General features: G+C 47.6%; 1 protein-coding gene across 1 annotated transcript; it reads left to right on the top strand.

Annotated features, from left to right (window-relative positions):
• The first annotated feature begins 7,497 nt into the window (after positions 1-7,497).
• SAPCD2 (suppressor APC domain containing 2) lies at positions 7,498-31,605 on the top strand. The gene is made up of 6 exons (XM_088459200.1): positions 7,498-8,056; positions 20,297-20,430; positions 22,491-22,625; positions 26,639-26,737; positions 27,975-28,073; positions 28,162-31,605. Exons 1-6 carry the CDS (start codon positions 7,630-7,632, stop codon positions 28,288-28,290), a joined length of 1,023 nt encoding a protein of 340 aa, XP_088315326.1. The 5' UTR covers positions 7,498-7,629; the 3' UTR covers positions 28,291-31,605.
• Positions 31,606-66,443: the final 34,838 nt, after the last annotated feature.

Raw genomic sequence — 66,443 nt, 5'->3', positions numbered from 1 at the left:
CCCCGGTTGGTAGTAAGAACATCGGCATTAGTATAAAGAGGAAATGCGGCTTTGGCAAAAGACGCGGCCGCGACCGAGTCTACCGAATCAGAATATGGAGGAGGTACTAGTGCGCAGTTAAATAAAACAGCCTTTATGGTACAATGACCAACATCACATTCCTAATTCTCCCAGATTTTGGCACAAAATTGCGTATTTTGGAGCTCATTCAGACCCGATCGTAAGCTGCGCTCTCTCGCTGCTAAAAGAGGCCGGGTATGCAAATAATTATGCGATCGCACTGTCTGGTGTAAGGACGCCCTCTATGTCTTAGCAAAGGCAGAGCGAACGCACGCCGGTATAATGACGCCCACTTTTCTCACTTAACACACGTCATCTCCAGGAAGTGTGTGAATACTCGGAACCATCGAGAGCCATCGGAGCTGCGCGCAGCGCTTGAGGTAGACCTGCGATCACTGCAGGCTGAAATACAACCAAGTGACGTGTACAATGATGCCTCCATGCTAATCATTTACACCCATAAGAAGCCGTTTTGACACCCAGACATGCCTGCGTTCGCACCACCACTCCCCCTTTTACAAGCACCTTCCCATTACCACCCACAAACGGCGCTGTCACTCAAAATGGCGTCCTGTCTGTGTCCTACGAGCGTACAATATCCGGACCCAGTGACTGGTTCGCGCATGCGTACTTTGACGCATACGCATGCGCAAACGTGTGGTAATCACCCATTGCGTGCGTCCGCAGCTTAGCGACCGGGTCTGAATTGGGCCCTTTGTTCACAGACAGCCCCATAATAAAATATGCATTCTCTGAGCCACAGAACCGAACCCTATATGTCTTGTTTTTCTGCGTACTGTGGCCCTGATTCAGAGCCGGACGCTCTGACCAGAGCGCTCGCTCTGAATCAGGGCCCACCTCCATTAATATGGAGCGTCCTCCTGGACGCTCGTATAGCTGTGGGTCACCACCCACAGCATATACGAGCGTGCAGGATGATGGTCGCGATGTTCTTGACCATCGCGACCATCGAAACTGCGAGCAGAAGCCTGCGGTTGAGTTTCTCAACCGCAAGGCCAGGAGTGATTTTGGCTCTATCAGAGCCAAAATCACTCCCACTGATATCACTAGTGATGTCAGTGGGGCCGGCTTCAGACGGTAGGCGTTCCCTTGGGAACGCCTCCGTCTGGCAGGCACGCCCCCGGCACGCTCACCAAAGGGGGCGTGCTGTCAGTCAACATCGACAGCACGCCCCCTTTGATGAGACACTACGAGCGAAGGAAAGTCCTTCGCTCGTCTCGCGCATGCGCACGACGGAGCTCCCTTCATCGTGTGCATGCGCAGTGCAGACCATCGACCCACTTGCGAACGGACAGCCGCTCGCGAGTGGGTCTGAATGAGGGCCTGTGCATTATACATCATAATACCTACCACAGGTCCTGTACAGCAGTGTTATTCTGTCTTCATTACAAGATACTTGTTTTTTTATTAAGTACATTTTAATGAACTACATCCTATGAATAAATAAGGATAATCCTCATTGAATCCTGACCTAGTTCTTTGGCAGGCAGCAGAATTGCCCATCAATATGTCATTATATTGTGATTTTCCTGTAGATAAGAGCCTCATTTTACTGACACCTGCCTAATTGTGCACCCCTATACTGAGAGCCTGATTCAGCAAGAAACGCAAGTGAGAGAACGCACGCACTCGTCCGAAGTTTTTGCACTGCACATGCGTATGCATCGAACTGCGCATGCGCGAACTAGCCAGTACGATCGGGTAAGGGTACGCAGACTACACGCAGGGTCACAGATCCTTCCGATATTGATTGACAGGAAGTGCCGTTTGTGGGTGGTGACAGGTGGTTGTCAGGGGAACGCAGGCGTGCCTGTGCGTTGTGATGCCGGTATAGGGGCGTGCATAATTAAGGCAGTGCGCCGGCACACGCAGCCAGATGACTCGATGCACGCAGAAAGTGGCCAAAATCCTGCACGATATCAGGTCAACCTCTAATGTGTGTATGGTTCCGATGGTTCTCGACGTTACCGATGTTTCCGCTGTCTTGCGGCCTACTCGGGCTTTGAGTAAAGGGAAGTGGGCGGTATTGTGTAGTGCTGGGCGCCTGCATCTTATGATGCGGTTGCAGTGAGTATGCATTGATTAGCATATACACGCAGCGGCCGAGTGAGTGCGTTCTCTCACTTGCGTTCCTTGCTGAATCAGGCCCTGAGACACTTGTCATGTAGGCAGTGTCCCTGATATTTTGGGACAAAAGAGCCATCGTGTGCAGTAACCATTAGCAACAAAATTAAATCCCTGTTATCAGCTTTTTGTGGCTTATCACAATCAGCCTTGGGAAAGACAATGGGGGAGATGTGTCAAGGTTTCTAATGAGGACAGGTGGAGAAGTTTCCCATAGCAACCAATCAGCTTCATTTTATAGAATGTACTTAATAAATGATGGCTAGGAGCTGATTGGTTTCTATAGGCAACTTCTCCACCTGTCTCCTTGAGAAGGTTTCATATATCTCCCGTAATATCTTATTGGATGCTTTGGGTTACACCACATGAATGGGAAACCATAAAAAATATTCTGGCACGGGTATTTTGATTATCGGCATCCCGCATGCCGGGAGGGTCTCTACATCCCCTCATTGGCAGCCAGGTTTGTGGGTGCACATGGCAGCATGTTGCTATCAAAATACAGGAGCTCAAAGACACTAAATAGCTCCTATTGAGACCATTTAAAGACCCCAAATACCTTTAGCAGGGCTATTCGGGGATACCCATAGTGAACCCCCATGTCAGAGCATCTTTTGGGGGGTGTCAGGCTGTTTTCCCCAAAAACGACAGGACTTTTCACCTATTTCGTTTTCGCCGGGTCCCGTTTTCGCCGATTTGGAATTGAATACGGGGATACGCGGGGACGCGCGCAATAAGTTTTCAACCTGTAAACCTCCGATGACGGCGAAAAAGTCAGGCTACGGCCCTATGTGCCTTTTTAGAAGGTTTGATAAATCTCCCCTTAGGCCAGGGACTGATTGCTATTGTACAGTATAAGGGTCTATATTACCATATTGATATTTGCTAAATCTCGTTAACACTGTGACTGTGGGCTGTGATATATTCATCTTCAAGAGCTATGCTAATGTACACCATGTCATCACTGATAGTCATGCAAATGTATTCATGCTCAGATTAATCTATTGTACCAAGTCATTTGGTGTGTAACCTTACATTCCCCTAAACCCGTCACCTATGCTACTTTCAATTATCTCAGGGCTAATCCTCTTTCTCATCATTATCCATTAATTTGCTGGTCTTCCACTTGTTAGGCCTATTAGTACATGTGCCAAATGGCTTCCCTTCCTTCTGGAGTGTGCGTGTGTTAGTAATTACCAGTTAATTCCCCTTTGAGTCCGACAGGAGTTTCCCGAGCCAACCCCTGGTAGTGACTGCTAGCAGCTACAAGAGCAAGAGTCTCACTTTCAGTGGGGGTACCGGATGATCTGGATCAGAGAAGAGGTGAGAACGATCCCTAACTGCAATAAGTCAACCCTATGACAAGCAGGAACCAGGGGCTACATGTAAAAATAAAAAAGTCACCTTAGCAGCACATACTGTAATCATTGTAATCTTAAAATGGGACACCACGTGTAAATAAATTGCAACAATTATAAACATTTAAGATACACTTCGTCACACTCCGTCCCTCTGTCCCGTTTCTTTATTAATTCATTGTTTTGTCAGGTAAGTCCTTCACCCCAAGCACTAATCTTTAACAGAGGCCCACTCATTTCTTAAAGCTCCGCTATACAACCTGCAAATCTCCCAACTGTCTTCATTTATGAATATAATAGGATGTGGTGTCCGCGCTCTGAGGTGCTATTGTATCATAAACTGTTATTAAACTTTAGGATGGGTATATGTGTATATGTGTATATGGTATATCTGTTTTGGTATATACGAGAATTGTGGATATTTGCAATGTCTGTGCTCGAGATGCGAGCTCCTCAGATTAGAGTCTTTATTAGAAATGTCCTGGTGTGATCCACCTCATGAAAGCTGTGGGATGGTAGTTCTTAAAAACAGCAATCTTGGTGGTATTTACTGGTGGGCAAAAACTTTTGGCAGTAATGTCAGTGGGGCCGCCCCCAAACGGTAGGCGTTCCCATGGGAACGCCCCCGTTTGGGCTGCCACCCCGCTGGCCCGCCTTCCAAACGGGGCGAGCTGTCAATCAACATCGACAGCTCGCCCCCTTTGGATCGAGACCCGCTACAACCGGCGCCGTCGGTCGTAGGGGTCTCACGCATGCGCACGACGGCACCGGCGCCGTCGTACGCATGCTCTGTGGGGGGCCATTGACCCGGTCCGAGCGCATCGGCGCTAACGACCGGGTCTGAATGACCCCCCGAGTTTGAGAACCACTACCCTATTACATTTGGGCCAAAATTGGTGATCACTAGGTGTGAGCTCAGGCCCTGATTCAGAGCCGGACGCTCTTTCAGAGCGCTCTCTCTGAATCAGGGCGTTTTTTTTTGTTTGTTTCAGCCTCCTGGCCGCTCGCATAGCTGTGGGGGACCACCCACAGCTTTTGCGAGCGGCCAGGTGATGGTCGCAATAGTCGCGACCATCAGGGCTTGCGAAGAGACCCTTGCGGTAGGGTCTCGTTTCCGCAAGCCCCAGTGAGCTTCCGGCTCTAAATAGAGCCGGAAGCTCACCACTGACATCACCAGTGATGTCAGTGGTGCCTCCCACAAACGGCAGGTGTTCCTTCTGGAACGCCTCCATTTGTGTAGCCACCCCCCCTGCCCGCTTCCAAAACGGGGCGAGCTGTCAATCACAATCGATAGCCGCCCCGTTTTGGTGCGAGACCCATAGTGACGGAGCGCCCGTCGCTGGCCGGGTCTCGAGCATGCGCACGCCGGAGGCGGCGCATGCCAGGGGGGAAACATCGGCCTACTTGCGAGCACATATCACTTGCGAGCGGGTCTGAATCAGCCCCTCAGTCAGTGATCAGCCCCTTGCTCAGTGATCAGTAAGTGTGAGCTGAGTCAGTGATCAGTAAGTGTGACCTGATTCAGTGATTAGTAGTGTGAGCTCAGTCAGTGATCAGTAAGTGTGAGCTCAGTGAACAGTTAAATGAGCAACTTCAGGCTGAGCTCAGTGATCAGTAAGTGTGAACCGAGTCAGTGATCAGTAAGTGTGAGCTCAGTCAGTGATCAGTAACTGTGTGCTCAGTCAGTGATCGGTAAGTGTGAGCTCAGTCAGTGATCGGTAAGTGTGAGCACAGTGATCAGTAAGTGTGAGCTCAGTCAGTGATCGATAAGTGTGAGCACAGTGATCAGTAAGTGTGAACTGAGTCAGTGGTCAGTAAGAGTTAGCTCAGTCAGTGATCGGTAAGTATGAGCACAGTGATCAGTAAGTGTGAGCTCAGGGCCTGATTCAGAGCCGCTCGTTCGCTTCGAGCGATGTTCGCACATCTGCGCATGCGTATGGGTCGTAATGCGCATGCGCCAACCAGTCAGTGCGGTCGGAAATTGTGTGTTCGCAAAATTGCGAGTGCCTGCTAATTTGAGTGACAGGATGAGGCGTTTGTGGGTGGTAACAGGGGAAGGTGCTTGAAAACGGGGAGTGGAGATCCGAACGCAGGCCTGCCAAATGGTCAAAACGGGCATTTTAAGGGTGTACATAATTAACAAAGCAGCGTCATCGACCACGTCACTTGGTTGTTTCTTAGCCTGAACTGTTCGCATGATTGTGGTAGGAAAATCCAACCACAAGCACTGCGAGCAGTTCAGATGCCTTTCGATGTACTCGATTAATCTAATAAATAGCAGAGATGACGTATGATGCGAGCGGCCAAGGGGTGTCTTTACAAAATAGGGAGTGCATGTTTCGTTCGCTCGCTCAAACATAGAGGCGTCAACAGACCGCAAAGAGCGAGCGATCAATTTAAATAGCCTGCCCTTTTTTCTGAACGAGCGAGCGCAAATAGCGTCCGGCTCTGAATCAGGCCCTCAGTCAGTAGTAAGTGTGAGCTCAGCCAGTGATTGGTAAGTGTGAGCACAGTGATCAGTAAGTGTGAGCTCAGTCAGTAGTAAGTGTGAGCTCAGCCAGTGATCGGTAAGTGTGAGCACAGTCAGTGATCAGAAAGTGTGAGCACAGTGATCAGTAAGTGTGAGCACAGTAAGTGTGAGCACAGTGATCAGTCAGTATTAAGTGTGAGCTCAGCCAGTAATCGGTAAGTGTGAGCACAGTGATCAGTGTGAGCACAGTGATCAGTAAGTGTGAGCACAATGATCAGTAAGTGTGAGCTCAGTCAGTGATCAGTAAGTGTGAGCACAGTGATCAGTAAGTGTGAGCTCAGCCAGTGATCGGTAAGTGTGAGCACAGTGATCAGTGAGTGTGAGCACAGTGATCAGTAAATGTGAGCACAGAAAGTGTGAGCACAGTGATCAGTAAGTGTGAGCACAGTAAGTGTGAGCACAGTGATCGGTAAGTGTGAGCACAGTGATCGGTAAGTGTGAGCACAGTGATCGGTAAGTGTGAGCACAGTAATGAGTGTGAGCACAGTGTTCGGTAAGTGTGAGCACTGTGATCAGTAAGTGTGAGCACAGTGAGTGTGAGCACAGTAATGAGTGTGAGCACAGTGATCGGTAAGTGTGAGCACAGTAATGAGTGTGAGCACAGTGATCGGTAAGTGTGAGCACAGTGATCAGTGAGTGTGAGCACAGTAATGAGTGTGAGCACAGTGATCGGTAAGTGTGAGCACAGTAATGAGTGTGAGCACAGTGATCGGTAAGTGAGCACAGTAATGATTGTGAGCACTGTGATCGGTAAGAGTGAGCACTGTGATCAGTAAGTGTGAGCACAGTAAGTGTGAGCACAGTGATCAGTAAGTGTGAGCTCAGCCAGTGATCGGTAAGTGTGAGCACAGTGATCAGTAAGTGTGAGCTCAGTGATCAGTAAGTGTGAGCACAGTGATCAGTAAGTGTGAGCACAGTGATCAGTGAGTGTGAGCACAGTGATCAGTGTGAGCACAGTAAGTGTGAGCACAGTGATCAGTGAGTGTGAGCACAGTGATCAGTGAGTGTGAGCACAGTGATCAGTAAGTGTGAGCACAGTAATGAGTGTGAGCACAGTGATCAGTGAGTGTGAGCACAGTGATCAGTGAGTGTGAGCACAGTGATCAGTAAGTGTGAGCACAGTAAGTGTGAGCACAGTGATCAGTAAGTGTGAGCACAGTGATCAGTAAGTGTGAGCACAGTAAGTGTGAGCACAGTGATCAGTGAGTGTGAGCACAGTGATCAGTAAGTGTGAGCACAGTAATGAGTGTGAGCAGTGCCCTCAGGCTGAGCTCGGTCCCTCTCGCTCATTACACATCTGAACCTGATTCTTTTGCTCTGTTATAAAAATCAAACCGAACGACTCCCAGCTGCCGACCAATGAGCGGCGAGTAGAGGTGCGTCTCGTCCAATGGACGGCCAGCAGTGTAGACCTCTGACCAATGGGCGGCGAGCAATGGGAAGGGTGACGTCACGGTCCGGGCTCCGTGCTGCAGCCGGCGGCGTGTTGTCGGAGTCGGGGCTGCAGCACATAGAGCTCCGGGTGTCGGGGTCCCCATGGAGCCGCCGGTGGCCAGCATCAGTAGCCAGGGGCTGCCCCGCGCCTTCCTGCACAGCCTGCGGACCCTGTTTGACATCCTGGATGACGGGCGGCGGGGCTACGTGCACATCCAGGAGATAGAGCTGCGGTGGCGGGGGGCGGACACCCGGGAGCTGCCCCCCGGGGTGCTGCAGTGTCTGCGGAAGGTGGCGCCCCCGGACGGCTACCTCACCTTTGACCGCTTCGTACTGGGGCTCCGGACTTCAATGCTCAACGCCCAGAACAGGGAGAACCAGCAGGTGGGGGCGCCCCGAGCTCCGTGCCGAGCCCCCGGTAAAGTGGGGTACCCCTGCAAGCCCCAACCCCTGGGGGTGCGCTCCATCAACGGCACCCACCCCGAGGGCAGGACGGCTGGCTGCATGCTAGTGGGGAGACCCAGACCAGGTAATTAGTGGCCACCTGGGTTTCCTACAGAGGGAGGGGTGGTTTTGGGGTGCAGGGGGGGTGGGGGCAGAAAAGTAATACCGGGAGGGGGTGACTGGCCTGGACGGTGGGTAGGAGACCCCTGGTGATCTGGGAGGTCCTCTAGTTTCCATAGCCCTGGGCTGTACCTCTATCCTCTGCATATTGCCAGAGGGGCTACCTTGTGGGGCTCTCTGCCCCCTCACTCTGTATATAGAGCCTTATTCAGAGATGTACGCTATTACCGCCGCTGTTGCGTATGTGAAAATATGCGAATGTTGCACCGAGGAACGTATTGAGAAGCCCACCTGCGGCTTTGCAAGTCCAGGCATCTGCGTATAAAGTTTCAGTTTCATCGGTCGCAGATCATTCATTTGTCGCAGTCCTGAGAACTGAGACGCCACAGCCGTATTTCGTGCATATGGGATTGCAGTCAAAAGGATATGATGTGCCCCCGAAATAGTCGTTCTTTGCCACCACTCCCTGTTATCTCTTCTCGCCCCCCAAACGCTCCCTGACTGTCAATCGTACTGCGAACGACTATGGTAATGTACCTTGACGTATGTGCGTTTTACTAATAAGTGCTCAACTCCATAAATATCGCCATTGGGTATACCTGTTAATCAGGCCCGGTGCTCCTTCCCCTTACCATTTATCCTGGTTTACCCTTCCTGCACTGCTCGCCCCATGGGAATGCCCTCATTTTAGGCAGCCAGATAGGTCAATTTATATTAAAACCTCATGAAATATCAGCTATAACTGCATAAAGGCCCCCATACATCAGCAATTGATTGCAGCAATCGTGCAATTTGCAATCGATTGGAAAAGGGAGAGATTTTTATACACAATTGATTGCACGATTGCTGCAATCAATTGATGTATGGGGGCCTTTACATGTAATGTGTGCTTAGATGGGAGAGGATGCCCAGAATTTGATTGACAATCCATATGCCTAGCATGCAGAATAGGTGACCCAACAAAATATTGCATCTGCCAACCGATGCACTAATATGTTCTAACCCAATAAACCCTTAAAAGCAGAGTATGTCTACGTAGCCAAGTATCGTAACTTGCTCTCTACAGGATTGTGTAGAACCAGACGGTCTGGGCCCCGGGGCCTGTAGCCAAATTGCCCTTCCAAGGTTTCTTTGCTGCTTGTAGAAGATCTGTATTTATCTGGGTAGTGCAGTGTATTGCTGAATTATAGGGGTCTATTTATTAAGCTGTGTTAGGAGACAAAGTGGTGATAAGGTACCAGCCAATCAGCTCCTAACTGCCATCTCACAGGCTGTGTTTGAAAAATGGCAGTTAGGAGCTGACTGGTTGGTACCTTTTATCTCCGGTCACTTTATTTCCTATTACAGCTTAGTAAATAGACCCAGCAGTCCCTGACACATTGAAGCGTACAGTCTAATTTGCCTACCACAGTCCCCCAGCCGCAGACACCTTGACCATTTTAGTCAGTAACCAGTTAACCTGCCAGTGTGACTTGGCACTGAGGCACCTCCTCTATTGCGAGCTTCTGGCTTTGTTTTTGTACTGTGTGTTATTCTTTGGATCTTGTGAAGGAGCGATGTTTCCATGTGGACATATGGTGACCATTAACTTGCTTCTGCCTGTGTCTGAGAAATGAGTTAGGCCCCTAAGTTCTTACACAGAAAGTGATCTCAGAAGTGTATCCCGTAAACGTTTCTCTTGGGAGCCATATATTCAGGTGGCAGAGGCTTAATGTACTTTTATGCAGCACAGATCTGGGGGTAAACCATAGTTATTGCAGGTGACCTCCCTAAGGTCAAAGCCTGTTCTTAATCCCAAGTTCTAGATATTGTCTCCGCACCGAGGCTGCAGTCTCCTGGAATGTGGTGTTTAGGAAATGAGCCCCTTTTCCAAGATAGCGTCTAGTCTGTGCCACAGGAATTTAAGGTGGGGCAGTTGAAAGCTCAATTAATGTCACCAGCAAATGTGTGTGTGTGTGTGTGTGTATATATAGATTATATGTATGTGTCTGTATATAATACACATGCACGTTAGTCATCCATGCATCCATTGCTATCATAGAGGTGATTTTTGCCGGCCTAAAACAACCAACACAGATCTGTCATTAAGTTACCAAAACTGTTCCAATTAGACCACCTCGCAGGGGTGATAAAATGTAACAGGTCCAGTCCGTGTGGTTGGATTCCATAGCATACAATAAGCGCACCCAGTGCGGTGCCTGCCAGCAGTGGTAGGTCATGGTCTTCGGACACCCAGAATTGCCTTTCGTCTTGATTGACCGATGATCGATTCCAGCCAATTGCGGATTAGGACTGTTGGACACTCCTGGTCAATACTTGTAGCAGTTTCGGCTGTCTGTCGCTGCGCATATGGGCTACTTAAAGCTCTTCCCAGGTAGCAGCAGATGGGTGGCATTAAGCAGAAGACTCTTGCACATATTGCCCACTTGCTGGCTGGGCACAGATATGATGGTGTTCAGCAATGCACGCTGAGATGCAAAACATGTCTGCACCCTCCATCTACCCACCCGGCTACTACTTAATACCACCCGTCTGCTGTTTCCTGGAAGACCTTTAAGTAGCCCATGCACACCGCAACATAGACATCACAGTAGACTCTTGGGGGCCCCAAGAAAACTGTGTGCAACCTGATGCTGGGGAACCCCCAAAACAGTGGGCACCCTAACACTAGAAGTCTCCGGAAACGGAGAGCACCTTGATGCTGGGTGTCCTCAAACAATGTGGGCAACTTTGCACTTTGGAGCACCCAAAACAGTGGGCACCCTAACACTAGGGGTCCCCAAAAACAGTGGGCACTCAGTCTGCTGGATGATATTACAGTGACTTGGCTAATGTGGGTAAATAATATGCCATAATCTATAAACCTAATTAAACTTATGTACTTGTATTTGCCCATTCTTCTGTGCCATCTGTGGGGTGGGGGTGAGGTGTACTATGGTGGTAATAAGAAGCTGTCAGCCCTGGTCTTACAAGGAGGCGGAGAATGTGGTTTATTCTGGAATGTTTACACTGAGCAGGCTGTGTAAATCCCCACACCTATTCCTCCTGTCCTTTTGGCCTCAGCCTGGCTCAATGACAAGGCCTTATCTCATCAGGAAAAGCAAATATTGGCAGTCAGGTGGAAACTAGCCCAGTTCTGCCCTCAGGGGTGACTAAGGAGGGGTGCCGGCTGTGCCACTCCCCTTACCAGGATCAGTCAGTATTACTATCCTCCTCCATTGGGGCTGTTCAGTCAGAGCTGTAATTAATGCTCGAAAATACACCTGTTTTGCATACAGCAGCTTTTATTGCTGAAGTGTACGGACGTGTCGCCTGTAGACGGCAAAAGATGGGCGCTCTCTGGTGACCTGGTTACTGGGAATAAAACTTGTGGTAACATGCCATAATTTAGGCTATTTCAAGTTTATATATTTTATTTCTCTTTTGAAAACCCCAGTAGGGATTAACTTTCTCCTCCTAAAGTGTCCCGACGTGTGGAAAATGAGACGTTCCTATTATCTCTTGCATGTTCTGTCAAGGAAAAAATCTTGTATTAGAGTCAAAGCCCTTCAGTAAATAATAATCGGGCGTACCTTTTTTTTAAGATACTTTTTTTTTTTTTAAAAAGCTTCATTTTTTACCTTTGAAATCTCTCTTCCTATCCCGGGCAAAAGATTTCAAAGGTGCTTGTAAAATTTATATAAGATTTTCTTCATGTCCTCTTGTTACACAATTGCTTTTTTTCCAATTTTTTTTTATTTTTTTTTTATTTTTAGATTTATTATAAATCTAGTTCTGAAAATAAATGCAAACAGCTCGTTTTTGTTTTTCTTCTTTCATTTTTGTATTAGTGATGTGGTCTATTTTCTGCCCCTCGTTGCTCTTAGTTTAGCGGTACAGATACAGAACGCAATTGGCATCCGGCATGCCTCAAAAACACGATTCTATTCAAAGAGTGTTCCTATAGTGAGCTCAGAGAAGCTCTTTCACAAGGAAAATACTTTGTTGGCTCAGTAAATACGCACATACATGGTGCTATAACTTGATGTGTGGGACCTTCTCTCACATACTGTATAGCTATACAGGGGCCAGAGAAATGGATCTACAATAACGAGCAGCTGAGGCACTCTGTTCCTTGCTGCAAAATTCTTCCATTTTGTTTCTGCTGTAGCTTTCGTGTGCACGAAGTAGTGGTAACCATTTTGTGTTGAGCCAAAATGCATGATCATGTAGACTATTGGTCAGAGCTTGAATAAATAGCCTATAGCAGAGTTTTCCAAACTCCGCAATTACAGTCCTGGTTTTAAGGATGTCCTTGCTCGAGTCGATGGTTAAATCAAATTGACTGAGGTACTAATTAAGTCACCTGTGCTTAAGCATGGATATCCTTTAACCGAGGACTGTAATGATTGAGTTTGGGAAACTCTGGTCTATAGAGCACTAATCAAGATACTGGATTGGGCCCAATCACCCCTCATGTTTGTGACAGAAACCCACATAAAAATTGACTTGGATAATCCCATTGGACCCTAGTTTTGAGATGATTTTGCCTAATGGCTGGTCCGGCTCTGCTATTGATGCTCTAGTAACCAGTGATCACAGTGAGGCGTGCGGGACTTGTGTCTCAGTGATGCCACTAGATACTTGGTAGACTGGAAATTGCTTAATCTCACAAAATGGCTGCTTAGCACTGTGTGCTGGTGACAGGTGCTCTTTCAAGTGTGTGGACCAAATTTCAATATTTATTTTATTAAATGTAGGTGTTAGGGATGGCCATCTGCCATCGGCGGTAAACATCGATGGCATGAAACAATTGACTGGGAACCATTAATGGTTTGCACCCAGCAAATGACCTCCCTGCTGTGTGAAAAACGGTAGGCAGCAGGCCAATTAGGGAAGGGGGCAGGGCTGCTGGGGGTTGGGGCTAAGTTCTGTGTTCCCTGTGGCCATCCCCTATAGAATTGTGATGGGAACCTCTTAAAAATGATGACTTTTTCAGGTCATCGTTTTTTACTGAAGTTACTCCGCCTTTCAAATGAATCATTTTAAGAAGCTCTAATGGTTCGACCATCTTTTATATGAATTATGACTGCAAACAAACGTCCCGACCAAGCGACCCTCTGAGCACTTTCAGGTTTTTTTAAAAAATTAAATAACTCGCTTACTTAACTTTTTTCTTTTAAATTACTTTGATAGGAAAATGTACATTTTCTACTTCAGGGTCCATAGGGTATCCACAGGATACCTTGGGGTATAGGTGTGACGTCAGTCGCAGGGCACCAAAGAGTTAAGCTTTCAGCCTCCCAGGATGCACTAGGTCCCCCTCCTATACCCCGCCCCCGGGCCAAGGCACCTCAGTTTAGTTTGGTGCCCGGCCGGAGTCGGGTGCACCTGTTGGAGTGGGGGCTAGAAGAGCCCCTGAAGCTTATTCTTCATGCAGCTGTGGCTGCACAACTGGATGTACAGCATGGACAGTCAGTCCTGACGTCCATGCTGTCTTCCCTACACCCCGCCGGTACCAGAACGCCGGTACTGATCCGGGGATGCTGGTGGGCGTCTGGGGTCACAGCTAGCGGTGACCCCAGATGCTCCGGACCATGGCCGGATTCAAGGGGGACAGAGGTAAGCAGCGGGGTCCCGCGGTGGGTCCCCGCTGATCACATGGTCCTAAGTCCCCAGGCAGGGGGCTCCCTGGGGACTGGCTGCAGCGTGGAGCCAGGCGACCAACCTGCGCTTCCACTACCCCCTGGGACAGCGGACCGCAGCAGAGCGGTAGCGCTGCGGCGTCCCAGGGGTTAAATGCATGCCAGGGGAGCGCGCCTTCCCTGTCTCACAGCCGGCGCCTCCCCCGCTGCACACAGCCCTCTCTGCACTGTGCTGACTGGTCCTGTGTCAGCGCTCCTCCCCCAGGCCAGCTTCTCTCTGCTCCTCGGCGGCCATCTTCTCTGCAACGCATGGTGAACGCTGCTGGAAGTCTGGAAGGAAGCATCGTGGTCTGGGTCCCCCCGCATACCTCTCCTCCGCTGTGGCTCAGGTCTGTGTATGCAGCGCTGTGTCCTACCAGGCCCTGTGTCTGTGTAGTTGAGTGATCAGCGCTGTTAGTGCAGGAATTGTTATTTCTCTGCATTGTATGTGACTGTGCTAGCGCTGCCTGTAACTTTTCTTCTCTAAACTGTCAGCTTTATTACTGTCCCTGTTCTTTCTGCTAAAGCCCTTGCGGTGCGGTGCTGCAGGGTGGTCTCTCGCCTATTTAATACTTAATTGGTGAGAGAGGTCACATACGTGGTGCCATCATGTCTGAAAGTGATTTTCCCCTCCGGCTACAGTGTACCACGTGCAAAGTACCGTTAGCGGAGGGGGAGGGTAGCGCGGAGGGCCTTTGCCGGCAGTGTTTGTCCATGGCGCGGCCTATTACGGTTACAGCACCGGTACAGGAGCCGCCCTGGGCTTGTTTCGCTCAGGCGTTAACAGCTTTAGTGGGCCAGTTAGCTCCGCAGCCCGCGTTTACTCCGATGGGTTTGTCCCAGCAGTCTGTGGTGTCGTCACCCATGCAGGGGTTCCCACGACAATTGGTGGTACCCCACAGTCTCCCTATTTCCCCGCTCCCGGGTTCTCAGGAGCCAGCGTGGGTTAACTCCCTGACGAGTTCTGTACAGCACTTGTCGGATGTGTTGCAAGGGGAGTCTGTGATGCGGCCTCATAAAAGGCCGGTGGCGTCTCTGTCCGCTCCTTATGAGGATGACGAAGGGACGTCTGATGATGGGGAGATTCTGGATCCTTACGATCAGGAACCTTTCCATACTAAGGACGCTGATGCTAAGTCCAAAGTATATATTCCTGGACTTATTCGGGCAGTCCGCACAGCCTTGGTGATTGAGGACGAAGTTCCCCCAGCGGCTAAATCTAAGTATGCCTTTTTCAAAGATGTGAAGGGCGATGCCACAGTCTTTCCTCTTTCGGGTCAGTTGGTGGACCATTTAGAGGAGGCGTGGAAACAACCTGGCAAAAGATACCAGCCGCAGAGACGCCTGGCGGTGGCTTATCCGTTCGCGGATAATTATTTTGCTAAGTGTGAATCCCCTCCACAGGTGGATTCTCACGTGACCCGTCTTGTCCGTAGTGCCACATTGCCGATGCCATCCATGTCCTCCCTTAAGGATGCTACGGACCGCAAGGTAGAAATCTGCCTGAAGTCCGCTTATTCCCTTGCAGGGGGGGCAGCACGGCCGGCTATGGCCATTTGCTGGGTTGCCAGAGCGATGGAGCGCTGGGCGGATTCATTAGAGGCTTCTTTTGAATCCGACTGTCCGGCCGAACAGGCGGAGTTGATTGGCAATCTCCGTGATTCGGCCACCTACATCAACGAGGCGGTTCTAGACATTAGTACTCTGGTGTCTAGAATTTCTTCAGCAGCGGTAGCTGCTCGTCGCACCTTGTGGCTGCGATCCTGGAAGGCGGACGCAGATCCAAGAAAGGTCTGGAAGCGTTGCCGTTTACCGGAGAAGTTCTCTTCGGTCCGGATCTGGATAAGATTGTGGCCACGCTGGCGGCAGCCAAATCTGCTTGTCTCCCGTCGGCCGCTGCTCCTTCTGGTTCTGGACCATCGTCCTTTCGGTCATCTAGGGCCCAGGGCAGGCCCAAACCACAGTCGTTTCCTCGACAGGCTGGCACTAGGAAATCGGTCAAGCCCCGGAAACAGGCATGGAGTACCAGACGTCCGGCCCCCAAGCCAGATGACAAGCCTGCGGCCTGACGGTCCGGGTCTCCCCTTGGGGGATCCCAGGGTGGGAGGCCGCCTGCTGCAGTTCTCCCGGTGTTGGTCGTTCACTACGACAGACACTTGGGTTCTGGAGGTGGTCTCTCACGGGTACGCCCTCTCCTTCCGGCACAGACCCCCGGCTCGATTCTTCACCACGGGTCTACCATCAGACCGGAACAAGGCTACGGAGCTGCGGAAGGTATTGCACACTATGCTCCAGGCTGGAGTTATAGTGCCTGTTCCATTCTCCCAGAGGGGCCAGGGTTTCTATTCAAATCTATTTTTGGTACAGAAACCCAATGGGTCATATCGTCCGATTCTCAACCTCAAAGCACTCAACAAGTCTTTGCGGGTCCCGAAGTTTCGGATGGAGACCCTACGGTCCATCATTCTGGCGCTGGAACCTGGGGACTACATGGTGTCATTGGACATACAGGACGCTATGGCGGTCATGGCGGCTTCTCTGCGGCTGCAAGGAGTCCGCATGTTGCCGTACTTGGACGACCTGTTATTGGTGGCAGGATCTCCAGAGCTCCTGTTACACCACTTGGACCTGACCATTGCACTGCTGCAACGGCACGGCTGGCTAATCAACTGGCAGAAGTCCACTCTAATCCCGTCTCGGAGGATTCTGCATCTTGGAGCCTTATTGGACTCGGGACAGCAAAGGATCTTCGTGACGGAGGACAAGATCTCTGCTTTACAGTCAAGGGTGCGCAGTTGTCTGCACAGCCGCCGGGTGTCCTTACACTCGGCGATGAGGTTACTGGGCTCCATGGTGTCGGTGTTCGACATGGTGGAATACGCCCAGTTTCACTCCAGACCTCTGCAGCACCTGATCCTGTCCAAGTGGAACGGGCTGCCTCAGTCTCTGAAGTTCCAGACGATTGTGCTCACCCCGGAGGTTCGCCTGTCCCTTGCGTGGTGGTTAAAGACGACCCACCTCAACAAGGGACGTCCGTTCTGGGTTCCAAATTGGGTCCTGTTGACAACGGACGCCAGTCTTCGGGGCTGGGGAGCAGTTTCGGGTCCACACTTGTTCCAGGGCAGGTGGACACCGACAGAAGCGGAGCTTCCAATAAATATCTTGGAACTCCGTGCGGTCTTCAATGCTCTCCTGCAGGCACAGCGGTTTCTCCAGGGTCACCCGGTGCAGGTCCAGTCGGACAATGCTACCACCGTGGCCTACATAAACAGGCAAGGAGGAACTCGCAGTCGGGCGGCTCTCGTAGAGGTCTCTCGGATCCTGGTTTGGGCGGAGCGCAATCTTCCGGCCATATCAGCGGTCTTCATCCCGGGAGTGCTAAATTGGGAGGCGGACTTTCTAAGTCGCCAGGACGTTCATCCAGGGGAATGGTCCCTGCACCCGGACGTTTTTCAACTACTGGTGGACAGGTGGGGTCTTCCAGAAATCGACCTCATGGCGTCCCGGCACAACAACAAGTTGCCGGTGTACGGGTCTCGCACAAGAGACGAAGGGGCGTCTCTGGTGGATGCTCTGTCCGTCCGGTGGACGTTCAGGTTCGCATACCTGTTCCCTCCGGTCTCCCTTCTTCCACGGGTAATCCGGAAATTCAAACAGGAAGGAGGGACGCTCCTGTTGATAGCTCCCGCGTGGCCCAGACGGCACTGGTTCTCAGACCTTCAGGGTCTGTCCGTGGACAGTCCTCTGCGGTTGCCGCTACGACCGGACCTTCTGTCTCAGGGTCCTTGTCTTCACCCGGACCTGACTCGGCTGTCTTTGGCGGCGTGGCTGTTGAGACGGCCATGCTGAGGTCCTGGGGGTTTTCCAGCTCTGTGGTGCGTACCATGTTACGAGCTCGGAAACCGTCTTCCGCGAGGATATACCATCGCGTGTGGCATACGTTCTTCCAGTGGTGTCGACCGAGAGGTTATGCACCGCGGGAGTTTCGTCTGTCTCGGATTCTCGCCTTCCTGCAAGCGGGACTAGATCATGGGCTTCGCCTTGCTTCTTTGAAGGTACAGGTTTCGGCCCTATCTGTCTGGTTTCACCGTAGGATTGCTACAATCCCGGATGTGCGCACCTTTATGCAAGGTGTTCTCCGTATTCAGCCGCCCTTTGTTCCACCTGTGGCGCCTTGGGATTTGGCTGTGGTCCTGAGGGCTCTCCAAGGACCGCCGTTTGAACCACTGGGCTCAGTGGATATTAAATGGCTAACAGCTAAGACTGTTTTCCTTCTGGCCGTTGCTTCAGCCAGACGTGTTTCTGAGTTAGGGGCTCTTTCTTGTAGACCCCCTTTCTTGGTTTTTCATGGGAACAGGGCAGTGCTCCGCACTCGGCCCGAGTTTCTTCCCAAAGTTGTTTCCCAGTTTCATGTTAACGAGGAAATAGTTGTTCCGGCCTTTAACTCACCGGGTCTTTCCGTGGGTGAGGCCTCTTTGGATGTTGTGCGGGCCTTAAGGACTTATGTTGACCGCACTTCTTTGTTTAGGAAGTCGGACGCTTTGTTGTCCTCTATGGCTTCTGTAAAAAGGGTTGGCCTGCTTCAAAGCAAACTTTGGCAGCCTGGATCCGTATGGCTATTTCTGAAGCTTATCTTCATGAAGGCCTACCGGTCCCTCCTTCTCTGAAGGCTCATTCCACTAGGTCTGTGGGTCCTTCGTGGGCAGCTCGACGTGGTGCCTCGGCAGTTCAGATCTGCAAGGCTGCTACGTGGTCTTCTGTCCATACCTTCGTGAGGTATTACAGGTTTGACACCTTCGCCTCTCAGGATGCTTCCTTCGGGCGGCGGATTCTCCTTTCTGCACAGGAGCGTCCCCACCCTTAAAGGATACTGCTTTGGGACATCCCCAAGGTATCCTGTGGATACCCTATGGACCCTGAAGTAGAAAATATGAGATATGGTAAGAACTTACCCTTGTTATCTCTATTTCTACGAAGTCCATAGGGTTCCACAGGACTCCCGCCCTGTCGCACCTGTGCTGCAGATGGGCTTTGCTCTGGTCACCGGTTTTCCGTCTCCCTCTGGTGAGAATGTGATTCTTGTATGTGTCCAGATCTTTGTTCTCTCTCTTCCTTCTCCTCCTCCGGCCTATGGCTTGGTAACTAACTGAGGTGCCTTGGCCCGGGGGCGGGGTATAGGAGGGGGACCTAGTGCATCCTGGGAGGCTGAAAGCTTAACTCTTTGGTGCCCTGCGACTGACGTCACACCTATACCCCAAGGTATCCTGTGGAACCCTATGGACTTCGTAGAAATAGAGATAACAAGGGTAAGTTCTTACCATATCTCATATTATTTTGAAAGGAGGACATGTGTACAAATCGATGCCGCAATCCGAGCGCACTTGGCACCGCTATCTGCATGCTCAATGACTCCCTTGGTGTAAGGTTCCATTTATGCTGCCTCCCTGAGCCCTAATATTAAGTATATTACAAAACCGTTTGTTTGATGCTTGTGACTGTCCTTTGGGTACTGTCTGAGTCACTGACCTGTTCTATGCTTATGTCCCTGTCGGCTATATATTGCGTACCATGTATATATTGAAGCTTTCTAGAGCAGGCATATGCTATGTATTTGCTCTTCCCTATCCCTATAATTTAGCAGGTAATCCACTACGTTATTTAATAATACTAATAATTTTATATAGTGACAACACCTCCCGCAGCAACGTACAGAGTAATGATAATTAAAATGGATAAATAAAAAACAGGATTAAACACTGGGCATTAAGCCCCCGGCATCTAAAGCCGCGTATCCACTACACAATATAAATGAACGATAACGTTATCGTTCATCGTCCGCAATATCGTGCAGTGGATATGCCGTCAAAGACCAGCGATGTGCACTCCCGCTGGTCGTTGTCTTCGTCGCTCGTCGCCCGAACCTGCTGTCCAGCCTGATGATATCAACAGATTGTGAAAGTTCGGGTATGAGGGAGAGTGCCCACAGTGAACGATATATCGTTCAGTGTGGGCTCAATGTCCACTGCACAATATAATGAACGATAACGATGTCATCGTTTAATCGTGTAGTGGATAGGCCGTTTAAGAGCTTACAATTCATTCCAATGTGGTCTCACATGGGACAGTGCAGAAAGTGGTCTGTGATTGAGCGATTGGTGAATGTTGCATTTAGCATCAAAGAACAAATATTTGTTTGCATTTTTTTTTTTCCATCCTGAACATATTCGTTAACTGTACATTATCTTGTAGCCTTTCTATAGTTCTCTATAGAATACTGCTATAACTCACTGTGTGGGGTGTAATGCTGTAACCCACGTCGACCAGATAAATTAGATATTGGCTTTCTCTAGGCCACATTGGAGCAGCGTGCCCAAGGTGTAGCCTTGTGTTGCAGCCCTACATCGCAGGAGCACATGTTACCGCACCCAAAGAGCTTACACTCAATGCAACAGCTGCAGCAACTCCTCCAACAGTGAAATCCTCTTTGTTCAGCTGCATCTCTAGATTCCCAGCGGCTAACCCATGGTCTCTTTACCCAACAGGAGAGGAAGCCATGCCCATGTGTAGGTCACACAGCGAGTCCACTGGCCAAGGGATGGCCGACCCGTGTCGCCACCAACGCAGCCGAGGGGAGCACAGGAGACATACCATCACTAACGGGGTGGATTACAGCTTGGTAAGTGTGAGCTTTCCGGCTTCTCTTTCTCCCTATATGGGAACAGTACAATAGCCTGCATCCATTATCGGGCCAGATTGTGCCCATGCATTCCATTTATTCTGCCTGCCTTTTAAATGACTGTTGGCGTTTAATGTGTGTGGCCAAATTGGTCTCCGATCTGGTTGCCCAGGTAACAGCTTGTGTCACCTCCTTGTCTCTCCCATGTTGTGTCGTCATGGGAACGGTTAGTGGACAATTTCTCCATGCTGTGGGTGGGGATGTTGCTGATTTCTGTGATCATAGGGTTAAAACATTGTCTCCGGCTTTTATCGCCCATGTTGCTTAGCGTAAGCAGAGTCTGCCATTAAGTGTAAGGTGATAAGATGCCGCTTTGTGTGGTACACGTGCAGTTTGTGCTTAGTTCCCCCTTATTAGTGATGCGCCCGTCACAGCCCTCTGAAGCACTTTTCCTGCTGGAGCAGAGCACTTGTCCAGTCATCGCACTGCAGTATATTCTCCAGATAAGCCACCCAGAGGTCAATCGGCTGCATTGTCTGCATTCAAGTAGCCCAATTTGCCTCTGAATGGCGTTCTTGCATGTGATTAACACATCCATGCACCTAGGAAAGTCCTGCATGTAGGTGGTCCCTAAGAGAAAGGGGTTACAGGAAAACAAAGGACTGAGGGTCTAGTTAGTGTCATGGAACAGTGAAGCTGACAACTGTTGTCCCCATCCCATTCCACTTAGGGCCGTATTTCAATTGATGGCGAAAAGCCGTTCTCGCCGGTGACGCCATTTCGCCAAGCGAGAACTTTTCCCCGTATTCTATTCCATAGACTTTTCGCCGGTCACCTTGTAACCAGCGGGAAAGATTCGCCTCTGAAAGGAGGCAGAAAAAACTGCGGAATTGGGGGTTTGGGGTGCAAAGTTTCAGGAACACCCCTGCAGCCTTGGGACAGTCCCCCAAAGGTAAACTGCGTCAAAAAAAGTTTTAAAAAAATACTTTAGATCAGCCCAAAAAAGTTCTTTCGTTTTGGAAGCAAAAAAAAAAACAAAGTTGGGGGACAAACTTAAAAACTTGCGACATCAACACCAGGGGGGTCCCCCAAGTATACCCAAGCTGTTTTGTTGATTGCAGGTGATTGCTGAAGGTGCGTTGTTTACGTTTTTTAAAAACGCACTTTAGCAATTTTTAACCGTACTTGCACCCATTTTCATGTACCCTATATTTGCTGGGACTAATTATTTTTCCCCAAAAAAACCTGGTAAATGCTATTCTTTATCACTTGTACAAAGACGCTTTATTGCACCAATTGAGAGCTTTTAAGTTCCCCAAATACCTTCAGCAGGGCTATACGGGGGTATCCATAGTGACCCCCATGTCAGTGCATCTTTTGAGGGGTGTCAGGCTGATTTCCCCAAATCTGACAGCACTTTTTGCTGATTTGAGTTTCACCGGGACACGTTTTCGCGTCCTTTGCAATTGTATAGGGCGAATCGCGATGACGAGCGCGGTAATTTTCCACTGGCAATTGGATACGGGCCTTAGTCTCATACCGAATGCAAGCTGTTCTCTCTCTTATCTGTGAATAACACCCTGGTCCCACTCTGTATGCGGTCCGGATTGAGTAATTTATAATGATGCATTATTGAGCCTAATATATTATAATGCCTGATCATTTGTTTTATCAGCAGCTTGAGCTATTCCCATTTCATGATCATAAAATAGTTCATTAATATAGTTAAGTTAAATATTTATCTTTGCACATATACTGTGTGTGTGTATGTATGTATATGTATATGTGTATATATATATATATATATATATATATATATATATAATTTTTATGGACTGCTTATTATGAAATGTAGTTTATAGTAGTGTGCTGCTCATTAACTTGTTTCCATGTGGAACTGAGCTCTGTTACACTCTGCAGCTTCCAAAAATGTACTCTGCGTCACGTTGACTGTTGGCGTCCGCACTTTGCTCCTTAGTTCGGACATGTAACTCGGGGGCTTTTGCCTGCCGTGTAATGGCTCCATAGGTTATAAAGTGACCGGATGTCTGTGTCCGCAGCTGAAGAAGATGAAGGACATGGAGCATGAGAAGGACCTCCTACTCCAGGGACTGGAAATGGTGGAGAAAGCTCGGGACTGGTACCTCCAGCAGATCCATGCTGTGCAGGAACAGCAGAGGAACCTGGGGAAGACGGTAGGCCTCAAGGGGGGGTGGCAAGTCTTTTTGGCAGTCAGAAGTATCAAGGGCTCCATTCCAGTACTTGTCCTTTGCTGGTGGTGGAGTCCACCGTTGTGTGAGCAGTACCAGCCACCTATTAATTTGCTGGAAGCCAGTGATGTCACTGAGGTGCTGCCTAATATTCATAAGGCTTGATTAATATTCATGAGGCATTGGTGATGAATATTCATGAGGCATTGGTTAGTTACATGCTACAGTCTCATGAACTTTAGTTCAAATAATGTCAAAAGGAGTAATTTGTTTAACGTTTTACAGATACAATGCATCCGGAAAATATTCACAGCGCTTTACTTTTTCCACATCTTGTGATGTTACAGCCTTATTCCAAAATGGAATAAATCATTTTTTGTCCTCAAAATTCTACACACAATACCCCATAATGACAACATGTAAAAAATATTTTTTTTTTTTTTTTTTTTTAGATATTTGCAAATTTAATAAAAAAAACTAAACTAAGAAATCCACATGTGCATAAGTATTCACAGCCTTTGCCACGAAGCTCAAAATTGAGCTTTGGTGCATCCTTTTTCCACTGATCATCCTTGAGATGTTCCTACAGCTTAATTGGAGTCCACCTGTGGTATATTCAGTTGATTGGACATCATTTTGAAAGGCATACACCTGTTTATATAAGGTCGCACACTTGACAGTGCATGTCAGAGCACAAACCAAGCATGAAGTCCAAGGAATTGTCTGTAGACTTCCGAGACAGGATTTCAATAGAAAAATGGAAATCCCGCACCAGGTTAATGCTGATACATTATATTCTAATGAGGAATATATTTGTTATGGAACACCAGTTTTATATTTCCATAGGTATAGAACAGGTGCTACCCATTGATTCAAAAATAAATTTTAATTAGAAGAAAAAGGAATCGATTTTAAATTGGGTGCACTCAATCCCTCAACAAAATGTTCAAATAATCAAATCTTTATTAGTTATATGTAAAAGTTTTCAGGCCTAACTAGATCACAATATAAATGCTATTTATTGCTCTTATTTAATCCATATTACAATATTTCCTTACATAGGGTTATATAAAGTGAAATATTAAAATGTATAGATATACAAAAAAAATAACGAATAATAAATAATGAAAAAAGTATGAAGATATAAAGTGATTTAAAAAAACAACCGTGTGCTGTCCTTTAACAAATATACAATATATTATTTAGCTATGTGTGTTAGTCATGAGGATAAATAAGTAATTCCTCCCTTAATATATAATGTAGATGCTTCTGCTACATATTCATATACAAAGTACCAACTAAATCGTCAATTGTCAAATGTTGATACAATTGTTTCAAAAACATCCTACAAGTAGAAAATCTACTTGTTGTATTAGCAGGAATAGTGTTAAGCCTGCTTCCTCAGTTGTTAAATCACACTCCTAGCATGTATTGCAATATTCAGTCATACAATTGGTATCAAATATGACTTCCAGTGTGGCATGTAGTAATATAAATTTTGATGCAGCGTATCAATAACTTTTTTTTCTCTCTCAGGATCCAATCATATAGTAAATAATTAATGGAGCATACACACGGTCCGATATGTCAGATGAACGATTGAATGATTTGAACGATTTTTGACTGCATTAAAATGAATGGAATCGTCCAACTCTGACTGCAAACGCATCAGATGTCAGATATCGTTATCTGACCAATGAGAGAGCGCATCGTTCATCTGACAGATATGTCAGATTTTCCTTCAGATTGAACGATTTTTTTAAAATCGTTATCGTTCAGATCTGAAGAAAAATCTGACCGTGTGTATGCTCCATAAGGCTTTATTACACATGTAACATCATTTTATATTATGTAGATGCAGAGCACTGTAGTCATAAAGGCAGTGGCTATAATTCCCTCTGTTTATTATTAATTTAGTAAGTATGCATAGATGTGTTTTTTTTGTTTTTTTTTAATACATTTTGCAGGTGCAGAGTGTTACATGCTGCACCTGCAAAATATGATTGGAAGGGCAACCATCTCTGCAGCAATCCACCAATCAGGCCTGTATGGTAGAGGGGCCAGTCGGAAGCCACTACTTAGTAAAAAGCACATGGCAGCCTGCCTGGAGTTTGCCAAAATGCACCTGAAGGACTCTCAGACCATGAGAAACAAAATTCTCTGGTCCCATGAGACAAAGATTGAACTCTTTGGCATCAATGCCAGGCGTTATGTTTGGAGGAAACCAGGCATCGCAAATCACCAGGCCAATACCATCCCTACAGTGAAGCATGGTGGTGGCAGCATCATGCTGTGGGGATGTTTTTCAGCGGCAGGAACTGGGAGACTAGTCAGGATAGAGGGAAAGATGAATGCAGCAATGTACAGAGACCTCCTGGATGAAAACCTGCTCCAGAGCACTCTTGACCTCAGACTGGGGCGACGGTTCATCTTTCAGCAGGACAACGACCCTAAGAACACAGCCAAGATATCAAAGGAGTGGCTTCAGGACAACTCTGCGAATGTCCTTGAGTGGCCCAGCCAGAGCCCAGACTTGAATCCGATTGAACATCTCTGGAGAGATCTGATAATGGCTGTGCACCGACGCTTCCCATCCAACCTGATGGAGCTTGAGAGGTGCTGCAAAGAGGAATGGGCGAAACTGCCCAAAGATAGGTGTGCCAAGCTTGTGGCACCATATTCAAACGACTTGAGGCTGTAATTGCTAACAAAGGTGCATCAACAAAGTATTGAGCAAAGGCTGTGACTACTTGTGTACATGTGATTTCTTAGGTGTTTGTTTTTTTTAATTAAATTTGCAAACATCTGGATAAAACTTTTTACACGTTGTCATTATGGGGTATTGTGTGTAGAATTTTGAGGACAAAAATGTATTTATTCCATTTTGGAATAAGGCTGTAATATAACAAAATGTGAAAAAAGTGAAGCGCTGTGAATACTTTCCGGATGCACTATACTTTCTTCCTCCTTTTTGTCTTCCAGTAGTCTTAACGTGTTAGATTTTGATTGGTTCAGTGAAATTTAATTTTTAGTTGTGATTTTTTTTTTTTTTTAAATGAACACTTTTTCTTCAGTTTTAGTTTGTTTTATAGTACTCCCTAAAAGTAGTGTCCCACCAGCGATGCCATATTCTAAATAACAACACAATAGGACGTCGCTATAAAGTGAGTCATTTGACGAGTTCTTAGAAATGTTTTCTTGATTAATGTTCTCTGTAATGAATTATCTGAGGAATAGCTTTACAAGTGCAGTCATTTTACTGTGTAAGAAAGCTCTGTGCCAGGGGTATTCACCATGCAACCATCCAGCTGTTGTGGAACTACACATCCCAGCACGCCCTGACACAGTTTTGCTATTGGGGCATGCTGGGATGTGTAGTTCCACAACTGCTGGAAGGCCGCCTGTTGAAAACCTCCCGATCTATGCATTGAGCCAGTTTCCATGCAGTAATACTATGCATCGGGATATAATACTACCCACTTCTGGACAAGGCTGCGCTGCAATCAACCAGTCAGTTGGCGAATGCTGGGCTACCCCCAAGCTCTCCCCGCCCTGTGAACAGATACTGTGCGCATGGCAGAGTACCCCCCCCCCAACTTTTCCACCCGCTGGACACTGCGGCCCATGGGTGGGATGGAGAGGACAGGGATTGGCACAGCAGGAGGCGGGGTGCCGCGGGCCGTATGGTGTCACCCTGCGATCAGCGGGGTGCCTCCATAAGAGCAGGGCATATTTTAGCATTATAAAACAGGGCAGGGCGCGACGCCCCGCAGAAACGGCCCAACGGTAACGCTACAAAAATGCAGTTTTCCAGGTCAGACCATTTGAATTCATTGCAGCGCTCGTCTGGCTAGAATAATGTACCGCTCATACGCTTGGAGTTGCTCCATGGTGTCGCCGTCATGTGAGACTGAAATGGTTCCTCTCGATCACGCTGGAACGCGTCTGCGCTGCGAGATGTCTTCAGAGTGTGGTCACTGACTCTGTGTTTCATCCAGGACTACTTCTGTGACGAGCAGTACGGACCCCTGACCCAGATGCTCCCCAAACTACAGGAAGTGAATCGTTGTTTGAGCGACCTGATAACCCCTTGCAAGGTGAGACCCTCCCTCTCCCCATTGAGGCTCCGGAGCCCCCTCTGTCAGTATCTAACTAGTCAAATCATTAACGTTGCCTCTCTTACTTAGTATTGTCCATTTTGATCCCTATCCTCTCCCCAAGTCCTGGCTTCTGCTGAGTACCTGGAAGCCTAACCGAGGGGCACAGGGTGGGATCCTCTTAATCCTGGGAAGTCCGTATCTACTAGCCATTGTATGTAACCTCACCTTCAGTAGATTATCCTTCCCAGCTGTTTTACACCAGGCCTGAACACCACGTGGCTCATGTTGTGAAACTACAAGCCCCAGCATGCTTTTCCAGATAGATGATATCTGGCAGGGTGTGCTGGGAATTGTAGTTTCACAACACACATTGTCCAGGCCTTTAGTTATACACTGCAATAGAGCATGGTGGTGTTGATACCCATAGAGTATGTACTTTAGCAGTACAATCACCACGAAGGTAGGAATGCTGCGGCTTTGTATATAATATTGCACTTACATCGTAGCGATAAATTGCAAAGGGTTATGTTCACATAATGTGTATTGTTTTGTCTGCTATATAGCAATATATGCTTAGGTGTAATAGGCTGCAGATTATATCCTTAAGGTGAGTAGTGATCCCACTCCCATATAACTTCTATGTGGAGAGTAGTACTCCTATATAATATAACTTATGTTTGGAGAGTAGTGATGTCACTACTATGTAATACAACTTCTATTTGGAGCGTAGTGGCGTCATTTGTCACATGACTCCGTGTGTAATTATTCTTTGGGCTGTGTGACTGTTAGTAACGGTAAAACACCTGGATAACGGGGGACACGTCTGATTAATACATAAAAGAGGGCTCACACTGTGTGATCCATACTGATCGCTCGGATCTATAGCCAAATTTCCAGCCAGCTCTGCCGTCACCAGTTCCTATACCAATGATGGACAACAGGTGGCGCTATAGGGACTTACGTGAGCCTTCCCTTATGTAACCAGTTCCTGCCTGCTTTAATGTATAGCTTGTAACACGCCTGCAGACAAGTTATTACAGATAGCTGCCTCTTATTGGATTAAATGTATTGCTTTACCCTATTACTTACACTTCAGCAACCCTCCGCCTTTCAAATGGCCTCTCATTGCCTTTAATGTATCAGGGTGTTTATCACTGTCCTATAAAATATTCAGTACAGCCATAGGCCTTTCATCTCATCGCTGTGTAAATGCTTTTATCTTCTCACTCATCAGGTTGGTATGCCCACCCCTCCTGTGCCCGCCACTCACCACCTACCTGGACAGCAGCAAACTGTAAATATGCTAAAAGAACAGAACCGTTTACTGACGAAGGTAAGAGAATGTTGCGGGCCAGATAACTTAAGTTGGTGTATGTGTACACACACGATGTTCGTTCATTTTCCCCTCATACCTCGTCTAGGAAGTGTCGGATAAAAGCGACAAAATCACCCAGCTGGAACAGGAGAAGACTGCTTTAATTAAACAGTTGTTTGAGGCGCGGGCTCGCAATAATCAGGAAACCAGCGCAATGGACTCTACATTCATATAGACTACGCTAAGCCCTTCTGCGTATATTGCACTGGGAGCGATCGCCGCAGAGACGAGACCGGTAACCGTGGCAGCTGCTGTTTTTATTGAATTCTAAGCAGGATCTGCTTTCTCCGGTACACGCATTAAAGGAACGGTTCCTGGAATACGGTTTACGGGCAAAATAAGGGCTGCTTTCTGAAATTTACACTACAACACTCCTTGCCCTCTGTTAGCATGAAACTGCCAACAAGGTAAAACGAGAAATCGTTTCCCCTCTTTGCAATGTTTACAGACTTCTACGTTTTCTTAGACGTTCTTGGATTTTTTTTTTCTGAAGCTTCGACTCCTTTTAATTCTTCCTTATGGATCTTTCAAGATTTGTTTGTGCTATAAAATGTGTCTGCAGTAACACGAGTCTCCCTCAAGAGGGCAGTGGAGCAACGTGTCGGCACAATAGAGAGAATAAGTTGAGTAAGTTGTTTTCTGTCATTGCATATACAGTATATACTCTTTTCATGGACCAGATATAAGGAGCCTGGGACTTTTTTCCTTATTCACTGTCTGAGTGATCTGAAAGTTCCTGCAGGATTGTCGAGTCCTAATCATCAAATGTTATTCATTCTTCTGTACTATTCATGTTTGTTTCCCATGGTTTTACTTTATAATGATTGTATTCCCAATGCTGGGGCGGATGTATGATATGCACGAGCCTATCCTTGCCTTAATGCTAGAAGAGTTCTCTATGCACACATTAGAATATTTGGGCCCCTTGGCTTGCTAAGAGACGTGATTGTATGATGCATAGGTTCAATATTGTATTTTATTTGGATTTTCTATTTCTGCCCCCCCCCCCCCCCCCCACACACACACACAAAAAAAACACATTACGTGCAAATTGTCATTATTGTTCCTGCCGCCTTCTACCAGGCAGCGATGTGGCCACGTGCTAGAAGGCCATTTGGGATACTCTGACCTATAGGGCCCTTGTCAAGATACTGGATTGGGCCCAATCACCCCTCATGTTTGTGACAGAAACACACATAAACATTTACTTGTCCCATCCAGACTCTGTGCCCATTAGGCGTGGGATTGTGTTACCTAATGGCTGGTCCGGCTCTGCTATTAATGCACTAGGAACCAGTGACCACAGTGAGGCATGCGGGACTTGTGTCTCAGTGATGCTACTAGTTCCTAGATACTTGGCAGACTGAATTGGTTAATCACACAAAATGGCTGCTTAGCACTGTGTGTAAGTATGTGGACCAAATTTGAATATTTAATCTTATTAAATGTAGGCGTCGGATGGCCATAGGTGGGTTAACATTGAAGGCATGAAACAATCGCCGGGGAACCATTTATGGTTTGCACCCAGCGCTGGACCTACCTGTTGTTGGAATCTGCAGGCAGCAGGCCAATCAGGAAAGGGGCACGGCTTAACCATCTGGACTCCTTTTATTTTATTTCTCTCTAGTGTTTTCAATTCCTTCACAAACCATTTTACTAAAGCACTCTACATAACTGGCTCTGGAATGCTTTGGATTAAATGTGGAGAGTGGTTTAAAATTTGACCCAAACACACATTTAAATGTAACTAAAAAAAGAATTTGAAGCATTACGTTCCCTAAAAGTAGATAAGAATCTTATCATCATATAATCTAAATCAATTATATCTACATAATTGTTTTGCAAAAGGGACAAAACATCCTGTAAAGCACAGAAGTATATGGGATTGCACCATTTTAAATGATTAGAATTTTTGTCAAATAGTTTGTGTCCCACCTAAAAAGTGTGAGGAAGTTTTGCAGACCCAGCCCGAGCTCTGCCATTCTGACGGGCACAGGTTTACGTGAGAAATGCTTTTCCCTCATGCCAGGCAGCTGGATGGATTCCCAATTCCTAGTGTCTGTCTGAATTCTTTCATTATTGTGCTGCAGATAATCAGCATGATAATGCAGCACAGAGTATTTCAGCACAGGTTACTCCTCTGTTCTGCGCTACCAGGTTTGAATTTGAAAGGGGGTGAATTGGCCAATCTGAGCATTATAATGTAATACTGAGTAATTCAGCTCAGGGTACTAGTCTTTGTTGTGTCAGACAGGTATGAAGTGTGTGTGTGTGTGTGTGTGTGTGTGTGTGTGTGTGTGTGTGTGTGTGTAAATTGGCCAATCAGAACATTATATTGTAGTAAGTATTTCAGCTCAGGATTATCCACTTTGTTGAGTCATACAGGTTTGATGTATGTGCGCGTGTGTAGACGGGGGGGGGGGGGGGGGGTTAGTGAGTATATTGACCATTCCTAGCATTATAATGCAGCACAGAGTATTTCAGCACAGTTTACTCCTTTGAATTGAAAGGGGGTTAATTGGCCAATTGAGCATTATAATGTAATACTGAGTAATTCAGCTCAGGGTAATAGTCATTGTTGTGTCAGACAGGTATGAAGCGTGTGTGTGTGGGGGGGGGGGAATAAATTGGCCATTCCTAGCAGTATACTGTAGCACAGAGTATTTAGGCTCGGGTTACACCTCCGTTATGGGCAGGCAGGTTTAAAGTGGTTAGGTGGAATAAATCAGCCAATCAGAACCTCTGAATGCTAATTACTTAAACGCTCGTCTGTAGTAAATTAAAGTCCCCCATACATCAGAGATTGATTGCAGCAATCGTGCAATTTGCAATCGATTGAAAAAGGGAAAGATTTTTTATACACAATCAGTGTCTGATGTATGGGGGCCTTTAGGCTGGGTACACACGTAAAGATTTTCTATCCAACTACTTGATTGGGAGCAAATTGCTGATTGTCTATTTTCCAGCATTTGGTTGAAATGACAAAAACTGTTGTTTGAACAAATTGTTTAGATCAAACATTTAACAAACTTGTCTGACGACCATTTTCATCTGTTTTCTGGCATTTAGGAGCAAATTGCTGATCATCAGTTACTCCCATACTTTACCAGATTTTCATTCCAACCAATCAACTAGTTGGATGGTTGGACAGAAAATCTTTACGTGTGTGTGCAGCTTAGGTTTGTGCATCCAGCTTGTTGAGACCAAGCTGTACATGTGTCCCGATGTACCGTCATGTTTACATAATGTATCTTATCGTTAATGAGAGCAATATAAATGTGATTCCATCGTACATTAATCTCTGTTCCTGGTCCTGTAGTGGTTTCCTCCCGCTGACGGCCCAGTAACTAAGAGAAAATAATAGTCATATAAAGGACAAGAATACACTTTACTGTAGCAGCCTCTCCCTATCCTATGTAGCCTGGCTAGTAGTGGCGTGTTTACACTGGTACTGAGTATTCACACGGAAACCGAACCAATAAAAATATTTTGCCAAACTTTTGTGTATTTCATGTTCAAACAACTTTTTTTTTTTTTTTTTTCAATGTTTATTATCTGCTTTTGCCACCTTGTCTGTGAATGTTTCCGGATGCTGTCCGTTCAGTTTTAGGCAAAATCCTAACACGCCTGAAATGCAGCACAGAGTATTTTAGTATATGTTAGTCCTCACTGTTCTGTGCATCCAGGCTCAACTTCAAAGGGGATAATTCAGCCAATCAAGACCTCCTAATGTAACACAGAGTATTTCAGCTCGGGATACTACTTTGTTGTGGCAAACAGGTTTGAAGTGCGAGTGTCGGGGGTAATAAATTGGGCAATCACAGCATTATAATCTAGCACAGAGTATTTCAGCATTGCTCACATCTCTGTTATGAGCAGGCGCTGCAGCCAGCATCCGCATCTCTGGGTATTCCCGATCGATTTTGAGTTGGAACGCAGAGAAATTGTTCCCAAACGCAGCCCTCAAGGCACCCTAACAGTCAAGGTTTTAAGGATAGCCATGGTTAGGCACACATGGTTAAATCAAAATAGTTGTCACCTGTGCTCAACCTTGTACAGTATATCATTAAACCAGGATTGTCGGGGTGCCTTGAGGACTGAGTCAATTATATTCTGAAGCTGTGCACATCCATGTCTTTAGCATGTCACAGTAACATTGTCATGGCCCCTGTGCTTACTCCCTGTTATGTCCTGAGGCATCTTTCTACATACTGGGCCTGATTCAGAGCCGGACGCTCTGACAAAGCGCTCGCTCTGAATCAGGGCCGGGCATTTTTTTTTTTTTTTTTTTTTCAGAACGGCCTCCTGGCCGCTCGCATAGCTGTGGGTGACCACCCACAGCTATAGAGAGCTGCCATGATGATGGTCGCGATGGTCAAGACCATCGCGACCATCGGGCTTGCGACGAGACCCTTGTGGTAGGGTCTCGTTGCCGCAAGCCCCAGAGAGCTTTCGGCTCTAACATAGCCGAAAGCTCTCCCACTGACATCACTTGTGATGTCAGTGGTGCCGGCCCCAGACGGTAGGCGTTCCCATGGGAACGCCTCCGTCTTGACAGCCACGCCCCTGGCACGCCCACCAAAGGGGGCGTGCTGTCACTCAACATCGACAGCACGCCCCCTTTGGTACAAGACCCGGAGCGACGGAGTGCCCGTCGCTATCCGGGTCTCGCGCATGCGCACGACTGAGCCGGCTCCGTCGTGCGCACTGGCCTACCATTGACCCGGTTGTGAGCGTACAGCGCTTGCGACCGGGTCTGAATCAGGCCAACTGTCCGTTGGTTTGGTAAAAGGGCCTTCTCCAGTCTGAGAGTCGTCATTAGCAGATGGGTGTTTGTCCTGTGTGCATTGCTTGCTGGGAAACGGGGAGAAGGGATTTCATTCCATAGTAGAGTTTTGTTTGTTACTCTGGTCTGGTTCTTGTAGCAGGCGCCTTTTTTTTTTTTTTTTTCCCAGTAGTACTGAAGCACATTATTTAACAAGACAGAAGGAAAGACAGAACGCTAGATGTTGTTCTCCCTTTGTCCAGAAGAGGCCGCTGTCCCCTGTCTGATTAGTATATAAGGTAGTGTTTTGCTGGGCGGCTGCTATTCCTTTGTGCAGGGCGGGAATGGATCGTGTTCCCCTGCGATTTATCTTCTTTCACTTGGCTGTGACACTGAAGGTTAAACAAATACATAAGACAGACACCCTGAACCCCACCCAGTTCTCCATCTTAAACTACGCCTGTCGCCTTGAAAATATCCAAAAAGTGATTGATGCATAACACTTGTTATCTCGGGGACAAATCGCCCCCTGCCGCAGTGTCCCTCTACTAGTCTGTATTTAATCATGTAATGCAGAGGTACCCAAACTATGCCAATACAGTCCAGGTTTTAAGGATATCCGTGTTTCAGATGGTTAAATCAACTTGACTGAGGTACCAATTGTCACCTGTGCCCAAGCATGGATATCGTTAAAACAAGGACTGCAATGGTGGAGTTTGGGAACCTCTGATGTATTGAATTTGAACTTAAGTAAAACTTGTGGGTGGTGTATTTTATACAAAGCTCTGTTACGATCTGCTGCACATATAAATAGGAGAAATCCTGCAACCCGCAGCCGCTAATTAATTATCTACGGAACGGATTTGGGAGAACCGCAGCTAGAATTCCCTTGGTTGGGGCGACTTCGCCTCTTCATAGCCATCTCCCATGATTTATACTGGCTGGGACTAATAATTGTGTTGGCTGAATCAATCCAAGGGTCAAGATAATGACTCTGCAATGCCTAAAACATGTGGGAAAGGCCGTCCTGTGTGTAGGATAATACTGTGCGTTACAAGGTTCTCTGTCTGGTTTGGAGTGAAATGTGCAGAATGATGATTTATCTATTGTTTCCATATGCTCTGTGTGACTGTAAATACAATGTACTACACACTTTTCCAATAATGGTGACGTGCTGTGCAGATAGGCGGGTGTACGTGTATTTGCAGGCTGGTTTGCTGCCGTCATACAGGGATTTCAGGATCTATGAGTACAATGGGGGACATGTATCAAGCCTCTGAAAGAAGGATTTTCCCTGGGCATTAATACCCAGAGGTGGACTTTTCTAGGTAAGTATCAGTGAGGAAACATCCATGATGAAAAACCCTCTGATAGGGTTGAAGGCGCTGGGAAACCCATTGATTCTGCATTTTAGGTGGATTCTGCCAAAACCTGCATTGGCTCCCATTCCCCTACAGAATAGTCTTCAAACTCCACCTTCACATACAAGGCCCTCTCTAACTCTACTGCTCCCTACATCTCCTACCTCATCTCTTTACATACTCCCTCTCTAACTCTACTGCTCCCTACATCTCCAACCTCATCTCCTTACACACTCCCTCTCTAACTACTGCTCCCTACATCTCCAACCTCATCCCCTTACATACTCCCTCTCTAACTCTACTGCTCCCTACATCTCCAATCTTAACTCCTTGCATACTCCCTCCCACCCTCTCCAGTCTGCCAATGACTGTTACCTCTCATCCACTTCATCTCATGCTCGTATCCAAGATTTTGCCCGTGCAGCCCTCCTCCACTGGAATGAGCTTCCTCGCTCGATCAGGGTCTCCCCGACCTTGCAGAGCTTCAAACGTGCACTGAAAACCCAACTGTTCATCAAAGCGTATCCTTCCCCCACATAACTGCGTCACCAAGTCTCTCTCCCTCCAACCTCAGCCATCTCTACCTTGCTTACTTCCTGCACTCAGGCTCCCCTCTACACATGCCTCATGTCAGCTGTCTCCCCTTTCCCCTAGATTATAAGCTCCTAGGAGCAGGGTCCTCCTCCCCCACTGTCTCACAGCCTTCTTCTCTAGCACTTCTATGACAGCCTTCACCTTCCCAGCTGTATTGTGTATGGAGAATGGTGTTGATAATTGTTACTCGTGTTGTGTTTATATTTTGGTTACTGTATTGTAATGTTCTATGTACCCTTTACTGTATGTACGGCGCTGCGGACCATTTGTGTCGCCCTATAAATAAAATGGAATAATAATGATTCAATGCATTAGCGAGTGGGGGAAAAGGTAATTTTATTTAATAGCTCCAGACATCAATCCCTGAGCTTTTCCCCGCGTTGTAAACCCTGCGGCCAATTGGATCCCCCTCTAATCGTCATTTATCTAGCACAGACTATGACAGGACAGAAGCTGATTCGTTGCTTTGGGCAACATCTCCCCTTCTCCAAAGCCTGATACAGCTCCCCCATGTGAGAAGGCGGAAAGAAAGTAAGTCATCTTGGTCTCACCATGACCAAGAAAGATTGTATCATTAACGCCACTTGTTAATGTGTATTTTAATATGAAAATCCTGATTTAGGGGGTGACTGTATACCGTCCCGTGGTCAGCACGTTCGCCCCAAATTCGCTAAAAGTTGCTAGGTATTTCCCCACTCCCTAGGGGGAGCTGGTGCCGTCTGCAGCGGAGTCATTTCGGTGGTGGAGAGGAGGAAGGTTGGGCAAGACATCGTACAGAGGTTCTTGAGTCCAGATGGTTCAATCAAATTGACTTAGGGAGTCACCTGTGCTCAAGCATAGATATCTTTAAAATGTGGATTGTAATGGCAGAGTTTGGGAACCTCTGGCATAGTACTTCAGAAGTATTAAGTGCACCCACTGGAGGCGTAACATGCCCACTAAGAGGCATGCACACCTTTACCATGTCGCGGCCATGCCCATGTGGGCCATTTTGGACTTTGCAAATGTGGATGATTAGCAGTGGTGGCTCCAGAGGTGGGGCTGCAGCACAGTCCAAAGTTCAAATAGGGGAGTCACACCAACTGCCACCCCAAACACTGTCAAACATCACTGGCAGTTGGTGTGGAACCGCCACTGGTGATTAGTGCAAACTAGCTATTAGGGTCTGAATACTGTCAGTGCTGTTTTTATTAGAAGTTTTATGTGCACAAAGGTCCTATGTGCTTATTATTACTAAAGGAAATTAAACACCAATTAATCCCCAGCAACATGGCATATTTCCACTTACCCTAAAGGGAAGAAGCAAAATGATCTCTCCCACTTACCTCCTGTTGCTACGCAAACACTGGAAAGGGCCAATGGATGCTTTTAAAATAAACTTAAATAATAAAATGATTTCAGTGAATGCTGCAATGGTAACAAATCAAATTGAACTTTTAAGGAAACGGCAAAGATACTTAAGGGAATATTTACTATTTGGCGGTTTGACAGATATATTTTTTAAAATGGCAAAAATAATGGTAAATCAGGCTTTTTAAGCGCTGGTTCCAATCGGTCACAGCTGTTGATTGGTGGTGTTGGCAAACCGCCCGCTAGTAAATATAGGGGGTGATTCAGTAGTGGACGGAATTGCAAAGCCGCACGCAAGCAGCTTTGCAATTATGGTAGTGCAGTAGGTGGTGTCATGCCTCCTGCGTGTTTTACTTATCCGAGCTACGTCTAAGGACACCGCATCGGATAATCTGCGATCCCATCGGCCGGCTGATCCATGGGGTTAAGCAATATGGCCGCCGCAGATGCAACAAAGAGGCCAGAAAATCTCCATCAGCCGACTGAGATCCTGGCCTCTTCAACCCCCCGCCTGCCCCCCCCCCTCCCCCCCCCCAATGATAGCTTCAAGCCTCCATTTTGTGAAACTGAGGCTGTTGCCACCCCCTCCTGCCCACAAACGGCTGCAAACTGTCAATTACTGACCGTCTGCTGCCAGACTGCGTGCAAACACGCAGGACCCGTAATCCACATGCCTGCATGCACTGCTGAATACAGCCCATAGGGGGAGATTTAATAAAGCTTGGAGAGAGATAAAATTGGAGATAAATAGCACCAACCAATTGGCTCCTAACTGTCATTTTTCAAGAGCCTAACCCTAAAAAACATGTCGACAATTTTCGTGTAGACCTTTTGACCATGTCAACCATTTGTACCTGTCGACCTTCTTACATATCTACCTTTTGTCCTTGTCAACCTATTGTCTGTAACATTTGGTGTCTACCTAGACATTGTCAACCTTTTTACTATAGATCTACCAACCGGATACCGGACATTACGGCATAAGTGTACCATTTAATGGTTTCTCGCTGATATAAAAATCCCATAAGATACACACACACCAGCCTGTGATGGTTTCCAATGTTAAAGCATCCCAGTAATTTAGTGCCATCGATGCGATGTTGATGGTCGGTAACATCGGTATTGTCTTTTACAGTCCCATCCCTTGCTCAGAGAACCGGCTCTGTATATATACAAACTGATCAACAAGATGTCTTCTTCCGGCTGAGTTGCAGAAACGCGTCGTATCACATCTGAAAGTCCGACTAACTGCATTTGTTTTGTTTTTTTATGCTTTATTTTCATTATATTGTCTTTTTTTATTATTTTCAAGCCAACTATGTACAGTATGCTATATTCATTTTTAAATTTTTATTGGTTTGAAGTCAGGATTTTTTTTTTTAGCATCATTGAAACTGCGATTGTGTTTGTTTCTGTGCTAGTTGGACTTTGTGCCTGACATGAAATACTGGAAAAATACTTCAGTAAAAAAAAAAAAAACAGAAATTACTCGATGTACTCTCTCTCTCTCTCTCTCTCTCTCTCTCATATATATATATATTTTTTCTCACGGATTAGTGAGTAAGAGAGATGTTTTTCCCTCGTACCCACATGTAATGGGTAAGTGGAATCAGCACCTCCAAAATAACTGAAGGACCTGAAGATTACAGTTATAAAATATTCTATTACATTATTTAATAGATTATTTATTGTGGATCTATTTTTGGCACCAGAGAAAATCAATTTCTTCCTAGAACATTTCTAGCATACCCAATGCTGAGGAGGGTCTACGGCAAGGACCCGGTTTCAGGATCTTCCTTTTTGTATGGTGCTACAGAATGTGTGGGTGCTTTATAAATACCAGGACCTCGGTAATGAAGCACCTTTATAGAACACCTAGGGGTAGTGTTGGTGCATGGCTCGGTAGCACTTACCTCCAAGGCACTCTTGGCTCCTCCATTTGGTTCTAGTACGTTGTCTCTCAACTCACGTGGGCATTCAGTAAATGAGAGCCCCTGTCCCCTTCCTCCTCCCTGATGTACAAAGCCACAATTCGTGACAGTATACAGCAGGGATGGCACCGCTGTGACACGATTCAATGCAAATGATGACATCAAGCCCCCTGATCATGGGAGACTGGCTGACTGCACTTTCGCGAGTCTGAGGGAGCCCCCTGAGATTCATGACTTGCTTTATGACTGGTGCTAGGTCACATTGCCTCTCAGACAGTCTCCATACGCACCCACACATACATACCTACATACATCACCAGCACTGGGGGCGCGGGAATATGTGAACTGAGGTTTTTAAGTGTCATAATAAGAACTGGGGGCACTACAGTTTTTTTTACACATTTGTGGTGCTACTCCTAATACTTTTGAATAACATTACCAGCATATCTTATTCACTATTTTATTGTAAGGCCCCCCCATACATCTGAAGCCAATAACATATGGCAGGGCAACTTGGCGATACTTGGCTGCCTCACCAATACTGGCCTGGAGGGGTAGGACCTAACTTTCCGTTTTTCTGAACCAGTATCAGTGGATATGCTGTGACCCGGGGATACAGCGTGAGTGCTGCAGCCTGTACTTTTGCCCTGGGCGTTGTGCCCTAGGGGTGGCACAGCCGCTGCCCCATCTGTCCATGATGTTTCAGATATAGCATATTCCTACATGTTGGCTGTTGAACTGTGACTTTTTATGTTTATTATTCATTTTTTACCACACGTCTGTCCCTCTGAGCACCGTAACCCTCCAATCTTTGACTGTTTTTGCACCCAACCTTTCTAGTTTAGCAGCATGTGGGTGGGGGCACTGATGCGGTCTCTCACCCAGGGCAATGTCTAGTTACGGCTCTGGTGTCACGCAGCTGGATGGTTTATGCCTCAGCTCCATCACTTATAATAATAATAACAATAATATAATTAAAAAATATATATATGATTAAAAATTTTTCCTGTTACCGCCATTCTTAGATGGTAATAGCAGAATAAGGATGGCGGCTGTACTAGTATCCTGTAAACAATCCTTGTTAAATAGTTGATTGGTCAGACAGACGGCTCTCGGTAGTCAGTCTTATATACTTAGCTTTTTTTCATTTATAAACAGATTTGTATTGGTATAATGTCCCTTTAAATTAGCCTCCATCCAGGACGCTTGTCCTTATCTTTAACATAGGCGCCAAAACCGTGTTAGTGTGATCCGTGGTCTGATTCTGGCCACTTGGCTCCAATGTGTGACCTTTCCATCTGGTATTTGGCTGGCTACAGATCCATTCTTCAGTCCAAGCTCCATAAACTCGACCTTGATTATTTGATATATAAGTATGCTCTTTTATCCCTGGAATAGGACATAAATGGACTCTATATTGACGGGATCTTCTCTGAATGACATATTGTAACCGGGCGACCTGTGAAGTTTTGGCAGTCTGAACATGTGGCCTTTGCATGGTGAGAAAGTGATTGAAGACCCGTCTCAGTCTACGCGTTTCACAGAGCCCAAGAAAAGAGCGCTTGTTAGCAGGGCTCTCCAGATCATTTCTGCTGGGAAGGCTTCTATTCTCTGCCACAGACACTGGCAATTAAAATGTTTGCTGGGTGTGAGCAGGAGGATGGAAATAATTTACACTCTTGTGTATCTGTCACTGACTCAATGACCAGAGGCAAGTTGGCACCAATCTGGTGGAGATGTTCCCGAGTAACAATGCAGCATTATTTTCCTGTATGTACAACACTGTCACCAAGTATCTGGGTAGAATAGAACCAGTCGTTTATATTTATGCTCATCAGTTTTATATAACTCCAATTAGCGCTCCAGTATAAGTGTACCCTCAGCCGGAGGCTGTGATATATTCTGGGCAATGGTACAGACATACACACTCTCCAGAGCTTTATTGAGACACCCATGGTGCCATCCTTTCTCTGACAGCGTGTCCAGGCATACGGACTGAAGCAGTACCGGGAACGTTTGCTTGGTGGGCACATGGGATGGAGAGAAAGAGAGGAACTGGAGAGGGTGAAGTGGATGGAGTGTCACCTGATGGGTGTGCCTAGGAGGACAGTCAATGAACTCAGTGAGGGAATGAAGCCATTACTGGGCAGCTACATTGGGCGTAGCATGGAGTGGTGTGAGTAATGGAAGCAGTCATGTAGCAGGTATGAGGTAAAAAACAAAAAAAAGACATGAGCATAGGCGTGCGCATAGAGCACGGTTCCCAACCACGGTCCTCAAGGCACACTCAGTCCAGGTTTTAAGGATAGCCAAACTTGAGCACAAGTGTCTTAATTAGTACCTCAGTTTTTTTGATATAACCATCTGGGCTCACTAAAACCTGGACTGTTAGCGTGCCTTGAGGACCGAGGTTGTGAAACGCTGGCATAGAGGGTCCAGGGCGTGCCCAGACACACTCTAATGTCCAGTGACATGCGGCCAGGTGAGGCAGAGCCTCACCTGTCATACTTGGGTGTACTCCACAGTTCTTACTATAAAAAATAAAAGAAAAATGTAAAGAAAATATTATAAATATCTTCTTTGTATTATTCTAATCATTTTATAGTCAAAAATGTTCTATGTACCCTTTACTGTATGTACGGCGCTGCGGACCATTTGTGTCGCCCTATAAATAAAATGGAATAATAATGATTCAATGCATTAGCGAGTGGGGGAAAAGGTAATTTTATTTAATAGCTCCAGACATCAATCCCTGAGCTTTTCCCCGCGTTGTAAACCCTGCGGCCAATTGGATCCCCCTCTAATCGTCATTTATCTAGCACAGACTATGACAGGACAGAAGCTGATTCGTTGCTTTGGGCAACATCTCCCCTTCTCCAAAGCCTGATACAGCTCCCCCATGTGAGAAGGCGGAAAGAAAGTAAGTCATCTTGGTCTCACCATGACCAAGAAAGATTGTATCATTAACGCCACTTGTTAATGTGTATTTTAATATGAAAATCCTGATTTAGGGGGTGACTGTATACCGTCCCGTGGTCAGCACGTTCGCCCCAAATTCGCTAAAAGTTGCTAGGTATTTCCCCACTCCCTAGGGGGAGCTGGTGCCGTCTGCAGCGGAGTCATTTCGGTGGTGGAGAGGAGGAAGGTTGGGCAAGACATCGTACAGAGGTTCTTGAGTCCAGATGGTTCAATCAAATTGACTTAGGGAGTCACCTGTGCTCAAGCATAGATATCTTTAAAATGTGGATTGTAATGGCAGAGTTTGGGAACCTCTGGCATAGTACTTCAGAAGTATTAAGTGCACCCACTGGAGGCGTAACATGCCCACTAAGAGGCATGCACACCTTTACCATGTCGCGGCCATGCCCATGTGGGCCATTTTGGACTTTGCAAATGTGGATGATTAGCAGTGGTGGCTCCAGAGGTGGGGCTGCAGCACAGTCCAAAGTTCAAATAGGGGAGTCACACCAACTGCCACCCCAAACACTGTCAAACATCACTGGCAGTTGGTGTGGAACCGCCACTGGTGATTAGTGCAAACTAGCTATTAGGGTCTGAATACTGTCAGTGCTGTTTTTATTAGAAGTTTTATGTGCACAAAGGTCCTATGTGCTTATTATTACTAAAGGAAATTAAACACCAATTAATCCCCAGCAACATGGCATATTTCCACTTACCCTAAAGGGAAGAAGCAAAATGATCTCTCCCACTTACCTCCTGTTGCTACGCAAACACTGGAAAGGGCCAATGGATGCTTTTAAAATAAACTTAAATAATAAAATGATTTCAGTGAATGCTGCAATGGTAACAAATCAAATTGAACTTTTAAGGAAACGGCAAAGATACTTAAGGGAATATTTACTATTTGGCGGTTTGACAGATATATTTTTTAAAATGGCAAAAATAATGGTAAATCAGGCTTTTTAAGCGCTGGTTCCAATCGGTCACAGCTGTTGATTGGTGGTGTTGGCAAACCGCCCGCTAGTAAATATAGGGGGTGATTCAGTAGTGGACGGAATTGCAAAGCCGCACGCAAGCAGCTTTGCAATTATGGTAGTGCAGTAGGTGGTGTCATGCCTCCTGCGTGTTTTACTTATCCGAGCTACGTCTAAGGACACCGCATCGGATAATCTGCGATCCCATCGGCCGGCTGATCCATGGGGTTAAGCAATATGGCCGCCGCAGATGCAACAAAGAGGCCAGAAAATCTCCATCAGCCGACTGAGATCCTGGCCTCTTCAACCCCCCGCCTCCCCCCCCCCCTCCCCCCCCCAATGATAGCTTCAAGCCTCCATTTTGTGAAACTGAGGCTGTTGCCACCCCCTCCTGCCCACAAACGGCTGCAAACTGTCAATTACTGACCGTCTGCTGCCAGACTGCGTGCAAACACGCAGGACCCGTAATCCACATGCCTGCATGCACTGCTGAATACAGCCCATAGGGGGAGATTTAATAAAGCTTGGAGAGAGATAAAATTGGAGATAAATAGCACCAACCAATTGGCTCCTAACTGTCATTTTTCAAGAGCCTAACCCTAAAAAACATGTCGACAATTTTCGTGTAGACCTTTTGACCATGTCAACCATTTGTACCTGTCGACCTTCTTACATATCTACCTTTTGTCCTTGTCAACCTATTGTCTGTAACATTTGGTGTCTACCTAGACATTGTCAACCTTTTTACTATAGATCTACCAACCGGATACCGGACATTACGGCATAAGTGTACCATTTAATGGTTTCTCGCTGATATAAAAATCCCATAAGATACACACACACCAGCCTGTGATGGTTTCCAATGTTAAAGCATCCCAGTAATTTAGTGCCATCGATGCGATGTTGATGGTCGGTAACATCGGTATTGTCTTTTACAGTCCCATCCCTTGCTCAGAGAACCGGCTCTGTATATATACAAACTGATCAACAAGATGTCTTCTTCCGGCTGAGTTGCAGAAACGCGTCGTATCACATCTGAAAGTCCGACTAACTGCATTTGTTTTGTTTTTTTATGCTTTATTTTCATTATATTGTCTTTTTTTATTATTTTCAAGCCAACTATGTACAGTATGCTATATTCATTTTTAAATTTTTATTGGTTTGAAGTCAGGATTTTTTTTTTTAGCATCATTGAAACTGCGATTGTGTTTGTTTCTGTGCTAGTTGGACTTTGTGCCTGACATGAAATACTGGAAAAATACTTCAGTAAAAAAAAAAAAAACAGAAATTACTCGATGTACTCTCTCTCTCTCTCTCTCTCTCTCATATATATATATATTTTTTCTCACGGATTAGTGAGTAAGAGAGATGTTTTTCCCTCGTACCCACATGTAATGGGTAAGTGGAATCAGCACCTCCAAAATAACTGAAGGACCTGAAGATTACAGTTATAAAATATTCTATTACATTATTTAATAGATTATTTATTGTGGATCTATTTTTGGCACCAGAGAAAATCAATTTCTTCCTAGAACATTTCTAGCATACCCAATGCTGAGGAGGGTCTACGGCAAGGACCCGGTTTCAGGATCTTCCTTTTTGTATGGTGCTACAGAATGTGTGGGTGCTTTATAAATACCAGGACCTCGGTAATGAAGCACCTTTATAGAACACCTAGGGGTAGTGTTGGTGCATGGCTCGGTAGCACTTACCTCCAAGGCACTCTTGGCTCCTCCATTTGGTTCTAGTACGTTGTCTCTCAACTCACGTGGGCATTCAGTAAATGAGAGCCCCTGTCCCCTTCCTCCTCCCTGATGTACAAAGCCACAATTCGTGACAGTATACAGCAGGGATGGCACCGCTGTGACACGATTCAATGCAAATGATGACATCAAGCCCCCTGATCATGGGAGACTGGCTGACTGCACTTTCGCGAGTCTGAGGGAGCCCCCTGAGATTCATGACTTGCTTTATGACTGGTGCTAGGTCACATTGCCTCTCAGACAGTCTCCATACGCACCCACACATACATACCTACATACATCACCAGCACTGGGGGCGCGGGAATATGTGAACTGAGGTTTTTAAGTGTCATAATAAGAACTGGGGGCACTACAGTTTTTTTTACACATTTGTGGTGCTACTCCTAATACTTTTGAATAACATTACCAGCATATCTTATTCACTATTTTATTGTAAGGCCCCCCCATACATCTGAAGCCAATAACATATGGCAGGGCAACTTGGCGATACTTGGCTGCCTCACCAATACTGGCCTGGAGGGGTAGGACCTAACTTTCCGTTTTTCTGAACCAGTATCAGTGGATATGCTGTGACCCGGGGATACAGCGTGAGTGCTGCAGCCTGTACTTTTGCCCTGGGCGTTGTGCCCTAGGGGTGGCACAGCCGCTGCCCCATCTGTCCATGATGTTTCAGATATAGCATATTCCTACATGTTGGCTGTTGAACTGTGACTTTTTATGTTTATTATTCATTTTTTACCACACGTCTGTCCCTCTGAGCACCGTAACCCTCCAATCTTTGACTGTTTTTGCACCCAACCTTTCTAGTTTAGCAGCATGTGGGTGGGGGCACTGATGCGGTCTCTCACCCAGGGCAATGTCTAGTTACGGCTCTGGTGTCACGCAGCTGGATGGTTTATGCCTCAGCTCCATCACTTATAATAATAATAACAATAATATAATTAAAAAATATATATATGATTAAAAATTTTTCCTGTTACCGCCATTCTTAGATGGTAATAGCAGAATAAGGATGGCGGCTGTACTAGTATCCTGTAAACAATCCTTGTTAAATAGTTGATTGGTCAGACAGACGGCTCTCGGTAGTCAGTCTTATATACTTAGCTTTTTTTCATTTATAAACAGATTTGTATTGGTATAATGTCCCTTTAAATTAGCCTCCATCCAGGACGCTTGTCCTTATCTTTAACATAGGCGCCAAAACCGTGTTAGTGTGATCCGTGGTCTGATTCTGGCCACTTGGCTCCAATGTGTGACCTTTCCATCTGGTATTTGGCTGGCTACAGATCCATTCTTCAGTCCAAGCTCCATAAACTCGACCTTGATTATTTGATATATAAGTATGCTCTTTTATCCCTGGAATAAGACATAAATGGACTCTATATTGACGGGATCTTCTCTGAATGACATATTGTAACCGGGCGACCTGTGAAGTTTTGGCAGTCTGAACATGTGGCCTTTGCATGGTGAGAAAGTGATTGAAGACCCGTCTCAGTCTACGCGTTTCACAGAGCCCAAGAAAAGAGCGCTTGTTAGCAGGGCTCTCCAGATCATTTCTGCTGGGAAGGCTTCTATTCTCTGCCACAGACACTGGCAATTAAAATGTTTGCTGGGTGTGAGCAGGAGGATGGAAATAATTTACACTCTTGTGTATCTGTCACTGACTCAATGACCAGAGGCAAGTTGGCACCAATCTGGTGGAGATGTTCCCGAGTAACAATGCAGCATTATTTTCCTGTATGTACAACACTGTCACCAAGTATCTGGGTAGAATAGAACCAGTCGTTTATATTTATGCTCATCAGTTTTATATAACTCCAATTAGCGCTCCAGTATAAGTGTACCCTCAGCCGGAGGCTGTGATATATTCTGGGCAATGGTACAGACATACACACTCTCCAGAGCTTTATTGAGACACCCATGGTGCCATCCTTTCTCTGACAGCGTGTCCAGGCATACGGACTGAAGCAGTACCGGGAACGTTTGCTTGGTGGGCACATGGGATGGAGAGAAAGAGAGGAACTGGAGAGGGTGAAGTGGATGGAGTGTCACCTGATGGGTGTGCCTAGGAGGACAGTCAATGAACTCAGTGAGGGAATGAAGCCATTACTGGGCAGCTACATTGGGCGTAGCATGGAGTGGTGTGAGTAATGGAAGCAGTCATGTAGCAGGTATGAGGTAAAAAACAAAAAAAAGACATGAGCATAGGCGTGCGCATAGAGCACGGTTCCCAACCACGGTCCTCAAGGCACACTCAGTCCAGGTTTTAAGGATAGCCAAACTTGAGCACAAGTGTCTTAATTAGTACCTCAGTTTTTTTGATATAACCATCTGGGCTCACTAAAACCTGGACTGTTAGCGTGCCTTGAGGACCGAGGTTGTGAAACGCTGGCATAGAGGGTCCAGGGCGTGCCCAGACACACTCTAATGTCCAGTGACATGCGGCCAGGTGAGGCAGAGCCTCACCTGTCATACTTGGGTGTACTCCACAGTTCTTACTATAAAAAATAAAAGAAAAATGTAAAGAAAATATTATAAATATCTTCTTTGTATTATTCTAATCATTTTATAGTCAAAACTCTGGAGTAAAATGTGTATGGCAGGTGAGGCAACGCTATATGTCAGAGGCTGTCTCCAAATTGGCGGTGCCATCAGCATTCTGATAAGATGGCCGTGTAAATGACTCACAATATTTAACAGGGAAGCAGCACCCTGCCCTTCACTTCTCCCCCTAATTATATCCACTCCCAGCGGAGCAGCGCAGTGAGTTTTGCATGTACTATATAAAATGCACTGTCCAGAGAGGGACTCCTGGCCGCATGGGCGTACCTAAAGCTGGGTACACACTAAACGACGTGTGTACCCAGCGATGCGACACACGACCCCCCTTCTGACGAGCGAACATATCGGAACATATCGATATGCTGCATAGCGCTGCATGGGATCTTCAGCCGCTTCGCCTGATTGGACTGCATGTACAAAAGATCAGGCGATGCAGCTGACGACCGCACGGGAGCGTGCACTGCACGATGCTGTGCCTACACACTGGACGATGTGAACGATTTGTCATTCCCATGCGTCGGAATCGGCCAAATCGTTAACAAAATCGTCTAGTGTGTAGGGGCCTTAAGATGGGTGTATACCCTGCACCCTCTCCGGAGGCCTACTCCTGCGCTGCAGATATCACTGAGAAAATGGCGTGGCTGTCATTTTCCCGAAGATTTGCACATGTGCAGTAGAGCAGTCACCAGGAATATGGCTCAGGCGCCATGTTCCCAGAGACCCTAGCATGTGCAGTAGACTCTAGCACGGTATCAGAGGCTACTCTGCAACTGCATCGGCGAGAGACAGGAGGCACCCTACCTTGTTCAATCGTCCGTGCCTGGCAGTTCTCATCGCGACAGCCAGGGTACCAGAAAGATATCCAACACATCAGCTGTCACAGGTTGGCAGATGGCTGCTTACGAGGATCCAGCTCAGTCCTCCTGTTCCACTTTGGCCTGGTCACAAATACACCCACTGAGGCTCCAGTCCCCTCAGACACTTGTAGGGTTTATTTTGAGCTGCGTAGTCTCAGAGCTGACTAGGTATGTGCATATCTGGTAACTTTTAACTGAGTAGTCCCAGCATTGTGACATATATAAGGGTCTATTTACTAAGCATGGTTAGGAGACAGAGTAAAAAGTGATAAGGTGCCAGCCAATCAGCTCCCAACTTTCATATTTCAAACACAGCCTGTGAGATGGCAGTTGGGAGCTGATTGGCTGGCACCTTATCACTTTTCACTAACACTGCTTAGTGAATAGACCCCATAGCCTTGAAATAACCCAAACCTGATTTGTTTAAATGAAAGTCTATGATCCCCATCAGCTCTATTGTATTCTGACTAAAAAATGTAAACAACTGTGATTATTTTAATAAAGGCTTACAGTACTTGGCAAAGTTTATTCTTTTGTCTCAGGGAGACACCCCGGGGGTGAGACAGAGGTGACCACTTTGGGAGTGTGGGCAAGTAACGTCATTTGTTCATCCCCACCATTGCAGTGTGGCGTATAGCGCCATTATGCAGAGTCGGTGTGGTTATGATGGCGTCACTGCTCTCGTCCCCCCATGTCACTAGGACATGAGATGCAGGAGGGTTCCCGACGCTCCCAGGAGTCTTTGGGACTCCCCAAAAATGTGGGTGTCTCCTGGACGTTCCTTTAGCGTCTGCATAAAAGGGTTGAAGGCAGCTAGAAATAAAAATAAATGTATTCTGCAAAGTGACCCAAAGGTGGGGCGCCGTCTTACAGAGACCCCGAATAAGAGTCGCACGCTCTTCCGGTATGAGCGCACAATCGTCCAGATTGCTACCGCACCGAGACACAGAACAAATTTTTACGCAGGGAACGTGGTTTTTAGTTGGCGTTTCTGGCAGGTAACTGGGGGCTGGCTAGACAGACGCGGGCGTGTCGCTGACAGTGAACGCATCTTACCAAGCGCAAACGATCACACAGAACGCCATACGCAGGCGGAGAAGCTGCACCTTCTGTAGGGCTAGTGTAAATTATTGTGGTGCGCCGAGACAGATTTCCGCAGGCTTAAGATGCTGCAGGTGGGGTGTCTCATAATTGAAGAAATCGTCCGACTCGGAACTAGGCCCAGAATGTCATTGCCGTTAAAGACAGGTAGACATCATTACCAGGCCAGGAAGAGTCTACAGCTGGGAACACAGGTGCTGACACAAATGAGAAGGTCGTGTACAACAGTTTTGGATGCAGATAAAACCATCCGGCTATTGTATTGCAGCCTTCTGTCATGGCATATTAAATACCCTCAGAAGATGATGTGTACATTGGCACTCATCCTGGACCTGCTGCATTGTATGACATTAAGCTACTTCTTATGTGGTCACATTATATAAAAGTGCACCTGTGGCCTACAAAGGGGGGAGTTTTCCTTCTTGTCATCTGAACCAATATTTAAAGGGACAGATATGTACTGTGTACATGGGTGATATATAATATTCATGGGAATCCAGTCTATCAATCCACTTAGGTATTACAGACATCGCAGACGAACGCAGGATATCACCCACAATTGTGGATGAATGATTTTTAAATGTTATTATAATTTCTTTTTAAAGAATTCAATGGGTAGAGGTGCGACCAGGGGGTTAGGAAGGATGTAGGAGTAGGGTCACCATTAGAAAGCTCGTGCCCCAGTCCAAAGTGACCTCATCCACATTGGGGGTGTGGCCACATGACATTGGGAAGTTCATACGCCATCTGTTCGGGCTGCCGCTAATGTAGCTGATAATCTGTTTCTATTCCTATGGGGATGCGATGCTGTCAAGCTTTGTATTCCGGAGTTAGGCCCCCTGCAGCTAGTGCCATCTGAAGATGGCGTTGTGATGCTTTAGCCTATGGACTATACTTTGTAAAATCGGAATTCCTCCACGGCAATGGGCGCTGCAGATGTGTGTTCGCAGTAGACCATGCATGTGCAGGAGGGAAGAGAACGCTGACGCAGTCACTTCACTCCGAGCACGTCACAGGGGCGGGCTTCTTTTGGAGCCCCCGTCCACAGTCGCCCACTTCCCCAGTGAAGTGGGCGGCACAGTTGGCTGAGGACGCAATTCTCGTTGAATCGCATCATCGTGGCTCCGCCCCCTGCTCAAAAATGCTGGTAATCTCGGCATTGCATAGCGTGGGGCGGGGCTACGATGAGGCAATCAGCTGAACCCCACCCTCTTCCACCCCCAGACCCGCCCACCTCTGCCTAGCCCCAAACCCTGTTGTGCCGCCCTGGCTGCGTTCTCCCAGAGGAGGCAACCAAAAGGTCGGCAAGTATGCCCTACATGTGTAATACTTGAATGGGAGAAGCATATTCTGCAACAAAAATACCACGGCTTTTGTGAATGGCTCTTTTTTGGGCATCGGCGATATCCCTGGTTCCTGGCGAACTGACATTGCGTTCTGATGAATATTGTTTCAGTGGCCAAATGGCTGCCTCATCTGTTCATAGACGGTGGGTGCACTTAAATGACATGTTCATCGCCTGTTAGTGCAGAACAGGGTTTATGTCCTGTCCTTGTACAGTACATGATTGTCCGTGGAAAGTCTCTCAACGTCTGCCAACAAACAAATAGACAGTAGTTACTCCATTGTCATGTTATTAAAAGACCAGAGATCGCAGATTATACGCTGCCCTGGGTAATTATTAATAACATTGCTGGCACTGCTTCCTCTGCCACATCAGAAGACCAGCGGGTCAGTTGCCAGCCAGTACTGGGCTATACAGCCCCCTCCTTCTGACAGTGCAGCTTGGGGGGTAGAGCTAGTTGGGACAAGTGAGTTCATTGTAGGGGCAGAGAGTTAAGATTAAGAAGCGTAATGTTCTTAAATGTGGCCTAATCAGACCATGTTGTGCTCTACTCCACAGGACTGTGTTTCTCATTACCCACTGGCATTAAATGACATCCTTTTACTAGTGGTTTTTAATCATTGTAAAAATATGAAAATGGGTTTGGTTACAGAAGTTAACAGCGCTCCGATCAAGATAGTATCAAAAGTAAGAAAAGGTTTAATAGCTTGTTATAATTACCATAGGCAAATACACATAAATTCAATATACATAAATATAAAACCATAAAAATACAGGTACATCACCCAATCCACCAATCATAGGACTAGTCCATATGTTATAGGAGGCATAATTTGTAATTCAAGGCTTAGTGAAGCTTGTTTGCTGTTGATATTAGTCCAGACCAATATTTACCAAGTCCAGTGTCCAAACAATAGATAGGGTCCTAATTAGCAATGCTGGCAAGCCTTTGCACGAATCCGGTCCCTTAGGCACAGCACAGGTGCAGTGATATGCTGGTATAACTGGATAAGCACGCTGGTTGGTATTATGGATAGCACTGCTTTGGTTTGAAAAGGTGGTGGAGGGTGTAGCAGTTAGTACTGACGCGTTTCGCTGTGTCAGAATCACACTTTATCAAAGGCCACTGCGGGAATATATGTGAGGATGCCCGTATTTTTAAGCTGGTTTAGCCTCGAACATGCTTACTGCTTTAAAAATATGTGGATCCTCGCATGTATTCCCGCAGTGGCACCGGCTCGCAGTCTTTAACATTTAGCCTAATATGTGAGGACTGGAAGGAACAATTCCATAGTTTGTATACACAATCTCAGATGTTTATTTCCAAGGAAATATTGTGAGTTACATCACATCTTAAGTGAGCATTGTATAGTGTGTACTCCTATTTGGAGCATCACAGAACCAGCAGATCAATTAAACTAATAAACTTTAAATGGCTCTGGGAGGGGAGGTGTGAGTGGGAGGGCCAATCACGAGCTGCAATCAGGTTTTCTTCTGAGGCTGTAGGAGGAGCTGAGGACCCAGGGAGGAAAAACAGCTACGCAGAGCAACCCCCCTGGCTAGTGGAATATTAAGAGCTGGAGATGGGCCCCCCATACCTGGTCCCGGCTGTGCCATCTTTACGGTGATATATTTAAAAAGTTGGCATACACAGGGCCATCTAGCTCCAGATATATCACTGGAAAGATGATGCAGCTGAGCCGGGACCAGGTATAGTGTAGTTGGCAGGTAGGTGGACTGAGCCCTCCTCCAGTTCTTAAAATGCCCTGGTCATGGGCATTTTAAGAGGTGGGGGTGGGTGAATATGGGGAGTGGCACAACTGCATGCTCAGTCACAGTGTCCGGTCCTGGTTGCATTTTGTGCAGTGCAGGACCTCCTAAACCCATGGACCCATGTGCACCTTGCACCCATCATAGTCTTGCCGGAGCCACGGCTCGGTGTAGGGGGCACTCTAGTAAACTATTTTCTTATGTGGTAGTGAAGCGGTAATGAATTGTCTTCCAGCTGCTAAACACAGTACATACTCGTACAGCAAAATTAACAATCCGAATGCTCCACAAGGGTTATCCTCGCAGGGATTAATATGATCCTGGCTGCAAGGCAAAACAAGGTGGATAACTTTAAATGCAAAGTTTTCATCAGCTCTGACAAACATATTTATGAGTGCAGTATCAGACTAATCTATACAAATATAAATAAAGAGATAATTTTGTTTTTTTTTCCCCATGTAACGCAGCTTTTAGAGACATATTTGACAGATTCGACTTTGCCTTAAGCTATATCTCAGCAGGAAGAGAGACTGAGCTCAACAAAAGCTTCTTAGAAGTTGTGGTCAACATCCACTCATGTGCTGATCTCCCCGTAGAGAATTATTCATTCTGTTTGATCTATGTATAAAACACTCGGCTGTAGCTCAGTCTCTCCCACCACAGGAACCTGTGGGTAGAAGATGACAGACAGGCGACCCTGCAGATGCAGGTTTGATAGCAGATGAACAAGTGTAGTCAGATGCAGCAGGTGGGTGTAGCTGTGTACAGTTACCTCTGATGAAAAGAACGTTGGAAATTATGTATGTGCAGGTGTTGATATTGCAGAGCTAAATAGGCACACACCAGCAGATGCCTCGAACTATGAACAGCCCAGTTACTTAACCGGTGGTGTTGGTTTATGGATAGATAGTAGGTACAGCCGTACTCACTGTTACATGCACACTGGAGATGGATTGGAGCTTGAGCAGAGCAGGGTTTCATACAGCTCACTAGCCGGTGATTGCATGCTGCAAATGGGTAGAGGTGGAGAATGTTGGATAAGCGTTATATGCAGTCATTTACCAGGATGCTCATATGAGCTAAGCAGGAGACTACTGTCTCCCACCATGTCACACTTACACAGCAAAAGACAAGATGGCCCCTGCACATGCTCAGTAGTGACCTTGATGGCCTTCTTGGAACATAGCATGAAGCCTTCCTGGAGAAACAGGAAGATTAGAGTTTGCGCAGCACATTGTTTTATCACTTTAATGGTGAATCACTTTTATCACTTTTGCAGAATGGTGTTATCATATAGTCGGGAAGCCGGCGGACCTAATCCCGACAGCCGGCTTCCCGCCTGTCATATCCCGGCAAGGGTCTAAAGACAGGCGTCGATGTGCCGACGCCTGTCATTAGACATACGCCGGGAGCCCGACGCCCGGCATCCCACTCGAAGGGACGCAGGGTGCCGGGCACGTATACCCGCGCAGGGGGGGAGGGTTAGGTTTAGGGTTCCCGGGGGGGGGGACTTAGGGTTAGGCACCCCCCCAGGAGGTTAGGTTTAGGCTAGGGGAAGGGGGGGTTAGCGTTAGGCACCACCGGGGGACTTAGGTTTAGGCGGCGGGGAAGGGGGGGTTAGGTTTAGGCACTTAGAGAGGGGATTAGGGTTAGGCCCTGGGGGGAAGGTTAGGGTTAGGCACCCCTAAGGCAGGGTTACGGGGTAGAAATAGGTTAGTATATACTTACCTTAGGACGATCGGGATTTCCACCTCTGCCGGGATGCTGCTGTCGGAATTCCAACCGCCGGGCATGGGTCCGGCGGTAAATCATACCGATTCCTTATCATCACATCACAAGGTAATAGTAATTTAATCTCAGCAGCATATAGGGTACAGAAACAGTTTGTAGGGTAGAAAAACAGCACATAGGGTCCCAGTACTTCTCGTCGGCAGGGCCAGCACTACCACTAGCCTAGGTGGTTGCCCAGGGTGCCAAGGTTTGGGAGACACCTAAGGCAGTGTTTATATTTTCCCTCCACACTGGCCACTGACATGGAGTCAGCAGTTTCTGACCTGTGAATCCAGTAGCCAGGGACACCCCACCCTCACTAATTTTAGTGTTTTTTTTCTTTTGTTGGCAATGTAGAGATTCATAGTCAACCACGCTTTTTGGGAGCTGTCCCACCTGTGGGCCGCAGGGGGGGTGGGGTGGGGGGTCAGCTGGGGAAGCACCTTCTCATGCACATGACATCTAAACAGTGCAGCAGGGTGAGCATAGGAGTGGCCTTGTGGCACACCCCCAGGGATGTGGAAACAGGGATTTTCTGCAAGGCCATGCTTCATCAAATGAAGTAGGAGAGCAGTATGGGAAGAATGACACGGTAAGAGAATTGGGAGGAGGTCTGACGCAGACCCACAACTAAAGGTGTGCAATGGAGACGTACCATTGCTTCCTCGGTGACACCTGTCTCCAGGTGGGGTACCCAGAAGGGCACCCTGCTGCCTGGAGAGGCACACGGCTATCCATCAGGACTGGGCCCCCTCTTCTGTGACATCATGACATCACATGTGTGGGGGGCAACCTAGGGTGCGGAAGTGCCCCATTATGGCACTGGTCTGATGAGCATGTGGGGAGGTCACTTAAAATGGGGCGTGTCAAAATGTACCCCCAGTATGCAGTTGTGGTCCCTCTCATGCAGGCCCATAGTAGTGCCCCTTATACAGTATCCCCAGTAGTGGTCCCTCTTCTACAGCCCCCAATTAGTTCCCCTTACTCAGTACCCCCAGTAGTGGCCCCCCCAAATGCAGTGCCCCACGTAGTGTTCCCCCTTATGCAGTGCCCCCATTAGCAGTCCCCACAATGCAGTGTGCCCAGTAGCGGTATCCCCTTATGCAGTGCCCTTTTATATAGTGCCCCCAACAGTAGTCCCCCCATGCAGTTTTCCCAGTAGTGGTCCCCTTATGCAGGCACCCTGTAGTGATCCCCCCTATCTAGTGCCCCCTGTAGTGGTCCCCGCAGTGCCCCTAGCAGTAAGCCCCTTATATAGTGCCCCCAGCAGTAGTGTCCCCCCCTCCCATGCAGTGCCCCCAGTAGTGGTCCCCCTGATGCAGGCTCCCAGTAGTGACCCCCCCCCTATCCAGTGGTCCCTGTAGTGGCCCTACCTATTATTGCCCTCATTAGTGGTCCCCCGAGTGCAGTGCCTCTAGTAATACTAGGCCCCTTTTAGAATGCCCCCAGTGGTAGTCCCCCCCCCAAGTAGTAGTCCCCAGTAGAGTCATGACGTCAGTCCCATTACCCACTGCAGGAGCCAGACGGAAGTCCGGCTCTTGCAGTGGGTGCTGCAGCAGTCAATGAGAGTCTATCTGACTCTCATTGGCTGCTGCTTAACACACGCATCGCCGCCAGCGCTGGCGGCGATGCGTGTGTTATGCACAGCCTGAGCCCGCCTCCTGGCGCTATTGGGCAAGCGCTCAGGGGGAGGGAACGGGCTCAGGCGTGCAGCACAGGACCGGCGCTGGAAGCCTAGCGCCGGTCCTGTGCAAATGTGTAGCGCTGACCGCACTCATTGCGGTCGGCGCTACACTGGCTAACTAGGGCGGGCCGGCACCGTGGCCGGCGGCGCCCCCCGCGCCGCCGGTCCAACGGCGCCCAGGGCACGAACCCCGCTCGCCCTGCCCTAGTTACGCCACTGGTCCCAGTGATGATTGGAAGATGGCGCATGCACACAAGAGAGCAAGGGCTGTGTGCTAGAGTCTTTGCTGTCACTGCGCAGCGCTATCTTCCCGAAGATGTCACCGGGAAGATGGCGCCGCGGAGTAGGAGGGACCCGCTTGCCAGAGTGTGATCATTATACTTTAGAGTGTGCGGTGTGGAGGCCCCAAGACCTATGGGCCCGTGTGCTTATGGCGTGACTTGGTGACACAATTTGCATCATCATGTGCGCAGGGAACGTGTGAGATAATGTTAATGATGTCATTATGCCCTGGCCACTTTAGAGTTTGGGAGGTTTCCCCATAAGGCAGAAGTCTACCAGGCATTGCGTGAGAGTAGGCGACTACTGTATGCTCACTGCTGCATACGTCCCAACATGACTCTCTCCAGGAGGGACACAGTGCTCTGGTCCTGGACTTCCCTGGTAAGAGGCGGGGCTGCAGCGCAGGCCAAAATTCAAATAGGGGAGTCACACCAACTGTCATTTCACACACTGCCCAACATCACTGGCTGGGACTCACTGGCAGTTGGTGATACTCCCCTATTTGAATTTTGGACTATACTGCAGCCCCAGCTTTGGAGCCACCACCAATCATAAATTACCAGGGAAGTCCAGGACCAGAGCATTGTGTCCCTCCTGGAGAGGGTCATGTTGGGAGGTATGCTACATGAATGAAAACAGATGTAAAAGCTGGAGGCCGGCACTTGCAGAAAACCTTGGGGTCTATGTACTAAGCAGTGATAAGTGACAGAGTGAAAAGTGATAAGTCTGTGATAAGGTGCCAGCCAATCAGCTCCCAACTGTAATTTTTCAAACACAGCCTGTGAGATGACAGTTGGAAGCTGATTGGCTGGTACTTATCACTTTTCAGGCGTATGTGGGTGGTAACAGGGGAAGGTGCTTGAAAACGGGGGTGTGGAATTCGAACGCAGGCGTGCTTAAAGGTCAAAACGGGCGTTTTAAGGGAGTGCATAATTAATACAGCAGCGTCATTGACCACGTCACTTGGGTTTTTTTTACTCAGAACTGCTCGCAAAATAGCGGTTGAAAAAACCAGCCACAAGAATAGCGAGCAGTTCATACGCTGTTCGATGTACTCGATTAATCTAATAAATAGCGGACATGACGTATGCTGCGAGAGGCAAGGGGGCGTATTTTTCAAAATTACAACCGCAAGTTTTGCTCGCTCGTTCAGACTTAGAGGCGTGAACAGACCGCAATTAGCGAACGGTTCATTTGAATAGCCACCCCTTGTTTTAGTACGAACGACCGCAAATAGCGAGCGGCTCTGAATGAGGGCCTGAGTCCAATATTGTACACATTCTTAATCCCATCAGAGTAGCCAAAAGATCTGACGGGCACAGAGTACATGGAAGGCTAAGCAATGTGCTCACAGCAGCAAACCCACTAATGTAACTCTGTAACCTGGCTACAGATAGGACCACTGCCCATTTTGATCCCATATGATGCAGTCAAATTGGACAAAATCTAGATCACTTCCAGACCACACACAGCCGAAAAATTATTATACAATGATGCTTTGGATCATGATTAAGCTCACTAGAGCCACGGACATGGGCTATCTGTAATGTGTGTGTAGCCACTTGTTAGTTCCGGGGGTTTCTTATCTAAAGATCTGCATGTAGGAAAAATCCTGCCACTCAAACCTAGCGTCAGGTTTTCAGCCATACCCAATAATAACCCTATAAATCTGAAAAAGACCATTGCTGGGAGTAGCAATGGGTTTGGGATTACTCAGTGGTTTTTGGATACTAGTAGGCCAATTGCTTAAATATATGGTAAACTATATCTGTCTATGTGTCTGGCATAAGTCATTACATATACCTAATTCTTTCCAATCAATTTAGATTGTAAGTTCTTCAAGGCAGGGTCCTCAATACCTAACGTTTCATATGGTTACCAATCTATCTATATGATTTCAGATTTCGCATGGCGTGTTCCTAACGTACCTTTTATAGACTGCGATATATGTTGTTGCGATACATATGTAATAATAATCTGTGGCCATCCATCGCTTTACTGTGCTGTCCTTGGACTCGGTTATACCCATCGCTGGCGCCCATATCCCATATGGTCCCAATACCCAAATTAGTTATCTACTGTTCCCCTGCAATCAGTAAAAGATTTTTGTAGAATTTGCTTTTATCGGCAGATTGTCGCTGCCTTGCGACAGTCACCGTTGCTGTTTGTGTCTACTGGTTACCATGACAACAAAAGTCTGAAAGCCTTTGTTGTAGAGCAGAGGTGGGGAACCTTTTTTCTGCCGAGGACCATTTTGACATATATAACATTATTCGCGGGCCCGGTGCAGGCCGTGCCCCTCCGTGAGACGTCACATGGGGAAGGGGCCACAATCGCTGTGGATTACAGCAATACCCGGAGTATCCTTAGGATGCTCCGGGGAGCTGTAAGGGCAGTGGTGTGACCGTCTGAAGCGTCCTAAGGATGCTCCGGGCGGCTCTGCTGCATAGATTCTGGCTGCAGGGTGACATTCTAGGCACCCCGCCATCCAGATGAGGCTAGCAGAATAAAGCTTTGAGGACCAGACCAAATTATTCCGGGGGCCTTATACGGCCCCAGGGCCTGAGGTTACCCATCCCTGTTGTAGAGAGTCTGGGCCTGATTCAGCTTTGGGAATAGAGTGAGAATTAGCACTTAACTGTGTACCTGGACAAACCATGTTGCAATGCAAGGGGTGTAAATATTTTTTTGCATGTAGTGTAAATACTGGCTGCTTTTGTATGTAGACCACACTGCACAGCTTTATTATTACACTACACTTTAGATGTCAGTTTGGGCAGAGCCGTAACTAGACTTTTTGGCGCCCTGTGCCAGAAAGAGCATTGGCGCCCCCTCATTTTTCAAAGGGACAAAATGCACCCAAAATAGAGCCATGGCTTCATGGGGATGGGCCAGGGAAGAGATAGGAGAGGCCAGGAGATGCTGGGGATGAAATAAGAGGAAGCTACAAGCAAGAATGATAATAAACAGAAATTTGACAGGCCCAAACAGCGCCCCCTGACCTGTGGTGCCCTAGCTACAGCCCTGAGTTATGCACCTCCCTCCCAAATCTAAATCTCTCTGCACATTTTAAATCTGCCCCACCTGCAGTGCAGCATGGTTTCACCAAGATGATCAGTTGCGTGCTATATCTTACTCTATTTCCAAAGCTGAATCAGGCCGTCTGTGCAAAATGACATCTGCCCACCAGGTCTCCTGGTTCCTCTTTCTGTACACTTCCCCTTGGGGTGCCCTTTGTATCGTCTATGTCGTGGAAGTGGTGGTTCACGTGCTCAAGTTTGCTACCAAACACTGCCTATAAACACTGCATCAACATCTTTCGCAATGCCCTGGCCTTTCACTTACATCACGCTCAGAGATACGCTGATTGATGCAAGGCTGGTGCCTGTGTGATAAATAGACAATGGGGCACAGCAAACAAAAAAAAAAGTAACTTTGTACCTTGGCAAAACCATGCTGCACTGCAGGTGGGAAAGATGTAAAATGTGCAGAGAGATTAGGAATTTGGAGGGAGGTGTCCCAACTCAAATCTAAGGCCCTCATTCAGAGCCACTCGCTAGCGGCATTACGCTCGTTCCGAGCGATGTTCGCACATCTGTGCATGCGTACGGTTTTTAGTACGCATGCGCGAACCAGTCAGAGCGGCCGAAAATCATTTGTACGCAATATAGCGAGTGCCTGCTATTTTGAGTGACAGAATGAGGCGTATGTGGGTGGTAACAGGGGAAGGTGCTTGAAAACGGGGAGTGGAGATCCAATCGCAGGCGTGCTTAAAGGTCAAAACGGGCGTTTTATGGGTGTGCATATTTAATACAGCAGCGTCAATGACCACGTCACTTGGTTTTTTTAAACTCAGAACTGCTCGCAAAATAGCGGTTGAAAAAACCAACCACAAGAATAGCGAGCAGTTCATATCCTGTTCGATGTACTCGATTAATCTAATAAATAGCGGACATGACATATGGTGCGAGCGGCCAGGGGGCGTTTTTATCAAATAAACGAGCGTATGTTTTGCTCGCTCGTTCAGACTTAGAGGTGTGAACAGACTGCAATGTGCGAACGGAACATTTGCATAGCCGCCCCTTGTTTTTGAACGAACGAACGCAAATAGCGAACGGCTCTGAATGAGGGCCTAAATCTATACATAGTATAAAATAAAGTTCCCGGTAGTCATCTGTCTGTTTGTTTGGTCTAATCTCGAGAAGGAATACATACAATTGACCAGCGGTTGGGATGCTGGCGGTCACAAGACCGACAGCAGCATCCCGATGTTCAGGATACCGATGGGCAGGTACGTAGCCTAACCCTCCCCCGGGGGTGCCTAACCCTTTTTTTGGTTAGGTTGATGCAGTTGTCACTATTCTAAAGAGCATGTGTGGAGGAAGGTTTAGTAAGGGGCTGTCACCCTTCTCCATGTCACTCCAGGCCCCCCATGTCACTCCACCCCCCATGTCACTCCAGGCCCCCGCCATGTCACTCTAGGTTCCCACTGTGTAGTTCCAGGGTTCCTCTGTGTCTCTCTAGGCTCCCCGTGTCACTCCAGGCCCAAGTTGTGTCACTCCAGGCCTCCTCTGTGTTTCTCCAGGCTCCCCCTGCATCACTCCAGGCCTCCTCCATCGGGTCCCAGTCTGCCATCAATGGCAAAACCATCGACTATCGGTAGTTAACCATCAATGATTGTTAACTATTGATGGTTGATGGCCATCCCTAGTGGTACTTGCACTTGTGTAAATTGTCCATTCGGGGGCTTTTCCCTCCTAATGACACTTGTCATCCTCCCTGCCACAGGCTAGAACAAATCGGAGCAAGTACATTGGTGTGTGGCTAAATTGCTACACCCCTGATATTTGTGCCGTACACTCCCATGCTGGGAGAGTATACAGGTTCTCATCCCTCTGTTTTGTTTTACTGGTGCGTGATTCCCGTTCACCATTGGTAGACGCTTGAGGGCTGGTTCTTACTCATAGGTCAACTAAGTTGACTCAGCTTGCCCGGATCAGGTAGGCTGAAGATCAAGGGAGAAGAGCTTTATTTAAAAACAAAACACCCTGTGTATTAAAGTTTTTTGTTTTTTTTAGTCAATTTTTTATATAATAGGAGGGAATCTTAGGGACCTCTGTCCATTATACTGGGACCACTAGGTCCCTTGCCAGCATTCCCATGGCGCTGGTTGAGGAAACTTTAGGTTGTTATGTATTTCAGTGTAGAGGTTACAATTTATGTGCAACTATAGATTTTTAATGCGCTGAACAGATGTTTCGGGGTGTTGCCTTGAAGTGTAGGTCCTGGATGCCTCGGTTTCCTGTATATAAAACAATGATCCAAAAATAGGGTCACATTGTAACAAAAAAGGTTTTATATTACAGTTTGAGGTATACATTACCATCCGCTGAAATGAATGTGAGGAAATAGGTGCTGATCTGTAATGTGAAGATTACAGTGTGAATAATCCGTTATCGTATGTACAGCTGAGTGATGATCTGCACAGGCTGCTAAGTGCGATGATCTGCAGTGTGCAAGTTACTATGGGTAGGATGTATCAGTGTTAAAAATGTAGTAAAAACTGCAAATATATCAGTTTTCTGAAATCTACGGCAATACACGTGGCTTGCCTCCCAACTGTCCCGATTTCATAGGCACAGTCCCGCCCGCTGGACGCTGTGGCCCGTGGGCGGTTGGTTGACACTCTGGCACCGCTACTGTGCATAGCACGGCATCCATTCAGTGCCCGGAGAGGCTGGGAGCAGCCCAGCAGCTGCCAAAGTGCAGGGCTCACCCCCAGCGTGACAAAAAACGGGGGAGTGACAGGCGATCACGCCCCAAAATGTCATCAACCAGGGGGCGAGGTATATGGTTGCAGTATATGAGCTGCAGTGTACAGGTTGCTATGTGCGCCGTGCGGTGAGCTGCAGTGTGAAGGATGCAGGGGCGTAGTTATAATGGGTGCTGGGTGTGCGGGGCATACGGGCCCCTGGGTCCAGGGGGGCCCCCCACCGCACACCCTGCACCCATAAAACTTACCTCTCCGGAGTCCCACGTCGGCTCCGGTGTCTCCGCCTGTAAAAACAGCTGGAAAATGGCCGCCGTGGCCATTTTCCCATTGTTCGCGCATGCGCAGTACAGGGAAAATGGCTGCCGTGGCCATTTTCCCGGTGACCTGTGCATGCGCTATAGACTCTGGGCACTATAAGTGCGGCGCTGCCCGCGCACCGTTCAGTGTGCAGCTGGCCGCCGAACAGAGGAGGGGGCCTATGTCAGAGACTGCACACAGGCCCCCTCCTCTCTAGAAATGCCCCTGAGTGTATGAGCTGCTGTGTACAGGATGCAGTGTATGAGCTGCTGTGTACAGTACAAGTTGCTGACTGTGGGCCTGATTCAGAGCCGGACGCTATTTGCGGACGGTCGTTCCAAAAAAGGGGCCGGCTATTTAAATTGAGCGCTCGCTCTTTGCGGTTTGTTGACGCCTCTATGTCTGAGCGAGCGAACGAAAAATACGCTCGCTATTTTGTAAAGACGCCCCTTTGCTGTTCGCATCACACGTCATCTCCGGTATTTATTAGATTAATAGGGTACATCAAAAGGCGTCTGAACTGCTCGCAGTGCTTGTGGTAGGTTTTTCTTACCGCTATCACTGCGAGCAGTTCAGGCTAAAAGACAACCAAGTGACGTGGTCGATGACGCTCCTTTACTAATTATGCACTCCCATGAAACGCCCTTTTGACCGTTAGGCACGCTTGCGTTCGGATCTCCACTCCCCCGTTTTCAAGCACCTTCCCCTGTTACCACCCACAAACGGTACATTCTATCAATCAAATTAGCAGCCCCTCGCTGTTTTGCGAGCGCATGATTTCCGACCGCAATGACTGGTTTGCGCATGCGCATTATGACCCATACGCATGCGCAGTTGTGCGAACATCGCTCAGAGCAAACGAGCGTCCGCTTACGAGCGGCTCTGAATCAGGCCCTGTGCGCGCTGAGTTTATCAATTTGATGTGTGACATTTGTACCTCTGTGTGTGCAAATGAGTGTGAATCTGTATAGTAAGTGGTGCGATGCAGCAGCCACGGCTTTTTTTACGTTTGTGCTTCATCTGCGACTTTGTACTTGTTTAAAAGTAATTCCTGTAGTACAATGTGGGGTCTATTTACTAAGCCTTGGAGAAAGATAAAGTGGATGGGTCGATGGCCGGGCAGTGCGCACGCGCGAGCCCCGGAGCGAGTGAGAAATCACTCGCTCCGGGGCTCGCTACAAAGCGGGGCGGCTCTCGATGTTGATCGACAGCTTGCCCCGTTTTGTAGGCGGGTCGGGGGGATGACTGCACAAACACAGCCTGTTAGGAGCTGATTGGCTGGTACTTTATCTCCGTCCACTTTATCTCTCTCCAGGGTTTAGCACATAGAGAGTAGGAGTGGTGTTCCTCTGTGTGTGTGATGTTAATAAGATGCAAACGTTAAATGAAAAGACAGTATGCTACACCCCTGGGAGAGGCTCAGTAGCGCCGGGTGTATCGCGCAGTATGGTGTATAGAGGCAAGGGGGTAAATTTACTAAGATGGGAGTTCTATTTAAGAAGTGATGTTGCCCATAGCAACCAGATTCTACTTCTCAGTTATCTAGCACCTTCTAGAAGATAATACCTGGAATCTGATTGGTTGCTATGGGCAACATCGCTTCTTAATAGAATCCCATCTTAGTAAATTTACCCCTAGGTGTATGAGGACACATCTGTATGTTAGAATGCCCTCATTCAGCTCTCACAGGTGCAAGCAGGCGTAATTTACAGAACAAGGTAAATCTGCAGGAGTGTATATTCTGTGCACAAATTGGGCCTGAATCAGACCCGGACGCTAAGAAGCGTTCGCTTGTAGCTGCCGATGGCTCGCATTGTGCGCACGCGTATGCTTCGCAGTGTGCATGCGTGAATTAGCCCGAGCGATTGGAAAGTGTTCGCTCGCCCAGCAAAGACTGCCCAGCTGAATGAGTGACAGGTCAAGCCGTTATGGGTGGTAACGGGCAGGCCACTAGAAACGGGGGAGTGCAGATGTGAACGCAGGCGTGCCTGACCGAGATAACGCCGTTTCAGAGGCGTGCATAATTAACAGGCAGCGTCATAGAACACGTCACCTGGCTGTTTTTCACACTGAAGTGCTCGCAGTGCTTGTGCTAGGGTATAGTCAACCTCAAGCGCTGCGAATGAACCCGATGTACCGATGGTTGCATACACTTCCTGGAGATGATGTGCGCAAGTGGGCGTCTTAAGACAGGCTGGCGGGCATCTGCATTCGCAAAGTGAACGCACGCCAAGACACGGTGGCCGTGCTTATGCCTTGTCGTGCGATCGCCTGCCTTGCTGGGTGTGTTCCAAATTTGCATACGCTGGGAGCGAGCGTACGCATCTAGCGAACGGGTCTGAATCAGGCCCATTGTTCTAGGCATGCACAGTCGGATTCTCGCAAAATACAATACCCCAATTGGCGTAGTATTCACTCTGTATCAACCCCGCTGTGGGCAGTATGCTATATGCAATAAGTTGCAGGTTACAGTACACCAACAGGGGGAGATACGGGAACTAATTACCTAGGCTAGGGCTTGTTCGAGGGGACTGAGCCAGCTGTTGAGGGGGGACAAATACTCCAGCTATGCAGTTATACGCAGAGTATTTTCATTTTTTTCTCAAAGAGGGCGTGGTCACACCTCCAGGATTTGGTCACGCCCCCTCAGTATCACCCGGGCCCGCCGCTTGCCTCAATGGCCCTGAGTTTAGGATCTGCTGTTCAATTCATAATGCAGGATGCGATGATCTGCAGTGCGTGCTCGGCTGCAGTGTGCAGGTTGCAGTATGTGTCCAGCCGCAGTGTGCAGGTTGCTTTGTGTGATGAGCTGCGTTGTGTAGGGTGAGATAATCTGCAGTGAGCAGATAGTCATGTGAGATGAGCTGGGTTGTACTGTACAGGTTACAATGTGACATGAATTGCAGTGTGCAAGTCGTAATAGGTAACAAAGCAACGGCCTGTAGGATGTGATATGGGAGCTGGTCACGTCAGTTATGTCCTATAGAGGTCTATGGGCCTGATTCAGAGCCGCTCGTAAGCGGCCGCTCGTTTGCTCCGAGCGATGTGCGCACAACTGCGCATGCGTATGGGTTGTAATAATACGCATGCGCAAACCATTCATTGCGGTCGGAAATTGTGTGATCGCAAAATAGCGAATGCCTGCTAATTTGAGTGACAGGATGAGGCGTTTGTGGGTGGTAACAGGGGAAGGTGCTTGAAAATGGGGAGTGGAGAACCAAACGCAGGCGTGCCAAAAGGTCAAAATGGGCGTTTTAAGGGTGTGCATAATTAACAAACCAGCGTCATCGACCACGTCACTTGGTTGTTTCTTAGCCTGAACTGTTCGCATGATTGCGGTAGGAAAATCCAACCACAAGCACTGCGAGCAGTTCAGACGCCTTTCGATGTACTCGATTAATCAAATAAATAGCGGAGATGACGTAGGATGCGAGCGGCCAGGGGGCGTCATTACAAAATAGCGAGCGCATATTTCGTTCGCTCGCTCAGAAATAGAGGCGTCAACAGGCCGCAAAGAACGAGCGCTCAATTTAAATAGCCGGCCCCTTTTTCTGAACGAGCGAGCGCAAATAGCGTCCGGCTCTGAATCAGGCCCTGTGTACTAAGCTTTGGAAAGGGATAAAGTGGAGAGAGATAAATTTGGGGTCTATTTAGTAAGCAGTGTTAGGAGAGAGTGAAAAGTGATAAGAAAGTGATAAGGTGCCAGCCAATCAGCTCTCAACTGTCATCTCACAGGCTGTGTTTGAAAAATGACAGTTAGGAGCTGATTGGCTGACACCTTATCACTTTTCACTCTGTCTCCTAACACTGCTTAGTAAATAGACCTCAAAGTACATCTAACCTTATGCGCTTCCCCTCTTGAATGTGGTAAAGGCCAGGATGTGACAGCTTCTGAAACCCAGGGTGGAAGTAAGAAGCCACTCAGAACAAGGTCCCTCATTCAGAGCCGTACGCTCTGAGCAGAGCGCACGCTCTGAATGAGGGCCGCCCTCCATAAAAATGGAGCGTCCTCCTGGACGCTCGTATAGCTGTGGGTCACCACCCACAGCCTATACGAGCGTGCATTTTGATGGCCGCGATGGTCGTGACCATCGCGACCATCGAAACTGCGAGCCGGAGCCTGCGGTTGAGGTTTTCAACCGCAAGCTCCGGAGTGATTTTGGCTCTATCAGAGCCAAAATCACTCCCACTGACATCACTAGTGATGTCAGTAGGCCGGCTTCTGACGGGAGGCGTTCCCGTGGGAACGCCCCCGTCAGGGAGGCACGCCCCTGGCACGCCCACCAAAGGGGGCGTGCTGTCTGTCAACATCGACAGCACGCCCCCTTTGAAGAGACACTACGAGCGAAGGAAAATCCTTCGCTCGTCGCGTCTGGCGCATGCGCACGACGGAGCTCCCTCCGTCGTGCGCATGCTCAGTGCAGAACATCGACCCACTTGCGAGCGGACAGCCGCTCGCGAGTGGGTCTGAATCAGGCCCAAGATTCTTTGCATTCAGAGATTTAATATTATTATTTCCAATTTTAGCTATCTGACATTTTAATCTCAGACATATTTTCTGAATAAAACAAGAATCCTTTTTATACAGGATCTATTTCTCCATAATTCTTCAATCGTCCTGTTTTTTGCTCCCAAAAGCGGGTGGGTTTGACTTTACCAAATTCTGAAAGCAGCCTGGTGAAATCGGTACATTGCGCGTGCTGTAGGTGTGTGTACCCTAAATGGGGGGGGGCGTGATCTCAGGGGAGCGGTGTGGCCTTGCAGCACTTCCCCCGTTACTGCGAATGCCCTGTCATGGCCACTCCTCCCATGGGCCTTTGCGGAGCTGAGTTATGAGTGACAACTAATGACTCCGCCTCCATTAGCCGCCACCCAGCGCCCGTCCAAGCATCAAGAGAAGGCACTGGCACTGCAGCAAGGATGGTCCCGACTCCTATACCCAGGACTAGCTGAAGAAGAGGCAGAAGGTCAGACCACCACCAGACAAGAGTGAGTCTGTTTTAGCTCAGGCTGGGAGAGGGGCGGGCACTGGGCAGAAAGGGAGGCTGCTGCCTGCTGGATCTGACTCACTGAGTCTGACTCTGATATGTGCCACCAGGGGTGCAGATGGGCACTGGGCAGAGGGGCGCTGTGCTGCCTGCTGAATGGATCGGGGTGCTGAGTGACAGTGCTGGCCTGGCTGTGCTGC

Source organism: Taudactylus pleione, unplaced genomic scaffold (assembly GCF_031769625.1).
Source record: "Taudactylus pleione unplaced genomic scaffold, aTauple2 ptg000897l, whole genome shotgun sequence".
Taxonomy (NCBI): Eukaryota; Metazoa; Chordata; class Amphibia; order Anura; family Myobatrachidae; genus Taudactylus; species Taudactylus pleione.
The sequence above is the reverse complement of the archived record's forward strand: the minus strand, read 5'-3'. Positions and strand labels throughout refer to the sequence as shown.

Excerpts from the sequence above, each read along its gene's own strand:
- SAPCD2 (XM_088459200.1), top strand. The coding sequence starts at position 7,630 with ATGGAGCCGCCGGTGGCCAGCATCAGTAGCCAGGGGCTGCCCCGCGCC. Across the intron at positions 20,431-22,490 it reads ACGGGGTGGATTACAGCTTG|CTGAAGAAGATGAAGGACAT; the intron begins GTAAGTGTGAGC and ends CTGTGTCCGCAG. Across the intron at positions 22,626-26,638 it reads AGAGGAACCTGGGGAAGACG|GACTACTTCTGTGACGAGCA; the intron begins GTAGGCCTCAAG and ends TGTTTCATCCAG.